The sequence below is a fragment of the Alexandromys fortis genome, unplaced genomic scaffold, assembly GCF_014885135.2.
Source record: "Alexandromys fortis isolate MF-2015 unplaced genomic scaffold, M_Fortis_MF-2015_v1.1 scaffold_12, whole genome shotgun sequence".
Lineage (NCBI taxonomy): Eukaryota > Metazoa > Chordata > Mammalia > Rodentia > Cricetidae > Alexandromys > Alexandromys fortis.
Window position 1 is genome coordinate 4,006,996 of NW_026067937.1, and position 65,334 is coordinate 4,072,329.

General features: G+C 46.3%; 1 protein-coding gene and 1 long non-coding RNA gene across 3 annotated transcripts; both read left to right on the forward strand.

Annotated features, from left to right (window-relative positions):
- Positions 1-21,500: 21,500 nt before the first annotated feature.
- Rcn1 (reticulocalbin 1) lies at positions 21,501-33,269 on the forward strand. The gene is made up of 6 exons (XM_050147155.1): positions 21,501-21,962; positions 26,200-26,393; positions 27,280-27,458; positions 29,141-29,201; positions 30,978-31,177; positions 32,089-33,269. Exons 1-6 carry the CDS (start codon positions 21,727-21,729, stop codon positions 32,194-32,196), a joined length of 978 nt encoding a protein of 325 aa, XP_050003112.1. The 5' UTR covers positions 21,501-21,726; the 3' UTR covers positions 32,197-33,269.
- A 1,497-nt stretch (positions 33,270-34,766) lies between these two features.
- Positions 34,767-41,854, forward strand: LOC126504697 (uncharacterized). 2 transcript variants are annotated; one of them, XR_007592683.1, is made up of 3 exons: positions 34,767-34,955; positions 36,338-40,305; positions 41,331-41,854. It is a non-coding gene; the product is annotated as an uncharacterized lncRNA (long non-coding RNA). The 2 variants fall into 2 exon arrangements; XR_007592682.1 differs by lacking the exon at positions 41,331-41,854 and having other exon boundaries at positions 34,770-34,955; positions 36,338-36,777; positions 40,074-41,317.
- Positions 41,855-65,334: the final 23,480 nt, after the last annotated feature.

Here is a 65,334-nt window from a genome sequence, read left to right on the forward strand (position 1 = left end):
GGACGAGGTGCATAGGTGTACACGTATTTTGAGGCCAGAGGTCAGCAATAGGCGTCATCCCTCAGGAGCCGTCTACCTAAATACAGGGTCTTTCACTAGCTGGAGCTTACTGATTAGGTTTAATTGGCTGGACAGCAAGGCCAGGGTATCTGCCTGTCTTCACCTCCGCTAGCTGGGATCACAATTCCACAGCACATACCCAGGGTTTTATATGGGTTCTGAGGATCAGACTCAGATCTTCCTGCTTGCAAGGCAAACACATTAAGGACAGAGCCCTGTCTCTACCCCCACCGCCAGCACCCATCTATCTATCTGTAAAATGAGGCATGTAATTCATTTGTGAGAACTAAGGGAAATTATACATGTAAAGAGTTTGGTGCATTTGATTTGACCTCAGTATGAGATTTTAAAAAGAGATTTATTTTATTTTCAATTATGTATATGCGGAAAGATGAACATGAGTGCAGGTGCCTGTGGAAACCAGGAAAGGAAGTCAGAGCCACTGGAATTGGAGTTAAATTGGTCTTAGGTCTCCTAAGACAGGTTTGGGGGATTAAGTCTAGGCTCTCTGCAAAAGCAGCAAGTACTCGGAACCCCTAACCTCCTTTCCAGTTCATCATGGAATTTCAAAAGAACAAAACAGGATTCACAACGGTAACTACAGTTGGTTCTTTGGTTCCCCTGCCTCTGGAGGGCTCTCACAGGCTCACACTGATCTGCTCTCTGGAATCCTCAGACACCCACAGCATCTGCGCAGGTGTGTTCTGTCTGCAAAGACAACGTTGGTGAGAAGCCTGATGCCTCCAGCAGGGTGCGCTGTGCTGATCCCAGGGGATTCCAGAACTGAGTTCTGAGCAAGCTAGAGGGGAAATCCCTCCTTGAAAACCGTTCCCTTCTCTTCTTCAGAGGTTTTTCTCCAAGGGTCATTTACTGGTCGGCAAACATTTATTGAACACCTGTTACGTGACAATGCTGCCTGTGTTCGAGAGGGCCACACAGCACTGCTTCAGGAGGTAGTGGAAGACTGGGAATTGGCATCGCATTCTCTGTCTTCCCCAGATCCATGATGCCAAGAGGTCATAGCACTGGCACCCCTTGAAGGCCTGCCAGGTTTGGGGATGAGAATGAGAGAGGCATAGAGATTTTCTAGATTTGACCCTGCAGTGTGAGTACCTGGTCTCTGCATTTCATTTTCTGGGCTGGCCGGTGGCCAGTGTGCTGTTTTAGGACAAAGATGGACAAAAACAAAGAGGTCATCTTTCCTTTATCTTCTCTCTTCTGGGATACCCTGTGCTTCTATGTGTGTGCGTGTTTTTCTATGTGTGTGTGTGTGTGTCTGTCTGTCCTACCTGTCTGTCCCTCTCTTGTGTGTGTGTATGTGTGTGTGTGGTGTACATGTGGTATATGTGTGTGCAGGTTTGTGTGCCTGTGTGCACATGCAGAGGCCAGAGGATGCTGGGTGTCCTGCTGTATCACTTCCTGTCTTATTCCTTTGAGTCTGCATCTTTCATTGGGTCTAGAGCTCAACAGGCAGCCAGCAAGCCCCAGTTCAATGCTCTCAGCCCTGGAGTTACAGGTGCATATACAGCTACGTGCAACTTTTTACGCAGGGGCTGGGATTTGAACTTAGATCCTTGTATTTGTGAAGTGAGCATTTTACACACTGATCCATCTTCCAGTCCGTTCTCCCAGGACCTCTCTGCCCAGGTATTGGGACGAGAACATGAGAAGGAGCTCAGAGTGTTTTCTTCCCTTCTTTCCCCAATGAGTGTGTATTTTGAAGAGACTGCAGTGCCAGCCACCATGGCCACGTTGTCTCACACAGCGTCTGTGTCGGGAAATCAGCCGCAGTTAGCATCATGAGGCCAGTCCCACATACAGCACCCCTGAGAAGTCAGAATTCCAGAACTGCAGCCTGGGGACCCTATGCCATGGTTTATATGCTCAGCACAGCAGCGTTTCTTCACCATGGTAACAGGCTGGTGGTGGTGCTATAAGAGTCCCTGATGAGGAACCCCGCTCGTGTTCAGAGATCTCAATGGATGAAAATGGTCCCAGCTGTTTCGTGGTATCATGAGTCAGTGTGGGATGGCTTGTGAACACTTACGGGGTCTTTGCTGATAAGTACCATGTTATCCACTTCCAGTAAACAGAACTTAAACATTAAATCGTTTTAGTACTTTTACAATTTTTTCTTTTGAAAACTTCAAGCCTAATGAAGAGTTAAAAGACTAATATGAGTGATGAATATCTGTGTACACACCACCCACTTTCTCCAGTCACCAGCCCTGTGCTGGAGTAGCTTTCCCTTCTTAACACATACATGTACACACACTTACACACATACACACACTATATAAAAATTCACAAGCCATCTTGTAAATGACTCTCAAGTCAGTCAAAAGCTACACACAATCAACAGCCCAAATGATCTCTCTTAAGTTTCTTCTCTGTCAACACCCCCAGGGTAGCCATTATTTTTTACTTCTAAAATTGAAATGGGGCTTGTGTGGTTTTTTAACGCAACCTAAACAAAACTAAATGCAGTATGTCCTTTGTTCAGAGATCTCAATGGATGGAAATGGTCCAAGTTGTTTCCTGGTATCACGTGTCAGTGTAGATGTGTGTACATGTTTGGTGGGGGGATGTAAGCTTAAGTATGCATATGCATTTGTGCCCAGAGGTCAAGGGGACCCAATGCAGGGTTCCAGGTCCCACAGGACAGTACAGGCCAGATAAGGCAGAAAGTGGAGCTCAGTATACAAAGAAAGAGTGCTCTGGACAACAACCCCCCACCCAGAACTTCCCAGAAACCCACCACCACCACCACACCAATTCTTAGCTGAGGCCACATGTTGGGACGACATCACTTTACAAGAGGAAATTTTAAGATTCAACTTGTTAAGCCAGTGAGATATTGGCTTAACAAGGATTATTCAGAAATGCTAAGATCCAGGAATGCAACATCAGATGGCCATCAGGATGTCTTCATGATATCTAAGTATCCATCCTCCCTGATGAAGTCACCAGCCTAATTCAGTGTAGCATCCCCAACAACCAGGCACTGGTTAAAGCCTAGCCCTAGTGACATTTTTAAAGCAGAATAATATAGTGAAGGATTATTACCAGCTTAAAATAATTTTGTGCAGAAATAGAAAGGTGGTGTCTTCTAGGCAGACATGACCCTAAGGCTGCATGGTCAGCAGGAAATCCCTTTGTGTAAAGACGGACCCAGTTCCTGCCTGTAGAGCGCTTGGCTTGACACTGTGAGGGCTGTATTTAGGTCCTGTATGTCCTCAGGTGGAGGTTCCGGCTCTGCCCCGATGCCCAGCCAGTCCCTAAAGTCGTGTATTTATTGCAGTGATGGAATCTTATTAATAATCGGTTGGTTGTTTTACCTTCTGTGAAATGCTTTCACTTAGCAAAATTAAAACAGAGCAAAACAAAAGACCAAAGCTGACAGCTGTGTAGCTAGTGCCTCTGTTTGGACATTTTATTGTACACAACATTATAAATTGGGCAATCTCTAACTAGCAGGGGATGTTGTCTAAAAAGAGCAGTGGAAGCAAAGGAAAGTCACCAGGACCTAGGCAGAGACTATATTAACATCAATGTCTCTTCAGTCAGGGCGACCTGCATGACATCATGCCTCAGAGCTTGCCAGGTTGCTATGGTTATCTTCACAGACCTATGTAATTACCTAGGAAGTTGCTGTCTTTGTGACAAGTGAGGTCTGTGCTATGCAGGTATTTGAGAAAGAAAGATTTTTTTTCTACATCTAAGAAAAGTGAGTACCAGCATTAAAACAATGCAGGAATGAAGCCACATGCACACGTGAAAATAGCCGTGCACACAGGAGAAGCTGGGGCGTCTTGTATGATTTGGTAACGGGAAGAACACCATCCAATGCCCACGGGCCTGAGGAGTAGGCAGATCTGGGTTCGGGAAGCAGATCTAGACTTTGTCTCTTTGCCAGGAGTCTTTCAGTTGCTAGCAGCAGACAAAGAACCTTGGTGGGGAAAGAGAGAGCTCAAACAGACTTACATAACAGGGAGGGGGAGGTGCTATTCCAGGTGCAGCCAGATCCGAGGCTTGATGGCAGCACACACCCTGGCTCTTCTGCCCCTGTGCCACCTGCTCTCCCTCGTGCTAACTGAACACGCAGGTCAGCCTCTGGGAGGGCTCCTGCATTCCAGGTGACGGCCAGCTCCTGACTTTGGCTCTGCCAGCACAAGAATTTGTCTTTTTCCTAATCATACAAACCAAAGCACTGAGCCTGCATCTCCCTGACCTGAAATAGGTCACAGATCTGTTGAGGGGGTAGGTGCTTCAGAAAAAAGTCGTAGTGCAGGAGGAGAGCCCAGGAGTGTGGTCCTTCGGGATGCTGCCTCTCCAGAAAGGGGAGTTTTAGGAAGTTTGCCCTCAGGCATTTTCTGTTCTTGTTCTCGTTGTCCCCACCCAGCTCTTCCCGTGCCATTCTTTCCCCCAGTGCCACTTCTCTGTGCTCGGAGATGCCAGCGTCAATCCCAGGACCTTGCTGGTGGCCCAGATTGGGTCAGACAGTGAGAGTGGAGAAAGGTGGAGACGACCATTGTCTCTCTAAACCCACAGTGCTCAGAGACCCTGTAACCATCCTGGCAGGAGCGAACACATGCTAAACTAAGGAGAGCTGTTTGTGCCTCTCCCCTGGCTTTGTTAAAACCACTGACCCCTAGGGATTGGAGTTCCCTTAGGGAACCTCAGGGAGGAAGAGGAGGAGGATAAGTCCCTGGCTCCCTGAAGTCCTGAGGCAGACTGTAGGGGAAGCAAATATGGATGACCAGGATTGCCTGTCTATTCACACTTCTAGCCCTCTATTTAAAAATAGACCCCACAACAGTGCCTGGGAAATGGAGTTAGGGATCATTGGACCCCTTTATTTGTCCTCTTCCTAATATGGCCGCATCAAAGAAATCTCCTTCCCCCGCTTTTCACTATTACCTGTCTCTTCACTTGGTATATTGAGGACAGATGGTCAAGCTTGATTATTAGAGAATCCAGGACCTCAGTGCTGACCCCCGTTACTCAGAACAGCAACTGCTCCTTACAACACACACACACACACACACACACACACACACGCCGCCTCACACGCTGCCTCTAGGGGAATAACGGCTTCCTTCTGCTGCTTGTCTCTGGGAAGACTTACCTTCCATATCTGTTCCCTCAATGCTCATACTAAACGTGTGTCTGCCCCTCATCTTTCAGTTTAAACCAGGACAGCAAATATATCCCGTACACCATTATCCAAAGAGAACTGTTTTTAAGAGTCCCCTCAAATACCAATATCCTTACACGTTCAATTCCCAGACATAAAATGGGACCATATTCACATTGTTCACCCTCCTATATACTTTAAGTTCATTGTTTAAATCAACCTGTGGTGCCTAATAAGATAATGTTATCCCAAATGTCGCTGTGTTGTTAAATTGCATAGGGAACAGGGACAAGAAAAACAGCCCTAAGCATGTTCAGTACAGGCTCACTCCCCCTACCCACTCTCAGTTGCCTGAATATGTGGATGTGGAACCCACAAATAGGGAGTCCCAGCTGTATCTTTCTATTTCGGGAAAGATAGCTTTACTGCAACTTGATACATATACCTATAACCGTGAATTTTGATGGAGACAGTATGTGACTAGACAAACAATTGACTTGCAAAATTGTTTATGGATATTATATGGTCCTTCATAGAAAAATAATTATTGGATCCCTGGGCAACTATCTGATGGTTTTGGGTTCTGCTGGAGCCTTCTTTGTCTATTGTATTACCTGCAGCATTTAAAGAGGAAATGCTTCCTTGTGTGTCAGTGTGGAGAGTCTCCTATTGCAAAAGGCTGGGCCTGCTGGCTCAAGGGAAAACCCACGCAGGGGAAAGACTGGTGTAGGAATGTTTTGTTTCTGTACAGTGAGTCTTGCTCTCTCTCTCTCCCACTGAGTGGAAGAATCTGCGGCTGAGAAGATACAGCAATTGCCCTGCTCCTGTACTTCCCCCATCCCCTAGGCAGAATGTTCCAGCTTCATCAGGGCACACCACTGAACGGGAAAATCAATATGTAAAGAGCCAAACGAAAATGCCGCATGAAAAAGATGAGCATTGCTGGGTTTAGAAAATAAAAATGCTCTAAACAGATAAACAGTAAGCAAAGCGCTTTGATTTGTACTGGTTTCCAGTCCATAAAATCCTAATATCTGCTGCTGTTTCATTAAGAACTTCCATGCCACTCGGCATGGCTGCTGCGGCTTGAACGGATTGCTGCAAAAACGCACTCTGAGCCACAGATCCAATCTTTCGCAATGTTTTACATGGGTGCTAAATGGGGGAGAAGTCTGATCAATCATCAGCATGGCTCTCGTTTAGGGGAAAGCAAATGCTAGAGTTAAATGAACAATATCTATCATTCCGAAATGCGGCCCTTCCAGTCAATCAAAGGGGAAAAGGTAAGGAAGGCAGAAACTACCGACTGTAGCGAAAACCCAGCAGTGAGCACAGGTCCCCAGGTCCCTGGCGTCCAGAGCACCGAGAGTCGTGTTTGAGTAATAAATTCAGTGGAATTAATGTCCAAATTCTTACTGAGGATGTCTCCTTTGGACTCACTAAGCTAGGTAATACTTTGGTATATGCTGACACCTCTGAGCTGTTTCATGGAGCATCATGCTCATTCTTATGGTGGCCCTTCGGAGAACTCTCTGAGTGACCAGCAGAATTGAAGACACGGAGCAGTGCCTTTTCCCTTGATGGCCTCTGTAGCTACAAGGAAGATGAGAAAGACTCTCAGGAGATCAACAACCCTGAAGTGGATTCTGGGCTGTGGGCTGTGACAATGAGAGGTCCTGGACTGATTATGAAATCACACTCTGAGCCTCAGTTTACCTGTAGAGTGGGATCAGTATTTCTTCTACCGCCACCCACCGTCAACATTTGCGGATGATTTGCGGCATGACTCAGATGTTCTGGGATGACCCTGGATGCGGAGGAAGATACAACCAGGAGAGTATTTTCACACGCGCCCAGTGTGTGTGTGTGTGTGTGTGTATAAGGGATAAGACCGTTTTAGAGGCATGGAAAGACTTCACATGGCCACGGCCAGAGATGGCAAGTGTGGAAGAGAGAGCCCTAAGAAGAACTAGAAGTAACGGAGCCCCAGGCTTCCTGAGAAACCTCTTTTCAAATGGTTAATCAGAGTAGCCAAGTGACTCCCTAAACAATGAGGACTGTCAGTGTGGCCCTTGGATGGCTCTGAGAGGTTGAAAATGAGACGTTATTGCTGAAGAGCTGCACTCTTAGGACACAGGACCCGGATTATTTGAGCCAAATCTAACCTGAAAACCCCTGTCCTGCAGTCTAGCGTCCATGGTGCCAGAACAAGGGAGGGAAGCAGTGCACAGTCCTGCCCAGCTTCAGCGAACCTGGGAACACACAGCCATGACAAGCTATCAGCAAAGGTGCCGCAAGTGCACCCACACGGCGGTGCTAAGCAACAACCGTCTAGCTAGACTTAGGCCCAGTCACTGGGAGGGAAACCATGCCTGGTACTGGAAACCCAGCCAACTTCCTGACATTAGTGAGGTCATGGGCCTTAGAAAGGGATCTAGTACAGCCCCTTGGCTAGGCCCATGCCAGTCCTTACTGCATTCTGAATCTTACCCTTATACCCACAGGGAAGCTGAGTTTCCACCCTTCCTCAAAGAAACCTCTCTTTGCATCAGACGGAGACTGTCCCAGAGAACCACAACTAGACAGAATGCTGACGTCAACAGAACATAGGGAGCCCAGCCCCAGTGGATCTAAGGCTCAGGGAACATCACAGAAAAGGAGGCAGAAAGATTCTAAGAGTCAGAGCACCAAGAAGCCCGACGGGAAAGAGTCTCTCCTAGAAAGGGCTACATAAACGTGACCAGAACAATGGCAATATCAGCGGGCATGTCAGTGTGGAAGGAGGGAGAAAAAACCCACAACATTCCACCCTATGCAAAGAACCATGGGTAACTAATGCCCACTGAGAAAGGGAAAATAATCTCTTTCAAGAATGAGCCTCCTAGTTGGTTATTCTGTGCAAAGTGATAAGCACTGAGACACACACACACACACACACACACACATACATACACACACACACATATATATATATATATGGGTATGGCCATAAAAACGGATTCAACGCATCACATTTATATACTTTTTCATACTTATGCATGCATATATGTAGCAGTAACAATAAAGACAAAGAAGATAGCCATTGGAGAGTAGGGAGCATGGAAGGAGCTGGAGTAAAGAGACATGGAAGGGGCTACAGGAATGACGGGAAGGAGGGAAGTGATATGGTAAGAGTTTAATTAGAGAAATATATAAGAGAATCCACATTTGTCCTGGAGACAACCAGAAGCCATTGAAAGGTTTCTGCTGAGGCTGGAGTGGAGTGGCCTGATTCTGTGTGTTCTAGGAAGTCCTCTCTACCTTTTACCTCAACCCTTCCTGTTAGTGGAGTTAGGGAAGGCTGGAGGCTGGAGATGGGAGCAGCTGGGCAGGGAAGAGGCCTCACACTGTCAGGAAGACCCAATAGACCCTCCTTCTCTGCCTCCCACAAACAAAGGCAGTTGTGATACTACTGACTGAGAAAGCAGATGCTTGAAGACCCATCTCAGGGCACAAGGCAAGATACAGGAAGGTACTTAGTCCAAACGTCTTCCTCCCCTTGTTCCATGTTCCTCTCTCCACACCTGTGCACTTGTTGGTCAGACTTCAATGGCTCACTCAGACGCCCCTTTCCTCAGGCACCACTCAAAGCCCTTCCTATGTGTGCACCCACTCCCTCCCAATTGAACCCATCCCTTTGGCTCTGTTTCTTTACAGTTCCTTGAGGATAACAAGTTAGTTTAGGAATCCCATCCCAAAGTCCCAGGAGAAGAATCATTACATCAGTGAGGACACAATCTATAGCTGGTTACCACTATGCGATGCTAAAGCAATTTTGTGAATAAGCCCTTGATAATATTAAAATAAATTCTTTCAAAATAGAAGAGTTCAAATGTATCAGAAGATGAAGTAAAAAGACCTCACATACACACACACTGCATGGCAAAGCTTTTCTTAGGGAGATGTTCACCCTAGACAGGCAGTCAACAACCAACCAAGAATGGGTACCATTGACATCCAGCTTGGAAGACCAATGGGTTCATCATGGCATTTGTCTGGTGGGACAGAGGCATTGGATTAACCCTGGAACTGGACTTCTAGGTAGTTGTAAATCACCTGGCAGGGATGCCGAAGGCATCCAAACTTGGGTCCTCTGCAAGAGCAGTATGGCTTTTAACTGCTGGGCTATCTCTCCAGCCCCTGCTACCACAAGTTACCCTGTTTTTCCTATTCATATCTGTGAAGCTTTGGTGCACACCCTCCAACTTAAGTGCAAATCCAAGTCCATAAATATAGAGAAAATGGCTTTTCCACTTAAATTAGAATGTTCATTGTTTTATCTTTTTACACAGCAATTTGACACTTTATCCTTAGAGTCCTCAAAAAATGATATTCGTTTGACCTAGCAATTTTGTGTTTAGGAATTTGTATCACGGAATAATCAGATAAGAACTGAGAGTGTTTGTGTGGGAGTTTACTGGGGGAGAATAAGTTCCTAGCTCTCAGCTTTTCTCTGTACCAAGTCTACACTTCACTTGGCACACAGTGAATGCTGGGAAATGTGCTTGTACATTTCTGGTAGCCCTTGCTCCTCTGAACAGTCCTAGCATGGGCCCCAGCCAGGCCCCGGGACAGTTCACCCGAACAGTCATCTTATCCCAGTTGTCTCAGCTGTAACCTTTTCCCTGGAGTCAGCAGGCAGCCAGCCCAGGGCCTGTGAGTAAGCACAGTCAAAAGGAGGAGGATTGCTCAGCCAGCTGGCAGCTGACTGCCAAGCATGAGACAGCCCAGCTCAGAACAACAGAAAGCCTACAAACACGAGCGTTCGCTAAGTCCTTGCTCACCTACTCTTGTTTGCTCATTTACGATATTAGTACACCAGTGAGTAACAATCATTGTTTAAATTCCTGACAGGTAAAGGATGCTACAATGTTAGAAGCCTCAGAACACTGCTGTTGCTGTATAATGAATGCCTGGAATCCTTCCCAGCAGACTGGCAGAGAGCAGAGGTGATGGGGAGCAGGCTCAGCAAGATGTATATAGTATAGTCCTGTGTTCATAGTATGTATATGTATATATTTGCCTAAAATGCATCAGGTCTGATAGAGAAGATGCCGACAGTGATTATGTTCAGGTGATACAGATTGGGGTGCTTTCCATGTTTACTTGCATTTGTGATGTAGGTGGGTCTTCTTTCTATGCGTTGCCTTCACTGGTTAATTAATAAAAAAAACTGCTTGGCCTGATAGGTCAGAACATAGGTGGGTGGAATAGACAGAACAGAATTTTGGGAAGAAGGGAAGTGAGGCAGACGCCATGCCTCTCCTCTCCAGGACAGATGCATGAAGCTCCGGCCCAAGATGGACATAGGTTAGAATCTTCCCAGTAAGCCACCTCTTTGTGGTGCTACTCAGATTATTAGAAATGGGTTAATCAAGATGTGAGAGTTAGCCAATAAGAAGCTGGAACTAATGGGCCAGGCAGTGTTTTTTTTTTTTTTTTGGTTTTTTGAGACTGGGTTTCTCTGTGGTTTTGAAGCCTGTCCTGGAACTAGCTCTTGTAGACTAGGCTTGTCTCGAACTCACAGAGATCCGCCTGCCTCTGCCTCCCGAGTGCTGGGATTAAAGGCGTTCATCACCACCACCCGGCCTAGTGTTTAAATAAATATAGTTTCCATGTAATTATTCCCAGGGCTAAGCTAGCCAGGCGGCCAGGAGCTGGGGGTCAGGAACGCAGCCTGTTGCTCCTTCTACAAATGGTGAATGAATACAATTTGTGTGTTGTTATTTAGGGTGTAAAGCTAGCCGTTTGGGAGCTGGGTGGGATGAAAAGCAGGCCTGCTCGCCTCAACACTACATGTTTGCCTTTAATCTATATGAATATGTGCCAAATGTATAATTCTTCAAAGAAGAGGAAAGCCTTCCAGAGGAGCAAACCTTGTCTGATGACTCCTTTGTTAATCACGATCAGTTCCAGGGACTGGAGAGGTGGCTCAGTGGTTAGGAGCAATTACTGTTCCAAGAGAGGACCCATCTTTAGCATCTCACAACTGCCTGTAACTCTAGCTCCAGGATATTCAATGCCCCCTTCTTGTCCTTGGGTACTCTTGCATGAACTTACACGTATGAAGACATACACATAAATAAAAATACCCCCCCCTTTTTGTAACAGTCCTGAATGAATTTCTAGTGCTTCTTGCTGACAGTGCGATCATCAGTTGTTTTTGGAACATCCTGTAGAGGATGCAGAAGCATCATCCCTTCCACGCTTCGCTAAGGACTGTAGGTACCACACCATACCGGTCACCCCATAACGAGAAGCCCTGAAAGTGGCGGTGGCTTTGCATCATCCTTAGAGGTTAGGGGAGTCCTATCTCCCCAGCCCCATTCACAGGGATTCAAGGGTTGAGGAAACTGACTTCTGTTCTGTGGGGCAAAGCTAAGTACAACAGTCTTTGTCTTGCTACCAACAGGGTTTAGCGAGGACCTTTGGGCAAACAAAGGAACTTTTCTAATAGTGTACTAACAGGTTCTAAATTTCATATGTCTAGAATAAGTAAGGTCAAGGGCATGTAACTCCTTAATCCTTCGAAGTCTTAAGATTTCCTTCCTTCGTTCTTTCCCTCCTTCCTCCCTCCCTTCTTTCTTCATTCCTTTGTTCATTCATTCGTTCCTTTCTTCCTTCATTCTCCCCCCGCCCCTTTTTTAAATCTCTCTGTCTTCTTAGGCAACACACACCTTCACTATAATAAACCCTAGCTAAAAGCAAGCAGATCTCTCTCCTGTGTGCTACTTGCTTGAACCTCAGCTTGTAGTGCATCCCACATTCAGGTTTTTTAAATTTAAGATTCGTCTTTATTATTTTTAATTAAGTGTGGGTGCTTGTGTCTTCATGTGGGTAAGTCCACGTGAGTGCTGGTACACACAGAGGTCAGAGACATTGAACTCCCTGGAGATGGAGTTATAGACAGATGTGAGCCCCCTGAAGTAGGTGCTGGGAATTGAACCTGGGTCCTCTGGAAGAACAACAAGGACTCTTAACTGCTGAGCCATCGCTCCAGCCCACATTTAGATTTTATTATCCTACTACTTCAGCTGCCCACATATGGTTACTTTCAGATCTTTCCTTTCATATATATATACATATATATGTATATATATATATAAAGATGTATATTATGTTTTATGCTTTAACAAAGTTTTCTTCAAGTATTTTATGCTAGGGAGGTGTAGGGGACCAGCCTCAACAAAAATACCACTAGATAGGGTAGGAGCATGGGAATCAGAAAAATAAGTAAGAAGTACGAAGACGCGAATAAAATAATAAAACAGAACCGTAGGATAGTACCATGAAGGAGTTCCAGTGAATTTTCAATTTCTTAAAATACCCCTGACCCCAAAAGGTAGGAGTAAGAATTTTTTTTTTAAAAAAAAGTGCATTAACATGATACAAGAAAATGAACATACCAATTGAAGGTTGTGGGCTACTTACTTAGGCAAACATTTTGTAGCTAGAACAAGGCAAGTAATGCTCACACCCTAGACCAAAATATTCTGTAGGCAAACCACTCCTTGGGTAGAATCCACTGTTATCTCCTTGAGGAAGCGGGAACTTAGTTAGATCCTTAGACTTTTGTTTGAGGTAGAAACAGATCTATTTCTCTATTCCTGAAATACAAGGTTTGGATATGAGCCACACCTGTTAACAATAATCTTTAGAGAGCAGAATTCTCTGATTTAAATCTAGGTTGACCCTTTGTTTGAGGTAGAAGCAGACAATAACCTTGAAGAAATAGAGGTAAGTTTCAACTCTCTGACTTTTGGTCAAGGTGGAAATAGGCTCACATTTTTGGGTCTCCACAGGGAGGTGTTAAACTTCTGTCTGTAGCACATATATTTCTAATCCAGTTTGGAAAAGTTTGGGCCCTTCTTTCCTTAGTAATTTTTCCTATCCCTCATCCTCATGGGCTCAAATAACAATGCATACTTGGAGGTTATCTTGGAGATCGTTCATCATCTATGTTCACTGTTGTTCATGGGTTTCATTTGGAATCATTTCTTTCTGTTTATGTTTGAATTTTGCCTTTACTAGTCTTTTTGATTAGCACACAAAATGGGCTTCAGTACAACATTTTCATAGATATATTTTATTATAGTCTGTTCTTATTCAACCCTTCCTTCATGTTCCCTATTTCCCCTCTTGCTGGACCCCTTCCTCCCCAAACATTTCCTCCTTCTGATAGATACAAGTGTGTGTGTGTGTGTGTGTGTGTGTATGTGTGTAAACCATTGCCCTTCTTTGTTCTGTCTTTAGAACCCTTCATGCCCCCCCATTCATGCACACCAATATTTAAATATAGATTCTATGTAGGAGAGAAAAATGTGACCTTTTTCCTTCTATATCTGATTTAACTCTTGTAATATGATAATACTCCTTTTCATTTTTATACATCTCAAAATTTTTATTTTGTATTATATATTAAAATACATTGTTTATTGTTTGCACTGAAGTTTATCTGTTCATCTGTTGACAGATATCTAGGCAGGTTGTATATCCTGCATTATTGTAAGCAGCATTGGAATCTGTTGTAAAATCCCTCTTTTGGTCCATACTGTTACTATCCTGGGTCTTCTTTCAATTTCTTTTAGCTACATTGGCTACACATTTGTCAACATTATTTACATTTTCGAAGAACCAGCCCTTCATTTGATTTTTCCTGCTGTCTTTTAGTCTCCATTTCATTGACTTCTGTCCCAATCTTTATTAGCTCATTGCCATCTACAGCTTTTGAGATTAGTTTATTATTCTTCTGATATTTGGAGTATACCATTAGGTTATTTATTTATTTGAGTTCTCCTTGATTTCTTAACACAGCTATCACAGCTACAAACGTTACTCTTAGAACTATCGTAGCTTTATTTCAAATGTTCTGATGAGTTGTGATTTCATTTTCATCTAATTCCAGAGCTTTTAAATTTTCTTCTCTGGTTTATTCCACAACTTGATAGTCATTCAACAGTATTTGTGTAGTCTCTCTTGCTACTGATCTCCAATTCTATTTCACTATTGTCTGAAAAGATGCAAGAAAGTTCTTCAATTCTTTTGGTTTTTTTTTTTTTTAAGACTTCTTAGACGACCTTGGATGTGATCTGTTTTAAAGACGGTCCCATAGGCTGTTCAGAAGAATGTGTATTCTGTATCTGTTAAATAGGATATGCTGTATGTATCTGTTAAGTGTATTTGATCTGTGGTGCAGTTTAATCCCACAGTTTGAGTAATATATCTACAAATGGGAGAAGAATACCAATGTCACTTACTATTATTGTAGCAGGACCTAACTCACTTTTTATGTCCATTTTTGGGTTGTGTGTGTGTGTGTGTGTGTGTGTGTGTGTGTGTGAGAGAGAGAGAGAGAGAGAGAGAGAGAGAGAGAGAGAGAGAGAGAGAGGTTTAATATTTGGAACATATGGTAATAATTACCTTATCATCTTGATAAATTATTCCCTTCATTAGTATGTAATCATTTTCTTTGCCTCTTCTGACTAACTTTGCCTTGAAATCTACTTGGGCAAATATTAAAATAGCTATACCAGCTATTTTTAGCTTTAATTTGCTTATAAATACTGATTTCTGCCCTTTGACTATCATTCCATAGGTGTCCTTGACAGTGAGAGAGTGAGTCATGTTTCTAGAAGACAGCCGACATTTAGATCTTCTTGGATTTTTTTTCCCAATCGTCTAGGCTGTGTCTTCTTATCAGAGGATTGAAGCCATCTGTATTTAAGGTTATTACTGAGTGAGATCTGCTAATTCCTGTAACATTGCTTCCTCTGCCCCCAACCCCACCATATCTGCTTGACCCTCCCACTCTCCACGACTTTTTCCCAAGGCTGTCTCTTATCAGGTGGATAGAGCAGATTAAATTCAGTCTCTCCGGCACTGTTACTGTTGTCTTCTGGGGGGGGGGGTATACAGTTCAACTGAACAGATTCCCTCTCAAGAAGGTGCCCTGCCACAGTCTTCAGAGCCAGGAGATTCTTCTCCATTGGTGACCCACCCTAGTGGAAACCCTATCTGATCAAGACCTGTTGACTATGTTGACAATGATGTAGAGAGCTGTGACTTATCCTGTGGGTGGGCCGCCCTCTGTTCACTGGGCTGCCTGGCTTACCCTTTGGATCAGGCTTGTTTTCCTCCTGATTCCTGGAACCCAGGTTGGAACTGTGTTCATCTTAGTATTCCTCTTTCCAGTACCTCACACTTCCGCTTTTCTGAACTTTCTAGTTGTCCTATACTTTTGTGCATTTCCAAAGTTCTTCATTTCTTTGAAATAAAGCCTCTCCTTCCTTCCTTCCTCCCTCCCTCCCTCCCTTCCTTCCTTCCTTTCTTTCTTCCTTTCTTCTTTCCTTCTTCCCTCCCTCCCTCCGTCCCTCTGTCCCTCCCTCCCTTCTTCCCAACCTTCCTTCCTTTCTTTTTTCTTTTGTTCTTTGTTCATTTGAGACAGGGTGTCTCTATATAGCTCTGATTGTCTTGGAACTTGCTATGTAGACCATGTCTTCTGAATATTTAAAATCCATTGAGTACAATAATAATAACTATGTAAATGCTTTCTCTGCCCATCCTAACATCTGGGTCAGTTTTTATTGATAGGTTCTCATTATTATAATGTAATGCATTGTTTCATCTTTTTAAGAACTTATTATTAATTTTTTATTCATGTTTAGTCTTGTTTTCTGAGCCAGGGTCTCACCATATAGCCCAGACTGGCCTTTTTCTTGAGGTCCTATTGCCTCCACCTTCCAAGTGCTGGCCTTACAAGCATGCACCACCACACCTGGCTCTCTTCCATTCTTCGACTCAATGTTAACTGTGAATTTTGCAGTGATTCTCAAACTGTGGGTTGCGGTCCCTTTAGGGAACAAATGACCCTTTCGCAGGGATCCCCCAAGACCACTGGAAAACACAGATATTGACATTGTAATTCATAACAGTAGCAACATTACAGTTATGAAGTAGCAACGAAGATAATTTTGTGGCATGGGGTCACCACAGCATGAAAAACTATATTAAAGGGCTGCAACATTAGGAAAGTTGAGAACCATTGGGGTCCCCCCAACACACACACACATCTTGTGTCTTCCAGATTCTAGGCCTGTAAGTTTTCTTGAACATTTTCTCTTGGAGGAAGTCAAGTTCCTTGGAACAGTTGTATCTTTCATGTTTTGCTTTATATTTTGTTAGTCATTTGGGCGAGCAATGGTGAAACTAGGGCTGATTATTGTTCACCTCTGAGGCAAGACCTTATTGAACTCTCCGCCCAGTGGCCGATTTATTCTGTGTTTTTCCAGTCTGACTAGTGAGAACGGGTTCTAGGTCCCTGTTTCTCCTAATCTTGCAGATGGTTAACCCTTAAGCCTTGAGGACAGGTGTTGATCAGTGCTTTCAATGACCAGTGGAGACTCTCAACGGAGACTAGCTGTAGCTCTCTCCTTGCTAGTACGCTTGCCTTAGCAATGTAGCTGACTTAGGTTCAATGGATATTCACCTCTGTTCTCACTCCTTGTACCACATCTGGAAACTCTGCTCAGACAGTAAGCTGAGATAATAATGGGACTCACCTTGATTACCCCCAGGTCCTTCATTCCCTGACGTCCATCATGCTGCATGTATGTGTGTGTTTCGAAAAGGAGAGTGAAGGTGAATATAGTCTCTACCTGACTCTGGCTTAACCAGGAACAAAGTTGGTAGGCAGTAGTTTCTTATTATATATTCGGACGTAACTGGGCACCTAGTATGGGCCAGGGGTATTGTGCTAGATTGTGCTGTAGTGAACCAAAAGAATATGGTCCCCAGGCTCAGCCTAATGCAAGCTTTCATACTGTGAATAACTTCAGTGAGAAGGCAGGAAAAGACAAAATCCCTGGATTTATTCATATGGGCAGGGATCACATAGGCTCATTTCTCTTAGGGAATATGACTTAGGAGAAACCGAAACAAATGCATTAGTACAAATCAGACTGTGAAAAGGTTGTGTGTGAAATGCAGAGGCTCTGGGCATTTTGTGTTAGACGTTATTGATTTTGATCTGAGCTCTAAGGGAAAACATCATGGAATAAATGACATCTGAATTGAGCCTTGATAGGCATCCTGCAGAAAGCCAAGGAGGTCTCTCCCCCTCCCTCTCCATCGCATGCAACTTTCTCTGACTCTGAATGGTGGAGAGGCAGGAGGTAGAGATGAGGAAAAATAACTTCTAAACACCGCAGCTAACTACAAACCCTTGTGGTGTCTCTAACCATCTGGCCTGTTCTTTCCTGAAAGAACCCTCAGGATGAGCTTCTGAGGAGTCTGTATTTTTCCAGCTCCGTGGAGTTGACTCCATTGATTTTGATTGCTTTAATAACCCAGAATTCCATACCATTCTGCCCAATGGTTGTGCAAGGGGATCTGGTGGGGAAGTTAGGAAGAAAACTGTTTCTTTACTACTGGACCAAAAACAAGAAACTTGAAAACCTGGTTCCTTGATGCTGCCCCTGATTCATTTGCATGAGTCAGTCTGCAGTTGATTTAAGTCAGTATTTTTGATTTCGGAGGATGTGCCTCAGTGGCTAAAGTTCTTTCCCAACAAGTATGAAGACCCGAATGTGGAACCCATGTAAAGCTGGGTGCTACTGAGACAGGAGAATTCCTGCAAGTGTATGGGCCAGACTATGCTGACATAATCGCAGACAGGATGCGGAACAAAGGCGCCCACACAAACCCACACAAAGTTTTTTTTAAAGCTTTTTGATATGTGAGATAATAATTTTCTCTTAGTTTTATTAACTTTTAGTCTGAGTTTGAATGGTGTAACTTGCAGCAAATCAGTATACCCTAACCTATCACTTTACCCATTTGATGTCTTTCCTTCACATTGGTCCAGCCTCAGCTACGTGCCTCCTCCTGCTTGGGGATCTTTTGCCTCATTAAGTGGGGAGACTCACTGAGGAGGTGAAAATGTGTGTCAGTCTCCCCATATAAGCTCAGGGGAGATATAAAAAAAAACGAGCTTTAAAAATGAAAGAAAACAATCACTTAGTGAGAGCCTCGCTTAGCTAGAGGCATCACTTTTCCTGACCGTTTGGTTGAGGGGACTTGTTAATTCTCCAGGGAAGATTGAAAAGTATGCAGGAAGAGAATGTAGGCAAGCTCCAGGGGAAATTACACAAATGCTTCCGGATTCACGGGAGAGCGGGTAATTCCCACAGGGAACAAGCCTACCCCTGAAACAATCCGTGGGAAGGGCCAACTGCGTGGCAGGAAGCCTAACTGCAGCTTGAAGATACGCCACCTTCATTCCTGACATTCCGGTTCAATCCCAGTGAGTCCAGCCAGGCCACAGCGAAAGTCATGAAGTCATAGCCTGTCACCGGTCTCCGCTCACTCTCCCATCCCCTGTCCACGCTCTTCTTCCCTCCTGCCCCACTAATTCATATCTTGTTTGCCTTGTGAACACAGAGGGCTCTAAGCCACTTACCTGGAGACGATTGTGCCGTGTGATAACCCTTCTGTATCCTGGGAATATGTTTTATTCCCACTGGTTAATAAAGAAGCTGCTTTGGCCTATAGCAAGGCAGAATAATGCTAGATGGGAAAGTCAAACTGAAAATACAGGGAAGGATAGGAAGGGTGGAATCAGAGAGACATGAGCCAGCCTCCCAAGAGGCAAGATGCCAGCAGACCAGTAATGCCACAGTCATGTGGCAATACATAGATTAATAGAAATGAGCTAATTTAAATGTAAGAGCTAGTTAATAATAAGCCTAAACTATAGGCCGAACATTTTATAATTAATATTAAGCCTCTGAGTGATTATTTAGAAATGGCTGCAGGCCAGGGCAGGCCAGAGAAACCTCCATTTACAATTTGTGTTTGAAAAGTTCATTAGTCAGGATTCTGGGGGTGGGGGGAGGAAGAAACAGCAGAATAAATAAGTGTAATGAGGCTTCTTCTGTCCCACCAGCCAACTCCCAAATAATGACACAGAGACTTCTTATTAATTACAAAAGCTCGCTCTATAGCTTAAGCTTGTTCCTCACTAGTTCTTTATCTTAAATAATTTCTTTTATATTACTTGATGTTTTATCACATGGCACTATCTCTCTTCCATCTTGTACTTCCGGTTTTCTCTCTGTATCTCCTGGCTTCTCTGCCTTTCTCCTCTCAGAGTCCTCTCTGTCTCCAGAAGTCCTGCCTACCCTCTTCCTACCCAGTTACTGGCCATTCACCTCTTTATTAAACCAATCAGAAGGTGCCTTGGCAAAGACACATCTTCAGTGTAAACAAATATTCCGCAAGAAATAAATATTGTAAAAGACAATTTATGAGATTGGCTTACAGGATAGGAGCCGCTAGTGTGTGTGCTGGAGAGGCTGAGGATCTGATTGCTGCCCAGCCCTAATCTAGTGCCGAGGGTCAGAAGATGCCGGGAGAGTCATGGGTCTTCTGTCCACTTTGGAAATAGAAAGAAGCTGGAGTCTGATTGCGGTGGCATCATTCAGCAGTCTGAAGTGAAGTGGCAACCAGCGCTGCTTTTCCCTTGGCTCTGCATCTGGGAGCTGCCTACTCGAAGGGAATCTCTCCTGTTAATTCTTCTTGGAACCGCTCCTCAGACACGCCCAGAGGTATGTCTCTTGTTTGACTCCAGCCATGTTAACAATCAAGGGAGCACTTCTTACCCAAAGTAACGCGTTGCCTTTGCTGAACATTCACACCTCTATACGGACAGTTGAGACATTTCTAGTCTCAAATACAACACCTCTTATCCCAGTGGAAAATCAACAGAGGAACACTGGATCCATCAAATTCTGGACACCGCCCCCTCCATGCGTGTGCCTGGTCTCAGTGACAAATGGAGGGGGTTGCACAAGGTCACATAGCATGACTTCCAACTCTACTGGCCTCTGCCAGCTAGCATAGGACCTCTCACACAGCCACATCCCCCTGCCTGGCTTACCCTGTCTCCCTTTCTATAAGTCGCTCACTCCAGGAAGCCTTCAGTGCTTGATCCACCGTGTTGCACACACTCTCTCTCTCTGTAGAACCACGGCTGTCTTGTTCTTCATTATACCCTCAATGCTTAGGTGTATCAGGCCCATTATCTTAGTTTGTTAACTGAAAATGGTCCTTATAGAAGGTTCTCGCATCTACGCGATGACATCCTGACTTCCTTATTGCAAGGGCAAGACGCACTGGCCAATGATCTTTTCTGGTAAAGTGAGGGAGGTGAACGGAAAATGGACGGCAGTACAGCTTCATAGAGCAGGAGGTGGGGGAGACTGCTCCAACCACAGTTTCCTGCAACTCCTGGGAGCGGCAGGTCTCAGACTTTCTAAAGCTGCGACCCTTTAATACAGTTCCTCACGTTGTGGTGACCCGCAACCATAAAAGTATTTCGTTGCTACTTTATAACTCTAATTTTGCTACGTCTATGAATCATAATACCCATATGTGACGTGTGACCCCAAAGGGGTTGCGATCCACAGGTTGAGAACCTCTGCTTTAGAGGATCCAGCGACCCTCTGACACTTGAATGGAATTCAAACGCCAACATGCGTATTTGCGAAAAGAATGATAAGTTCAGACCAGCACCATCAGTATGACAGCCACTAGCCACGCGTGGCTTTTCACATTTAAACTCAATTATTGAGCTGGGACCGGATCTATGTTAAGTATTTAATGGCCACTACATATAGGACAGCCCATGTAGAGAACATTTCTGTCATTCAGAAACTTATTTAATACAGACCATTTCTGGTTGGTATCATTATTTCAGATTTCATATACTGATAGGATTTAACTCATGTAGTGGGTTTGTAAAATGACTTGGCAACATTCAGAAACGAAAAGTCTTACACTCTGATATCTCTGTTTCTTTTGGGAAGCCTTTCTTCCTCTCTCCCCCTACTACAGGAGCTAGAAAAGGAGCTCCTTTCTCACGGGTCCCCTACCACGATCCAGCCTTATCTCCTGGCCTCCTCCCTAACCCAGGCAACCACGCCCATTCTGACCTCCTTCCAGACTCTTGTGTAAGTAACCACACTGCAAACTATGTTAACTGGAGTTGAATTGGACTTAAGTGCCCATCTCTGGGCAAGCCTGGGGTTGAGGTTAGGGCTCTCAGCTGGAAGCTGACAGGGAGCACAGCTTCTCAAAGCCGGAGATAGAGCTACCACACCGAACATCTGTTGCTTTTTTTTTTTTAAACAAAGAACTTCTTTCCGGTCTTGCAGAGAGCCCTCCAGTCCGCAGCCCCCTTCGTCTGGGCCCGCCTCTCGCAACGAAATCGCGGGGAGGGGCCGAGGCGAAACCCGAGCCCGACGCCCACCACCCGGCCTGGCGACGTGGCTCGGCGGCCCCGGCCTCCCCCGCCAGCGCCGCGGCCAATGGGCGCGTGAGTGGGGCGGCCCGAGCCTCTCCGCGCCAGCCGGGCGCGCCCCTTGCTGGGGAGGGGACAGCAGCGGCGGTGCTGCGAACCCCTACTGCCCCGCCACCTTCCTCTGCTCGCGACCATGGCGCGCGGTGGCCGCCTGGGACTCGCCCTGGGGCTGCTGCTGGCGCTGGTTCTGACGCTGCGGGCCAAGCCCACGGTGCGCAAGGAGCGCGTGGTGCGGCCCGACTCGGAGCTGGGCGAGCGGCCGGCCGAGGACAACCAGAGCTTCCAGTACGATCACGAGGCCTTCCTGGGCAAAGAGGACTCCAAGACCTTCGATCAGCTCAGCCCGGAGGAGAGCAAGGAGAGGCTGGGGTGAGACCGCGGCCCGGGCCACACAGGGGACCACGGAGGGGCCCACGGCAACCCCAGGGGGAGCCACGCGGGACCTCCGGAGCAAAGCGAAAGCGAAATCGTGGCAATTGGTCACACCGCCGGAGCCGGAGGCATGCTCGGCGGCACAAAGTTGCCAGTGGGAGCCCAGACCTCGGGTGGAGGTCGCCGCCACGCCCCGGCCGGGATAGCTTCCCACGGGGAGGCGAGAACGTGGCAGCGGCCGCGGGAGCCTGGAGCATGAGGGCCCGCCCCCTCCTCTAGGTTGCATCAGAAGAGAAGGGCGTGAGTGAACCAGAGTTTGTTGGCTGTGGCCTTTTAGTACCCGAGTTCTTTCCCACAGTCTTAGCCCCAGAGGCGCTTGAGACTTGCTAAAAGTGTCTCATGATCTAACAGAAATGGGTAAGAGATGAATGAGGTGGGCAGTCGATGGAGACGCTTATTCCTTGGCCTGTCTGGGTCGTGGGGATGTTCTTGTCGTCTGACCAGTTATTCCAGAAATCTCATGTAGAGACTTAGAAATCATATTTCTAAAGGGTTAATAGGAGCTAGTACATGGGAAGTAGGCACAGAGATGGAAACTGATTTCTTGGGCTCTGCTTCCAGCATTATGGGTGAGGCGTTCAGTTTTTTTTTGTTTTGTTTTTTTTTTTTTGTTTTGTTTTTTTTTTTTTGGCAACTGGTTGTCAGGGGCTAAAGAAACTACCAGTGGCATTGTGAGCTTAGCTTGGAATCTAGAAATAAACCTGGACAACATCTCAGTACTCCCTCCCCTGGCCCCCAGGAGACACTTGGACATTGTGCATTTATCTGAAAGCCTTTCAGAGGGACGAGTAGTGAAGACCTGGTGAATTCAGGTGGGGAGGGATACAGCAATCCTGCCTGTGGGCCCCTACAGCTTCCAGAACCTGGCTCCTGGGGGTGGAGGATCAGGGTGTTCTGTTACCATTGAAAAGAACACAGCCAGCTCTGTACTGGCTAGGGTGCTCAGTGGAACAGGAGAAAGGAAGCCTATTATGTAGGTGCAACATCAGCCTGTTGTAATAAAAAAGACCTTTGAACTTCAAAGTCACCTCCAAACATTATCTTTATTTGACTTCTCTTCTTACTTGGGAGGTAACAATAGAGGCTATTGATAAGTCCCTCTGTTGCCTGCTTGGAGGTCCTGGAGACTGATTTATTCTAGGGCCCTGATTGCAGCCATTCTGCATTCTCTTGGAAAGGAGGGGAGTCAGGAACTGGAAACCCTAAGCACAGGTCCTCTGCACCATTTAGTTTCTTCATCAGGGTGGTAGTTTAAGTGCCAGATGGAAGTGTTAATGGAGTTCCTCTGGGCTTGATCCTTGGGTGGAGACCTCGATTTTGCTCTTTTATTCGTGTGGCAGGCATTGCAGTGGCTACTTTGGTTGACATCCGGCAGGTACAATGATGAGTCCTCGTGTTCTAGGTCTCAGGGTGCTGGCCATCCCATGTGAGGACAGACCAGTCTTTCGAGGATTGCTGTGTGGGTGACAAAGTAAAACCTGCATCACCGTGGGTTTATCCCGGGCTCCTGGGTCTTCAGGTTGGAGGGAGGTGCTTGGGTCTTGCCGGTGGCTTGACTGGTCAAAGGAAGACTGGTTTATCGTAACAGAAAGGTGTTCCTGAAGCGAGAGCCAACTTGTTTATCAGGGGTTGGAACTCTTTTGTGAGGCAGGGGGAGTGCTGGACCTGGCAAAGGCAGAGAAAGGAAATGGGAGGTAGAAGAGGAGGGGAAATTAAGAGCAGAGGAGAGGACCACGAGGAGGTAGAGATGTTATTTGTGTGTTAGACAGGATGTCCTAATTCCCAAACATTGTTGGAAAAGCCAGGCTGGCAGTAGAGTGGAGAGTGTAACCAACCATGGCAGACAGGGAGCCCTAGGCAGAGGCTCGGTCTGGGTGTTAGGGCAGGAAAGATGCAGACACCTGTGGCACACTTGCTGTGACCCAGCGTTGAGGAAGGAGCCAAGAAAATAATAGCTGGGTCCCTGACCTGAGCCCCTTCCAGTCTAAGGTGGTATGGGCCAGAATTGGGCTAGCTCTTTTAGAAATGACAGGTGTAGCCTGGGGCTAAGTGATGAATTGCCTCTCTAACTTCTGCCTCAACAGCCCCCTCCAGGTCTAGGCTGCTGAGGGAGGAGCGTGGCTAGATCCAGGCAACTTAGTGTCTATCCCTTGACCGTCTGTTGGAGACACGTCATCATTAAGATCTCTGGAGGGTTGCGAAGTGAAGCCACAGGCAGCATACAGTCTCAACAGTTTCCTACAGTCTTAGAAAACCGTGAATTACTTTCCAAAGTGGGGAGTGATTCCACCTGTCCACCAGTCTCTGGTTTCTCTGGGCTCCTGGACAGCAGCAGGCCGGGGAACTCCGTTGGCCCTAAGCCCTTCCGGGAGGCTTGACTCACTCCACTTTTTTGCTGAGAGTTGGAATATTCCTTCCATGCATGACCTACATTGTTGACCTGCCGCTCCTTCTCTTTGTTCCTCAGGCTTTTCTTGTCGCTTGGGTGTTCCCGCTTACCCTAGGGAAAGTGAGGCCCGGAGACTCGCTGGCTTGAAAGGCAGGATGTAGATCTCAGTGTTCTGACCTAAGCATTTAGAGTCTATCTACATTCTATTTCCTTCCTCGGGATCTTCCTCTTGAGACCTTTCTCAAGGGAGGTCAAGATGACTCCTATAACTCCAGGCAACAGTTTTAGAGTCCTTGCTGGGCATTGGGCTGGGTATATTGCCTGGATGATAATTGATGGAAACTAAATGCTATTCTTTCCTCAAAGGGGGGTTCCCTGGGTTTCATGACACTGAGCCTTTGCTGGCCTAGGGTTCTGCTTCTCAGTGGTGTTGGGTAACCAATGGGCAGTGTTTTCGGTGTGGCCTCAGGATTGGAGCAGCACTTGCCTGTGTAGCATTGAAGGAATTCTGCTGTGTCTGGCTGAGTCTTCCCCAGGGAAGCCTGAATATGCATGGGATTTGTGCTTGAAGGGACACTTAAGTTGTTAATAATGTCCACAAGTTCCAGAGAAGGGAGCTGGGCTCCTTGTGTTTGGGTAGGAGATGTTGAATTTGTGTATGCATGCCACTCACCACCCTTCCCTTCCCTTTCCCACTAAAAGCTATGAGTTACAGACAGAACTATATTTATAAAGAACTAAGGAATTCAGTTCCCGTTTTAATCAGTCAGTATTAATTTTTAATCAGAACTGCTATTGACGAGAAAATTTATCGCTGGAGTTGATAGAGTTCTAGCCCCAAAGAAAGAAACTGAGTCATTGCTGGCTTGCATGACCTCATCGCAGGTGTGTGAAACCCCTGTTAAACATCGGCCTGTGGGTGTTCAGTTTCCCCATAGATGTCTCTCCTAGCTAGGGACTGAAACTCAGCTATGGACCGATGGGGAGTTTCCAGCCTGCCTTTTGCCCTGAACTAGTGTTTAGGATACCCCAGTAGAGTCTAGTTGGAAAACCCTGGGAGCCAGGTCATGATAGAGCTGGAAACCCAAGAGGGCACAGTGGTCTGTCTCCTCTGTGCTGAGTTCCTTTGGCTGCCAGAGGGCCAGGTTTCTGCAAGAGGTCGCTTTATCCGACAAGACTGGTCATCTTGGGCTTCTTATGTTTCAAATCCTTGAGTCCGAGCTGGTAGGATTCAAAACACAGCTCCCTTATCCTTTGATTAACATAGAATTTCCTGTTGTTGCGTTGCACCCCAAGCTGTAAAGATTACGTGATCACCCAGTTATACTAGCTGTGTGCTCTTGGAAACATCATCCCACTTCCCTGGGCCTTGGCTTCCATTAAAGTAAGGGAACTGGACTGCATTGGGGAACACAGTACGTTCCATCTTCCAGGTCATTCTCGATCAGTTGGTAGTGGAAGTAAGTCTCCAAAGTCCTGAGCTGAGAATTCTGAGTCATATCTGGGTTTCAGGATGTTGAGGCACGATCCATGAGTGGAATCTGCCCCTGGCCCTGGTTCTGGGGAGGAGAAGGCATATCATCCTTGGTAAGGATGAACTATAAGACCCTTCGATCGTAGGACCATCGGATTACTGATGGGCTGAATCTATATGAGTTTATAACATTTAAGACTGGAAATTGCTTATTTTGCTGGACCAAGACCATACAAGCCTTGAGTATGGTCTCGAGGGATGTTTTTGTTTGATGTTATCATCATTGTTACTGTTATTATTTTGAACTACAGGAAAATTGTTGATCGAATTGACAGTGATGGAGATGGCTTAGTCACCACTGAGGAGCTGAAAGTTTGGATCAAACGGGTACAGAAAAGATACATCTATGATAATGTCGCTAAAGTCTGGAAGGATTATGATAGGGACAAAGACGAAAAGATCTCCTGGGAAGAGTACAAGCAGGCTACCTACGGCTACTACCTAGGTAAGGCATGCCACCGTGGAGATTGCACAGTAGGGGACAAGCTCACAGGAGACTCTGTCATCATGGCTACCCCCTTTCAGCCAGATGTCACAACCTTCAAAGTAAAACCTGTTGTGTAACATCCTCCTCTGCCTACTAAGAACGTACCAAATTGCTTCCTTAGACTGACATAGGGGAAGGTGTGTTGGGTCATGGCCCTACTTGAACTGAGCTCTCGAGATAAAGAGAAAAAAAGGAGAAGGAAAACCTGTTCGCTTTTGGCAGTTTCAAATTGCTGACGAAGTTGGGCAGTAAGGATAAAGCATGCCTGAACCATCATTGGAAGGGGGCTTTGGGAACCTGGGCTTTGAAGAATGGATTTCAAGTTGGAGAGATGGACAGGCTGTGGGAGTGGTGGCAGAGTTGGAGGGGCGGAGGCACAGAAATGCATGCATGGGGGCAGGGCTTGGGTTAGTAGCGTAGAGGAGGGGTATGGTGTGGAATCTCCCGGTGCCTGGGAGAAAGGAAGACAATCAGAGCCAGATTCAGAGAGCTTGGAAGGCGGCAGAGGCACTTAAATGAGATATTCTAGAACACACAGGGGGTCCTCGTATGTTCTGGATCAGAAAGTGATATGGCGAATGCAGAAATCTGTAAATAGAGGTCTGAAATTGTGTGGTCTAAAGCGCGTGCTCTTCAGCGTTTGCTGGGAAGCCCCTCATGGGCAGTAAGGCTGTGGTTATGGGATGACTTGGAGGGAAGAGGAGGTGCAAAGGGCGTTTTGAATAGAGATATTTTAAAGAAGCCTGTGTGGGTGGGTCAGGATCTTTTGTGTGTGATGAATGAGTGATCTGGAGCAAAAGGTCTTTCCTAACAAAGGTTGACCAATGCCGTGTACACCCTGCAGGAAACCCCGCTGAGTTCCAGGACAGCTCTGACCATCACACCTTCAAAAAGATGCTGCCCCGGGACGAGAGAAGGTTTAAGGCCTCAGACCTCGATGGCGACCTGACAGCCACGCGGGAGGAGTTCACTGCCTTTCTGCACCCAGAGGAGTTTGAACACATGAAGGAAATTGTAGTTTTGGTGAGAACAGTGAAAATGCAGACTGGGCAAGGACCAGGGAGAAAACTGTCCCCTCATCTTGTCCCCTTTTCCCAAAGGGAGACTCGGGGGTTCAGCCTGTTGGGAATTGGGGAAGGACCGAAGCTGAGTATGTCAAGTATTTGCCCAGGGAGTAGTCAGGACAAGCTAGCTGTTGTAGCAAATACCCCAGCTGAAACCATTAACACAACGCAAGCGTGTTTGTGTTAGCACAGTGTCCAGTAAGTGCATTAAGGCTAGTCCCAGGCAGATTCCCCTCTCGACACTGGAAGGCACCCAGGCTGCCTCTGTCTTCATTCTGCCATCTTACAGCTTCAGGGTCATCCGGGGAACAGCCAAGGGGCAGACGCTGGACAGAGACAGACTGTAGCCCCACTTAGATATGCAGAGAATGGGAGACTCTATTTAGACACAGACTCAGAAAGGGCCAATGGGCTAGTGAGCAGCTAGCTGGACTCTGCTCGTGTATTTGTTGCTGGATTTTCTTTTTCTTTAAGAAAGGATCCTTTCTTATTTATTTATTTATTTATTTATTTATTTATTTATTTATTTTCGTGGGTTGGTTGGTTTTTCAGCTTGACAGGAATAGAAACCTTCTGGAACCTAAGGTGAACTTGTGGCTGGAAAAGCTTCTACTTCCAGCAGGGGCCTCTAGAGGAGACGGCTCAGATGCCAGGCTTAAAACAGGGTTGGTGCTTGTCAGGCCTCTGAGTGCCATTGCTTTCCATAGTATCCCATTGGGTCCCATGTGTCTTCATTTTTCCTGACATTTAAATAAATGCCACCACCTATTCCCTGGACAGGGTCGGTTCCAACTGCTGGGAAGCCATTGGTGAATGTAAATGACTTTGTTTATCAACAGCTCTGAGTATCTGAGATATCCAACCCATGTCAGTGTCTACTCTTGCCTCATGACTACCCTGACCCCAAGGGCTGGGCAGTGAGTGGTCCAAGGATCATTTTTCTTTGTTACCCAACATCCATTTAGTGATAACTAATGTTCCAGGCAAATTCCAGTGGAGATGGAATTTGCCACAGGGGAATTGTTTACCTTCTAGGAAGATGGTGCTCTGGACTCAAGCAGTGTTCTTTGACTAGGATGTCCTCGAGTTACTCTACCCAATGGACTATAAATTCATTTAGTTACTGATGCTGGGATGGGCAGGAACAACTAAAAGTCAAGTGTAACTAATTAGAGTAGAATACTTTCATAAATCAATTATACCTCTTATGTTTAATTTTCTATAGTCTATGTCTCTGACACCAGCGGAGTGTTCTTAGATCTTAGCTATGGTATCTGTTTTTTATGGTTCCTCTAATAGGTGTGTCTTCTGCTGGACTCTCACACACTCCTAGGGGCAATGTCTGGTGATAGATATTGGTTGGTCTGGCAGGGCTTCTTGAGAGCATCAGAGCTCAGTTGGGTTTATAGATACCTTCTCCTTTGAAGAAAGGGTTCTGCTCTTGAAACTGTGGAGAGACACATGGGGATGGATATCAGCCATCACCTGTTTTATAATGTAATGGGCTTCCCTGGGAGCTAAGAGAACGAGTCATGAGTCACCAAGTGTTCAGCCATAAAAGCCAGGCAAAGAGGGCATTGGGAGTCTCCGACTTGCTTAAAACACGTGGCCATCTTGTGTTGTTTGCCCATTGCTTCTTAGGAAACGCTGGAGGACATTGACAAGAACGGGGATGGTTTTGTGGACCAGGACGAGTACATTGGTGAGTGTGTAGGCTGCAGTGGCTCAGCTGTCCACACCGGGCACACGCTTCCCCACCCACTCCCACTAGAGACGGCCCTTCAGCCTTGTTTGTTGGCTTAGCCCAGTTGGTGCTAATTTTCCCCTAGGAGAGAAGAACCAAGAGGACAGCCAGCAGCCAGTACCACAGGGCTCAGGGGTGTTCTTTGTCACACTGCCTTGGAAGTGGGACGGGAGAGCCGCAGATGTACAGAGAGACTAAAGTCGATGGGAGGAGAAGACTAAAATTAGACATAGGTCAGCCAGCTTAGGAGCTCGGGCGGGGCGAGCCTGCGCCAGAGCCACAGACAGGCCCTTGTCAGGGAGGCAGACCTTTCTGTGGTGTGCACAGTTGTCTCTTGTTAGGCCCACTTATCCTCTGGTGTTCCGTCGTTTGGCTGGGAGTCTATAGTTGACATTTTCTTATAGAGAAACATTAGGGAGAATTGCCTGGCTGAAAAACTCAGATCCCAGGAGCCAGTAGTCGACGAACACAAAAATCTACAGCCAACATGGAAATTTCCATATGATTCCACACCACCCTCAGGCTGCCATCTTGTAAGAGCCCTTCTTTTCCTGTCTGCAGTGAAGGCTGGGGGGAAATCACTTGACTTCTGGGAAGAGATGGGAAACTTTGTGTGAATGTATTTTAACCGTTGTCTTTAAATTATACTGAGCCCAAGTTGCCTCGTTGTATGGTTTGTGGTTGTATGATTTTGTCCCCACACATAAGGACAGGCATCTTTGGTGATGCTCGCTGGGAAAAGTCATACATGGCCCTAGAACCAAACACTTCCCGTCTGTCGTGGGGAATGGCCAGGTAACCCTCTGCCTCTGTAATTAAAGGCTTTGCATAGTAATAATGCTATTGGTGGCCTCATCAGTGCAAGCGCCGGAGTGGAGCCTTCCTTTTAAGAGACCCATAAGGGAGGGGAGATTCAGAGCCTCTCACCTGTCACCATGACAGCAGTGAGTGAGTTAGACAGAGGGAAAGGCTCCCTGATAAAAACAATCAATGTGGTGCTTTTGACTCACAGTGTACTCTCTTTTATGGTCTTCCTGAACTCTGCATTGAATTGGTGCCTGACAGGGACAGAATTCTGAGTGGCTTTGACCAAAAGAAACATTTCATTGTGTACCATGTGTAGAGAGGAGAGGAAGGTATTATTCATGAGAATCAAATTTCAGCAGCCAATAGTGAGAAAGACTTCATGTACGAACTTGTCAGGTTAGGGACCTGATTTCTAGGGTGTTCTAGCTTTAGACAAGCCAAGGATTTCCTAGGATGGCGTACTAAAAAGGGCTCTGGGGTTAGGAGTCCTGGCTTTCCCACCCACTGACTGTGTGACTTGAGAGTTCCAGAATTCCTGTCTGCCTCAGCCTTCTCATCTGTTACCCGAGGACAAACAGCACCCATTCCTGCAGGATAGAGTGAAGCTCAGAGCAGCTAATATATTATGGTGCCAGTTGGAATAGAGGTTCTCCCAGAAGTAGGCCTCTGATCTGCATAAACATGATTTAGGGATTATCATCTTCATTTTACAAGCTTTGGGCTCAGACACTGAACTAAGAGACCCCGAGGCTCATTTCTGGCTTCTAACCAAGTCTTCCTGTGGCACCTTGTGGTGTCTGTAGTATGTAGATCAGCGGCCCCTCCCCAGCTCTGCACTGTGATCTATCTCCGTGGATGGTCACCTTTCCAAAAACTCAGGGGTCAAGTTTTTTGTCTTCTGTAACTGCGAACAACTTTGCCTTCTAGCGGACATGTTTTCCCACGAGGACAACGGCCCTGAGCCGGACTGGGTTTTGTCGGAACGGGAGCAGTTCAATGACTTCCGAGACCTGAACAAGGATGGGAAGCTGGACAAGGACGAGATTCGCCACTGGATCCTCCCACAGGACTACGACCACGCACAAGCCGAGGCCCGGCACCTGGTTTACGAGTCGGACAAAAACAAGGTAGCTTCCATGTTCAGAGCCATTGATTGGCAGGAAGCAGTTTGTTCAAGATTGGGGTTGTTTGCCTTGTTAGTGATAGCGTTGGTTCCATTTGGCCATGTGCCTGTACACGCCTGTTCATTACGCCTGTACCGTGATGGCTACTGTAGGCATTATTATTGCTGGGCCATTGACTAAATTACTAAGTCACGGCCTCTAGGGTGTGATGGTAAAGCATGAACATCTTTGATGTAGTCGGCATGGATTTAAGAAATGAACCCAGTATGACCTGAGACAGGCTTACTCCTTCCTTCATCTAAGTTCAGATATTTATCAAACTTCCATGATATGCCTGGCATAGGGAGTCCATCCCATTGGAAGTCAGATGACTGTTTGCTTGCTCGCCGGCAGGAGCTCTAAGGATTATCAGTATTTCCATATCCACTAATAGGTATCTAAGTCATTAGGGGCTGGGAATGTCCTGAGTCAGGCTCTGGGTTCCCTCCCGAGTACTGTAGTACTAATAATGTGTTAGAGTCCAAGCAAGGAGATAAGATTAAGACAAAACTCTTGCCTCATCTGACCCTGATGCTTGTCCCAAACACTGAGCTTTGCAGCCCTACGTGTTACACAGTGGGGCCGTGAAGGAGAAGTAGATCCCTCTGGCCTGTTCAGGAATGCCTGCATTGCGTGTAGAGTCTGTCTTCTTAATTCTTAGACACCCACATGAGGCACTGTAGCACGGCCTTTGGAGACAGCGAGAGTTCCTTCCAGCTTGGAGTTGTGTGGCAGTCGCGGGAGATACACCCACACGCTGGCTGCTGGCTATTAGATGTGCTGTTTGTAACACTGCAGATCCGTGAGGCAGAGTGGGCGGGATGCTAAGCGGTAGAGCTCCCAGCACCCCCTGACAGCTCTCTGTCTTCGAGCAGGATGAGAAGCTAACCAAGGAGGAGATTCTAGACAACTGGAACATGTTTGTGGGAAGCCAAGCGACCAATTACGGGGAAGACCTCACAAAAAATCACGATGAACTTTGAAAGGCGCTCATCCTGACGTGGCCGACCGTCAGGGGCATTCTTCAGGTGTTCGGGGTGGTGGCTGCAGTTGTCCGGTGTACAGCAGTTGTGTCCCTAAACAATGAGATTACACCTCAGATTGGGGTAAACATTAGTTTTCATTCCATATTTACTGGAAAATAGCCATCGCTGTTTATTCCAGTAGGCTCTTCCCTGAAGCAACTGCAGTTCTCTGAGGGGATACATTGCTACGACATGACTTTCAAGTCTGACCTCCCCCCACCTAAGTTTAAAGGAACGGGGACGGGAATGTGAAAGGGTGCTGTTACTGGTGTGGGGGGGGCACACTGTACAGACTGTGTACTGACTGCTGTGTATTCGGATGATTAGTTTTGGGGCCTTTTAGCTGCCGCTGTTAAACAGTGGCGAAGGAAAATGCTGAAGGAGTACACGTTGTGTTGCCCTGGGTCGGCTAACCTTGGAGCAAGCATGGTATTTCAAAGCCTTTCTATCTTGAGCTGTTACTGTAAATGGCATATAAACTTTTGTGTGTTTTCTGTATGGGCCTGCTAGTGTGTACAGTGGCCCCACATCTTTGGTGTGTTTGTTTTTATACTAAGAAGCAATCAAAAAAAAGATAATGTGAACAAGACAGGAATTGAGAGACGGGGAAAAGATGAATGCCAGGAGTTTGAAAACTGTATGACCGTAGTCAACACTTTAAATATACTTGAGAAATTGTTTTCCATGTTAACGAGTGGGTCTGGTTTTTGAAGTGGGGAATAGACATACCTTTCTCTCCTGGGTGTGAGGCTGTGGAGTCTAAGGGAATCCAGATGCAGTAATGTGCCTTGTTTGTTCCCGCACAGCTTATGCCAAGGAAACAGGACGAGGCAATAATCTAAGCCAATGGCCAAACCATCTGGAGTAACCATTTTACAGATGAAATTCCACCTCATAACCTGGGTGGACAGAGTAAAAGCTACCCTTGAGGATTTCCCCATGTGTCTCATGCTGTTTGACTTCACAGAAAGTGTGGTTTCATTGTCCCTCTCAAATTAAACAATAAAAGGAGTACATGAATCAGACTGAAATTGATGAAGCCATCGATTCAAAATATATCTGCAGTTGCTGGTTTCATCACTGTATTTCTTGTTCTTCCCTACAGTTAGGCACTCAATGTCATTTTCACAGTAGGATCTTTCTGAGACAGGTTTTAACTGGAAAATCCGGACCTCTCACTATTGCCTGTGAGGCCTGCCTGACAGGATCCAGCCCTGCCTCCCTCTGAGAACTGTCCCTTCTCTCCCCTCCCCTCCCCCATCTTTCCCCACCCTCCGCTCCATCCTCCAGCTCCACTGCCTTGGTTGTCCTCAGACACAATTCCTTGTTGCTAAGATTCCCTCCCCGGGTGTGGTATGAACAATGTCCTAATGAGGAACCAAAGTGCAGTTCCACCGGAGTTCACCTGGGGAAGCAAAAAGCCTGCTGAACTTGCATACAGAGTCTGGATGAAAGGGTGCTGACAGGAACGTGGATGATCCTAAAGCAGCCATGCTGCGAAACCTTTACCCAGCAGGGTCTACAGAGCTTCCTCACAGCCACAGAGACCTAAACCCCATAGCCACGTTGCAGTTAGGACAGAATTGCTTACACGTGACCGGGAAGAGCAGCCGGATGGATACTCAGGTCAGAGCCCTCTGACCCTCTTTGCCCCCTCCTTCCTGGAATCATCACGGACTCTCCCAAGTAGGCACGGCTCATCTTATGAAGATGGAGACTCTGAGAATAACATGTCACAGCTCCAAGGTCCTTCCTAGACCAGGCTCTTTGTACCTGCTACCCCTCAGATTCAAGACGTGCCCCCCGCCACACCCCCATCTCCCACATCCCCGGGCAACGAGCATGGTCCCCCTCAGTGAGGCTTCTCAGACTCCACATTTAAAGCCCCAACTGGGTCTCTACCATGTCCTATTATGATTCATGTCTTGGCGTGCATTATAATCTTTCATGGGTTTCCTGTAGTCCAGATTACCGCGACAGAGGTTGCTAGCTGGGCTGGAAACTCAACCCTCATGGTGCTGGAGGCCAGAGTCAGAGTTGAAAGAGTCAGCAGGCAAGTAGGGAGTTGACTCGGTTGATAGAGCTTGAGCCTGAGTTCGCCCTAGAACCCATGTTTGCCGTTTCAGGCTGGCATGCTCTTCATGTGAGGAAGCAGACTCCAGGCTTGCCAGCAGCCAGCAGAGCCTACTCGGTGGGTCCCAAATGAGAGAATCTCTCACATGGTGCCCAAGGAACAGCCGTGGAGGCTGTCCTCTCACCGCCACACTCATGTGTGCATGAACATGTGCGCACACAGTGCCTTCCAAAGGCCCAGGACAGACTCTTCCATTCCTTCCAGCTTCAGTGACTCGGGGTTCTGTAGCTTGTGACTCAGTCGTGTCTCTGTGTCTGCAAACAGACTTCCTCTCTTCTCTGGCCATCTTCCTTGGTGATATGTCCATTACAAGGATATTTCTCTTTGGATCATCTTGAGATTCTTCCATATAAGGTCACATACACAGGCTCTAGGGTTTGGGGGGTGGGGATACCCTACTTACTGTGCCATTAGATATTATTTTGCTCGCACAGTCCCACCCAAGCTCAAACATGAAGCCCGTCGAGACAGACAGTGGGTCTGTCTCATCTGCTTCCGAGGACCTGAAATAGTGGAGTCTGCATGCCAGACATTGTCGGGACCAAACTAAAATCCAAGCGCCAGAAATCTCAGCGAGTTAGCAGTAAGTCGCACTGTGCTGGCTCTGGCTCTCATGTATTTTCTTTGTCTTTGCTCCCCACTGGTATGGGATTGTGTGGCTAGAATCTTCTAATTCCTCCGAGCTAGAAATAGGCTGTTTCTCCCGCTGACTTTCTCTCCCCTCCCTTCTCTCTCTTGTTCCCTCCCTCTTCTTTCTTCCTTTCCCTTCTGTCTTAGGGCTTCTATTGCTGTGGCAAAACACAGTCACCAAAAAGCTATTTGGGGAGGAAAGGGTGTGCTTCATTTTATACTTCCAGATCACAGTCTGTCCCTGAGGGAAGTCAGGACAGGAACTCAAGCAGAGCAGGACCCTGGAGGCAGGAGCTGATGCACAGGCCATGGAGGGGAGCTGCTTACAGACTTGCTCTCCTTTGGCTCGCTCAGCCTGCTTTCTTATAGCACCGAGGACCACAGCTCAGAGATGGTATTGTCCACTGTGAGCTAGGCCCTCCACACCAACCACCAGCCAAAACGATGCAGCCCAGGCCTGTCTGTTGGGGCATTTTCTCAGCTGAGATTCCCTCTTTCTTCCCAGATGACTAGCTTGTTGGCAAGTTGACATAAAACTATTCAACACACTTACCTTCCTTCCCCCTTCTCTCTCTCTCCCTCCCTTCCTCTCTTCCTCCCTCCCTTCCTCCCACCTTCCCTCCCTCTCTCCCACTTTTTTTCTCTTTCTCCTTCCCTCCCTTTCTTCCTGGTATTTCTTTAAAGCCATGCCTCTCTGTGCTGCCCAGGCTGACCCTGAGTTCAGTCTGTGACCTGCCTGTCCCACTCTCCTACAGTGCTGTGTATCAGCATGCCCTATAGTTGGTGCCTGTTTTCTTTTAAAGGGTTAGAGACCCCAACTTTAGCAAAATGATAAAGTAACATTGTGCAGCCTAAATACAGTCATAACAGTTTTGCAAAGCCCTCATTATTTTCCCCCTGCAAATGGAATCCGGCTTGACTTATTAGGTTGTGCATAGTAGGGCACTAGGTGCATCTGGAGCGTTAAGTTTTTCCTTTCAAGCCAGTGCACACCAGAAGACTAATACTCAGAGACTTGAGCATCTGAGGCTGAATTTAACACTATTTAAAGAAAGAAAACCTTAGCCAGGGGACATAACTGTTAACATGGTGATTTGTAAAACCCCGGATTTCTAATAAGGTCTGACTGTTTCAAGGAAAACATATTTTGTTTCTAGGTAACATTTCAAGTCTTATTATGAACAAACACTACAAAATTGACTTGTAATGGGCAATACTGTAATGTCACAAGGCATTATTTAATGCCTAATGTGACTGAAAGCATTAATTGCTAGGAGCCATATCCTGTCCAAGCAGAACATGAACACACATTCTGTACCTCGTCTCTTACTGTAGGTTTCCGGATGAACTCGAGTGTAACGAAAGGCACTTGGAGAAGCTGCGCTGTCTGTGGCTTTTCTTCACCTGCTGGGATTATGCGCTTGGTCTCTTGTTAGCAAGCACAGGAGTCGCACCTGCTCAGAAGTGCACGGTAACAAGAGCCGCATGGGGCTCAGCTACCCTGTCTTGTGAAGCAGCGAACGGCCAGCGATTTCTTTGGAAGACTCTGGGTTTTTCTAGTCACCTTTATAATAACAGCCTAGCTACTTCCACGAACATGCAATTGAGAGTTGGCTCTGTCTGCAGCCTTGAAATGAGTTTGGAGTGCTAGGATTGCCCACTGAAAGCCAGTGAGTGGCCTTGGCTCATGCTGGAAAGCGTGTGTCAGCACGCTTCCTGGAATTTACCCAATCTTGGGGCTATTTCCGAAGAAACTATCTGGGCTCTCAATTTTGGTGAGTTCCAGGGGATTCGCTAGGTCAAATGCGTCTCATCATCCCTTATTTCTTATTCATCATTGTAATTTTCCTCACATAAAGTAGAAAATGATGTCTGGTTCACTACAGAAATATGGAAGAGAAATATAACCGTCGTATATTTTTCTGCCTTGAAGGAGTGTAATGGACACATACAGCATTTTAGTTCCCCTGAAGAAAATGCTGCTTGTTGTCTACCAGGTACCAGGGAAAGGAAATCCTGCTGCCAAACCATGGTGAGCAGGGACTGTGATCACCGTGTAACTGTTGTCCCCATTTCGCAAATTAGGGAATCACAAAGGGGAGTGGTGCCTCGAGTCTCACAGCTCATTAAAGAGGTGACTGCTAAGTGCCCATGTTGGGACACTTTTTCCAACAGCTCTCCAAATCCTGAGCCACTTTTTCTGCTCGCTCTGGGTTGAGACAGGTCCACTCCATTTTTGCTCTGGTCTGGAGAAGCCCAGGGGCCAAAGGGATTTTGTTAACTCGGGGTCAATACTGCTCTTTGAGGCCCCATTCCAAGTCTCCACAGGACTCAGAATTCATGCCCGGATGACCTCAGAGCACTTCCCAAGTAGAGCTTCCAAACAATGGGCAGAATTAGCCAGCAGGGTCTCCTCCCAGGCTGCTGTGGTTCTCTTGTGCCCTCCTAAAATTCATACATCGAAACTGAAGACCTAATATGATGTTATTAAATGCTCTGTAGAGGATGGTTAAGTCAAAGGATCGATGCCTGTAGAGACAAGGTAAAAGGGAACCAGCCAGTCACCTTTGACCACCAACTCTTATGATGTGAGGACACTTGATACCGCTGTGGAAGCAGAAGACCCATCGATAGCATAGCAGCCAGTGCCTTGGTCCTGGGTTTCTCAGCCTCCAGAACACTGAGAATTCTTTATAAATGATCCAGATTATGTATCTTGTGATAAAAGAACAAGCAAGCACAGCCTACACGATGCTGTTGATAGGAAGAGTCATGGTGGAGCTACTGATAGCCTGCTTCTTCATTTTTGTTCCCATCCTGTTGATCGTACGTGTTGAGAGGGGGGGGGTGTCTGTCACGACACTAGGACAGTCAGGACTGTTACTTAGAACATGCTGTTTTCCTGCATAAGAGGCAGATTCAGGATATAAGTCCAGGTCTTGCTAAGGGTTCCCTTAGCCATTGTACCGCATCAACTCTGACCTAAGACCCTCTCAATGAAAGACACTACAGTCACTGTTTACAAACTGGTGGCAGAGCATGGTGCGGTGTAGAAACTCAGGACCACTGTGATGAGCTGAAGAGTCGGTGTGACAGAAAGATGGGTGCAGGGCTAGGGAGACGGCTCAATCATTAAAGGGTTTGCCTCAGGAACACAAGAACCTGAATCCAAACCTTTCAAAACTGCCTGGTGATGGATATGGGCATGTGTCTTCGTTACTGTTCTATTGCTGTGAAGAGACACCATGACTAAGGCAACGTATAGAAGAGAACCTTTAATTGGGGGCTTGCTTAGGAGGATTAGTCCATGATCATCATAATGGGGAACATGGCAGCAGGCAGGCAAGCGTGGTGGAGAAGTAGCAAGAGCTTTACATCATGATCCGCAGGCAGCAGGCAGAAGGAGAAACAGTGTGCCTGGTGTGGGTATTTTAACCTTCAATGACCACTCCGAGTGATATATCTCTTAAGTTGCCACAAATAGTTCCCCTTCCTGGTGACTAAGTATTCAAATATGTAAGCCAATAGGAGCCATTCTCATTCAGAGCACCACACTTAGTAACCCCAGCCCAGAGAGGCAGACACAGGTGGATCCCTGAGACTCACTAGCCAGGCACACAATGAGTGAGCCCCAGGCTAATGAGAGACTGCCCCAAAGGAGTTAGATGACATTCCCGCAATGATGATCAGGGTTGTCTTTGGGCCTCCACATGATCACTCACATACTCAAGTGCAAACCCACACATGAACATAGATACGTCTCCCATGCAAACGTATATACACATAGATTTAAAGAGAAAGAAGAGTCCAAAGTCCTAAATGGACTCAAGTTTCAGCTCTGCCAGCCAAAAGATCTATGGTCTCTACAGGTGGTCACCTTTCTTTTTAGTCTATCCTGGCTGTACAGTGGAGTAAGAATACCCACCCCTGGGAGTGGTTGTGTAGCGTGAGGAGACAACGTGAGAGGGAGACCGTCCAGGAATGAAGCGATGCACCGATACCAGAGTTTCCTCCAAGGGGCCGCGTGAGTAGGTCCAGAGCCAGAAGTCAGGGAGATCAATGCCTGGACACTCCAGTTTGCTGGGAAATAGTTCTCCGTGTTTTAGAATTATTATATGAAGTATTTTTTAAAACCTTAACATTGAGCTAGGCAAAACAAAGTAGCCTTAACGACAAAGGACTAGCATGTGGTCTTGTGTATATCATGCATGGCAAGGGCATTCCAGAACTAGTCTAGGTAGCAGGGCTTTGGCACTCAATTCCACAGCCAACTAAGAGTCTTTATTTGCTTCAAAAGCATTCAGGAATCCAACTGTGACAGTGTTGACGGGTTTCTGCCCTACCTGGTCCCACAGCCGTTCAGTCCCAAAGAAATCATTAGAGACCTTCTTTTCCAGCTATATGAAAAAGAAAGGTGATTTTTTTCCCCCAGTATTATAGTTCACATTGACAAAAACAAAAATAAGTGAATGAAAACATCAGGTGTTTGTTTACTGGAAAAAGCCAAGGACATATGAGTCAAATTAGATTAATGAAGCCAAACCATGGGGAAATAGGTAACCTAGCTGGTAAGATACTGGCAAAGAAGTAAGCAATTTCATTGGCTATAGAGAAGCTAACAGAGCAGCTGGCCTGCAGGCAGCGCATGCCATTATGTGGAAATGGCCCCCTTCATGGCCCTGGGTTTGCTCAAGGTTGAGGGCTGTGTGGATAGAGCGAATATCAGTGGCTAGGTTGAGAGAGGGAGTTTTGAGTGTGGTGGTTTCACAGAGGCAAATGGCTTCTGTCTGCAGACTTCACTATCCACGTCTCATAAAAGGGTTAGAATGGTGCTTCCCTCGCTGCATAGCTGTCAGCTGTTCTCTACGATAAAGCGTGTAAAATACTTGGCTACAGGACTGACCCTTGGAGGTATTCCACTATGACTTTAGATGACTCTGCTATAAAACCATTTAAGGAATTGACAGCCATTTTAAGGGCAGAAATATATGCTAAGAAATTAAAAAGAAAAAAATGCACAGGGAACAACTTAAACTTTATTTTATGACATAAATTCCATGTATGCTGTTAGGCAATCCACACTATGCTGAACACATCAGTTTCTGGAGATTGTTCCTGAAGTCTTCTGGAAGGTTCCCTGGCTTTGCTGGATTCATGAAGACATGGACTGCAGAACCCGTGGCGCATGCCAGAGGGTCAAACTGTGCTAATTTAGGGTGGCCTAAGAAGAAACCATCAGTGAGGTCATGGTGATCTACTGAAGGCATCTCCTCGGTGGATTTAGGAGGAAACACAGCCAGTCGGTAATACACACTGGAGCGACCCACTTTCTCTGCAAAGTAGGAATAATTGATCGCTGATATGGAAGGGCCCAGCACAGTAGGGTGGTGATATCCTTAAACAGATGATACTGGGCTATGTAAAAAGCAAGCTGAGAACAAGGGCTGCATCTCACTCGGTTATTTTGCTTGTTAACAAGAAATGAAATGACACTTGACACAGTGCTTGGAGGACCGAATCCCAAATAGAGAAGGGATTTAGCATAAAGTTCCACCTCTCACAGAGGACCTTCCGGCAACCCTCAGCTGCTAAGAAAGGGAGAGTCAGTTTTCTCTAAGGATGTGGCCCTTGATAAGCTGACCACGTTCCAGTGCAAGGCCACACATCCAGGATATTTGGCAGCACAAATTGGCCCATCTAGAGGGGAAGAAAGACACAAGGTTGGTTGGGAAGGGAAGGGGAGATGAAGTTGGCAAGAAGAGGAAGAAGAGGGAACATTATAATTGAGCAAAATTCTCGAAGAACTAAAAACAAACCAACAGACAAGGTCAAACAGAGTGGGAAGGGAAAGGTCAAGGTCAAACAGAATAGGCAGGAGAAGCACCCTGCTAAGTTACAGCCCCTCCCCACGTCTGCTGAAGACCCATTGCTATTGGGATTTAAATATTTTCTTACTGCCCTTTCTTGCAGAGAACGAATGTGGAGCTCTCTGCAAGGAATAGTGATGGCTTGTAGACAGGTTTCACCCTAAAATTGTTCACTAGAAGTCGAGGAACAAAAAACAACTTAATTTCAGAATGGGCCCTATGAGGGGCTTGTCACCGTTGTTACCCGCCAGAGAAACACTGGGTACCTTTTACTTTCCCTCATGGAAAGCTGTCCAATGATAAAGACCCTTACAGAATGGTTGTTCTGTACCATCCTGGGTGACCTCATTTGTTGCATAAGAGAATAGAGTATGTCCAGATAGAAAGAAACTTTGAAAGGATGAACAGCAAACTGTTTTCAGTGACATCTAAGATTCACAAATACTTTCTTTTTCTTTCAGCTTGTATGAATGTCTCCAACTGAACACAATTTGCTTTTGAAAGAAGAAAATGTTTTAAAATGACTGAATGTAAAAAAAAAAGAATAAAAGAAGATTCAAAGATCTAAATGAGGCTCTTTGGTCTTGTCCCTGGCTGTCCTCCTCTGTGTTCCTTCCTCAGGAACACCATGTCATGGTCTGTTCAAGTGCTCTAAAAAAGCATCATAGCCTGGATGGATTATAAACACAGAAGTTCATTTCATACAGTCCTGACATCCAGGGCATCTAAGATCAAGATGCTAACTGACTGGGGTCTGGCGACAGTCCACTTACTGCTTCACAGACAGCTTTAAAGTGTGCGCAGGGCAAAAGCAAAGGCATTCTCCAGGGTCTAGGTCATAAGAGCATTAATTCAATCCATGTAACTCTGCCCTTGTCACCTAATCGGCTCCATGGGCCCCATCTAGAGTCCCTCATCCTGAAGATGAAGTTTCAATGCAGGCATCCAAGATGACACAAACATCCATGGCATTGCACAGGGAAAAGCTAACTGGGAACCTTTCCTTGTGCTCAGTCTCCAAGGTCCACTGAGAATCAGATCCCCTCTTCGCTTCCAGAGCCCTCCGTGGCTTGTGTGTGTGTGTGTGTGTGTGTGTGTGTGTGTGTGTGTGTGCGTGCTGAGCCACATTTCTCTCTCTTTTAGAGAGCGGAGAGCAGAGAAACAGTAGCTCTTCCCTCCAGGACAGAAATATTTCATGAGCTCCTTGTTTGCGTGTGAGCGCAGCTGGGATGCTCTTAAATAATTGAGACATGCCAGATTTCAACACAGCAACTACTGAGTACCGGGGTAGGGCAAGCCTGTGTTCCCTGCCTTCTTGTCTCTTTGGTTTTCCAAAGAACCCTGCAAGGCAGCATTTGCTCCCCTCTCCCCTACACACACACACACACACACACACACACACACTTTACAGGGAAGGAAAAAAAGCAGAAGGATTTGCATTCAGTAGTGCTGGACTTGGCCCCAAACTCTGGGCTCTCTCGATGCAAATTCACAGTCCCTCCTGCCATCTTAGATAGTTAAACAACAACAACAAAATTCTGCATCTAAGGTCAGTGAATGGACTACATTAAAAAAATGTTTTTTAATTATTTGAGAAGTTCGTTCAATATATTCTGATAATCGCTCAACTAATCTACCCGACTCCTCTCATATCCACCCATCTCCCTAGCTCCACTGTGTGTGTGTTAGTGTGTGTGCACGCGTTCGCATGCACGTGTGAGTGTTCAGTGTGGTCAACCTACCAGGAGCCATAAACCATACATCTCAGTCACTTCTGTGACTTGAGAGCGGTGTCATCACCTTAAACCACATACAGCATGTTCAAAACATCACACCCAGGCTGACTGGATTGGTGGTCACGGCAGTCTTCCAGGGAGAGCTGCTTTTCTTTTTGTTAAAGTTTCTATAGGTAAGGGTACTTTTCAAAGTCAAGTAGTTGTTAACGCCTCACGGATAAAGCCTTTCTATAGGCTACTACCTTTCCCTTGGCCCAATGTTAGCGCAGTCCCTTTGGTTGCAGAAGAAAGCCATGCTTTTCCCTCCTATTCTTACCTCCTTCTTTCCCATGCATTTTCTCTCCATCTTCCACATCCCCAGCACGTCCTTGATGAGGAAGAGGAAAAGGCAAACGAGCTGGAAAGTGAAGGCCCTTCTACATACACTGTCGATCTCAAGCAAAAAATCACTGATTCAATCCCAGTGTGGATGTGATAAACTCAATTGTATCAAATGTGATAAAGTCAGGCTAAGTCCAGGGGTTCTGCCAGGTCAAAACAAGGCAGCCTACTTAATCTTGGGAAACAGGGATAGTTTTCAGAGATGTGATGGCTTAAAATGAGATGTTAAAAAGATACAGGAGTCACCCAAGTGACCAACAGAAAGAAAAGCCCTCTGAGGGAACCAGCTCACACCAGAGGCCAGAGAGAGAAAAGCTCTTGGTGGAGACAGGAGAAGCTCCCATCATCTGGAACACAGGCTCCAAAGGAGACTGGGAAGGGTTTTGTAAATGAGCTTGGCCTTTATCCCAGGCAATGAGAAGGAAGTGCGTGTATGCAAGGGAGAGGCAAGATGGGGATTGTTTAGTGAAATGGTCAATCGTTTCGAATGGAACAGTGGGTTCCAGGGGAGACAATAGTGCCTGGAGAGAAAGCAGCAAGGCAACTCTTCCCTCCTGGCAAAGATGCTGGTGGCTTGAACCAGTGACCACAGATAAGATGGGAAATGGTCTGATGAACTTTTTTTTTTTTTCAGAACTTCTAGTCGCAGAATGAGGGAGAAGGCTCCTGAAACAGTAGTCTCCAGGCTTCGGCAAGGGACTGATGGCTCCATTTGTGGCAGGAGGGAATGGTGGCGATGCTTGGTGCTGGCAAGGAAGAAAAGTGAGTCGGGTGCTGAAAAGGCTGAGTTGAGGGACTGGAAGGGTCTAAGAGGTGATCTGAGTCACTGCCTCTCTCAGTTCCCATCTGTAGCCAAACCTGTCTTCTGAGCTCCAGACCTGCGCATTCGAGTGCTTCCTGGGAGAAGCTCCGGGCTGTGTGAGAAGCTCCGGGCTGTGTGAGAAGCTCTGGGCTGTGTGCTTAGTGAAATCCAGTTCAGGCAAGCCACACAGAGGTCGGGGTGGGCTGTGAGACAGACAGTGTGGTAAGTCCGCAGGGAACTGGAAGGCAAGTGCCTGTCTGGCTCCGGGAGACTCCGAGACTCGTGTGACCTGCCTGGTTTGTCCTTCAAGCCCCTAGTCTGTAACCATTGGGTGACGTGAACAGCAAACGTGGGAGGAGACACTCACTGTCTTGGTGACCCAGAGACCCAGTCTTACATAAGCTCATCCTCAGCTGGTGACTCCCTGGAATGGAACAAGCAAACGCAACCGGAAGTGCGTGACTCACTCACCGGAAGTGCGTGACTCACCCGCGCGAAGGCTAATCTTCCATGTATTCTCAAGCCTATCTCAGTACACTGTAGACAGAGGAATGCTTGAGTTGGAAGCGCCTTTGGAGTTGGGTCACCTAGGCTTTCAATCCTGATGCAATTCAGAATCTGCTGCAGAGCCTGTGAAAGGCTCAGATCCCCCACATAACTGCCAGACCTCCTGAGTAGTTTGCAAGGGGGTCCAGAAAGCCTAGCAGGCTGCAGGAGGCGATGAGAATCAGCTTCCCCTGCAGAGCAGCACACTCAGATAAGGAAACAACCCAGATGAGGAGGCAAACGGCTCAGACACTCAGATAGAAAGGTCTAGTACCTTTACCTCACACTTCTCAGTGGGACTGCTCATCACCTCACCCCATGACTCAGCCCTGCTCTGGCTTGAGGACCAAGGCGTCTCGGAGGCATTCACCGCCCAGAGTCAGATGAGAACTGCCCGCCATCCTGCTCAGACTTGTACCTGGCCCAGCAACTGTGTTCATTCTCTCCTCCAAGTTCCTATCTCCTTCAGTGAACCCATAACTCCGTTCTGCCTGAGCCTCTCAGAGGAAGCCTGCCTACATGGCATCTGGTTTGTCCCGGAGAGCATGTGCCTGTCAGGTAGTGGGAGGCCCTTGGGGAGATGGTTCCGCTACACCTTTGGGAGGAGGGCAACTATTCATGTCACTTGCTGTGACTCACAGAGAACTGGCAGTAGCCCATGGTCAGTCACCTTGTGAGCCAGGGCAGGAAGATGACAGGAAGCCCATCCATCCCCACCTCTCTCAACTAAAGACAGGTTTGGCAGTGGGAGCCCATGCAGAGCTGAGTTCTCAGGAAGCATCCCACAGGATCTGCAGAACTGTCAGCCTCCGAAGACCAAGCTGGCATTTAAGAATGAACTACTTATGGCTCTGCCCAAGTCATTAGTTTTCAATCAAGCGTGCATGGATCTTGTCATCACAGAACGATTGGAGTCCACAACGTCCAGGCAGACTAATAGTTGCTAAGTCAGCCATGTCCGGTAATTTGTCACAGTGTGCCTTGGATGGTGGGGATTTCTCCATGTGTACCTTGAACTCACAGAGATCCTCCTGCCTCTTCCCCACAAGGGCTGGAACTAGAGTTACAGACCACCACACCAGTTTAAAGTCCTCTCCTTTTGGTTTATTGTTTGCTGTTGCTGTTGTTTGTTGTGGTACTGGGAACTCTGACTCAAAGACAAAAGACAACAGGACCAGCTACTGAGACAGACTTTAGGCCAAGGCAATTTGCAGAGTTAATAGAATTTAATGGCCATTGACTGCACTGCTCTAACAGGCATTTCCTCAGGAGGTTCAGTGTGGGTCCTTGGTGGCAAAGACTCAAGCATAACCAGTTTGTGATGTGACGATATTAATAGTTGATAACCTAAGCGTGACTGCTCAACTGTACCAATTTCACCATACCCTGGTGTTTGGTGCTGGTAGAAGACAGGTTTTCTTCTCTGCTGGGTCCTACAATAATCACAGAGATGGAGAACACTTCATTACAAACAAAGAGGACTTTGTAAGAAAGCAATATGTACAGTTGTATGAGATGCTGCAATAAAGGAACCCAGCTGGGAGCGAGGCAAGTGGAGCATAGAGCTTTTGAGGTTTCAGGAAGAGGTAAGTGAAGCTGGACCACGAGATGGGATGGGAGAACGGTGATGGGTGAGCTGGGGGAGGGAGGCTGGCCCTACCCTGTGCAAACTGCACTTTCTCCTAACAGAGTGGGACTGTTCTGTGGGAGGAAGATAATGGCACAATCATGTTTGCACCTCAAGACCAGCACGCTAGGAATGGACTGGCGCAGGCAGGGTGGATGCAGAGGCAGGTCAGGAAACCACAGACTCGATGGACGGGAACAGCGGAGACTCAGTGTGGCTTCCAGGGAGATTCAAGGAGAGATGAGAAGAAAGAAATCTGGGTTTTTCTTGGCTAGCCGCCTTCCTCTGATGAAAGCCGTAGCTGACAGCAGTTATGTCACAGGAAGAGCGCATGTCCCCACAGGCTCTTTACCAGGAAGGAGCTGTGACTTAGTGGACCTGCTTCAGTCACCTGTCATTCTGCCTGGCTTTGCCTAGGTTCCGATCCCATTGTCTAGTGTAGTCAAGTTCTTCCAGAACATTATTACACAGCTAAGGGAAATGACCAAACAGATAAATAAACTTATTTGAAATGTATGGGAGCTGCTTTGCTCCCAAAAGGGATGGGAGGCAGTGAAGATGAAAACGGAACAGAATGCTTTCTGGCAATCTCATATTTAAAGCAAGCACGACCTCAAGTGCACTGTTTTTTTTTTCTTCTTCTTTGATTAGTTTCGTGTTGCTCTTGAGCATATTTTGGCTCTATTTACAGGACAAATGATCTCAGAGGTAACAAGAAAAATTTCTCAAAACTAAAGTCTAGCAAGATGCGAGATTGAGCAAACATCTAAATAAGCCTTTAGTCCGAGCTATGTTTATCTTGGTACTCGGCAATATACCAATATAAAAAATAAAAATGATATTTCTAAACCGAGTTGCCTAGCTCCAAAGAAGTGAGCAATCGTTTAGATTAGGAATATTGTGCAGACCCAGTGGGCTGCAGACTGTAGTTAGTGCAGTTTTAGTGTGCATCCAGTAAGGTCCCAGACTGGGGGAAATCAAAATAATGGAAATTATCTGCTCTGAGAGCAGAACCATTTCTCTGCAACCACATTCTCACAGGAAGTTCATTCTGGTAAATCAGTGTCAAAATGACAAGACAATCCAACATGTCTCTAGAGGCATAATATATAACAAGCAAAAAAAAATTCAAATCTGTGTTCAGAAGATTAAGGAATGGAATCTTTATTTTTACTTGAAAATTGAAAGAGTGAAAAAAATTCATTAAAACATTTTGAATGAAAACAGAAAGACCACAACATGATGCTCAATTAATAGAAAACACTATCAGCTCGAATAAATGTAGGAGACAGCCATCTGATTTTTTCCGACGCTGAGAAGCAGAATCTGTCGATAAATACAGATCCAGAGGAGAAAGCTGTGGTAGGAGGGAGAAGCGTGTACAGGAAGTACAGATGGCATTGTAACTTTCTGCTCTGTGCTCTCTGTCTTTGCTGGAGGTGTTCCCTAAGAGATGCTTCAAGGACCACACTCTGAGCTATGATTAGGAAGTGACTGGAGTCCTTAAAACGAAGCAAGCCAGGGACCTGGTCATTGTCTGGGCCCACTGAGAAGGACGAGCCTCCCCTGCCACAGCATTCAGGCTGGCCATTAAGAGGCTGCCTGACAAGCAGGTACAGACCAGGGCAGAAGGAGCAGCGGTTTAGAATCCACTGCATGCCGGGGAATTCTTATCTAGAAAGGGCAGAACTGGAGGAGGCAGAGGATTGATGGAGACTTTAGGAAGATGTTTTGGAGGGGCTGGGGAGACGGCACAGTCAATCAAGTGCTTGCTGGACAAGCCTGAGAACCCGACTTCAGATTCTCAGCACCCACATAAAAAGACAGGGTACCGTGATGTCCATCTGTAATCCCAGCACTGGGGACTTGAGGACAGGAGGAGCCCTGGCGTTTGCTGACCATTCAGTGTAGCCAGATCTGTGAGCTCTAGGTCCTTGTCTCAGAAAAAACAGTGGAAAGTGATTGTAGAAAGATACCTGATGTTGACTGCTGGCTTCTTTCTGCACATGCACACATGGATGTGCACACCTGTGAACACAGGCTGGCTTCCGCCTGCACATGCACACGCGGATGTGCACACCTGTGAACACAGGCTGGCTTCCGCCTGCACATGCACACGCGGATGTGCACACCTGTGAACACAGGCTGGCTTCCGCCTGCACATGCACACGCGGATGTGCACACCTGTGAACACAGGCTGGCTTCCGCCTGCACATGCTCACACGGATGTGCACACCTGTGAACACAGGCTGGTTTCCTCCTACACATACACACACGGATGTGCACACCTGTGAACACAAGCTGGCTTCTTCCTGCACATGCACACATGGATGTGCACACCTGTGAATACAGTCTGGCTTCCTCCTGCACATGCACACACAGATGTGTACACCTGTGAATGCAGGGACACACATCCTTCAGAAATGCTTTTGGTTTTTAAAATTCCCACAGTGTGTCTTTCTTTAAGTAAGGTACACATCCATGGACATGTTTTAAAGAAGAAACATTTTGGAGAGAAATGGGCTAAGGTGTGAACATCAGATATATGGATCTCTTAATTAACGTAGTCTCTTTGGTGTTAGTAACAATGTTCTAGTCTGTTTGTTATTGCTGTAATAATCACATAGCTGGTAGCTACCTGAGAAGGTGTTTATTTCTCCTCTCAGTTGATAGTCTGGCATGAAAGGAAGGCAGGGCAGAGACTCAAGGAAGGAATTGGAGGCAGAAATTGAAGCAAAGGCCATGGAAGAACATCGCTAACCAGCTTGTTCCTCGTGGCTTGCTCAACGTGCTTTTTAACAACACAACTCAGGACCAGTTTCCTAGACACGGCACTGCCCACAGTGGGCTGAGCCCCCTCAAATCAATCATTAATTTAAAAAAATGCCCTAAAGACTTCCCTATAGGCTAATTTAATATGAACATCTTCTCAGTTGAGGTTCTGTCTTCCCAAATGACTCCAGCTTATGTCAAGCTGACAAGAAGCAAACAAACAAAAAAAAAGCCCTAACCAGCACACACAATGCAAACACATCTTCTCATTATTCTTTCCTAACTTTTATTGCATTTTTGAAAATGAACATGTCATGCTAACAAAATTAAAAACTACTTTTGTGGGGAAAAAAAGAATTGAGAGAAGAGAGATTTGAAAAAACTCATTTACGTACATGAGCTTGAGTGGATGAAAAAAAAATCAAAGACACAATGTCTTTCGAATGACTTCATTCTTTTAAAGGCCAAAAGGCAATGGGCACTATGAAAGGGTTTAACAAGGTCCACAGGGCAGGGGTAAGGGTGGGGGTGGAGTGGAGGGGTGGGAGGTGCAGGAGTATATATATATATATAAAGCTAAGGCAGTCTGAGGTCATTTGAGCAGAGCGAATTGTTTAGCTGGGTAGTCAGGCTCGAATGCCTTTCAAATCCACCTAAGAGAGACTGTGATGTGGGATTCCCCTCTGTATGCTGTGAATAACATTCATTTTTTAATAAAGAAACTATCTTAGGCCTGTGCAGAACAGAATAGAGGTAGGTGGGAGAAACTAAACTGAATGCTGGGAGAAAGGAGGCAGAGTGAGAGAGAAGCCATGGAGCCACAACCAGAGATAGACACGTTGAAACCGTGCTGGTAGGTCACAAGCCTCATGGTAAAATATAAAATAATGGATATGGGTTAATTCTAGATGTAAGAGCTAGCTAGCAATATGCTTAAGTAATTGGCCAAGCAGTGATTTATTAATACAGCTTCTGTGTGGTTATTTCGGGAGTCTGGGCAGCTGGGAAACGAACAAGTGGCCTCCTTACAACAGAGAGGCAAGCAAGGCACAGCACAGGCACCATGACAGGTGCCAACTTCCCATGACATCAAGCCCATTACTTCTGGAATCCACTCAAAACCAGAGGACTAGGGAATAATTTAATGTAATTAGCAAATGCCTTTTGCTGGATTTCCTAAAAAAAGACACACGGCAATGGCAAGATAGATCACGGAGTCTCTTCTACATCCATCCAAATAAGGTTAAGTCTCACGAGCCTGGGAGTCCACTCTTAGATTTGACTACTGAATCTTTCTATGCAGGGCTCTGAAAATCTTGTTAATGGTGAAAGTATTCAGACCTGTCAAGTAGTAGTTTATGTTCATTTATTCAACAGAAAGTCACATAAGTATCTGTTAATGGTGAAAGTATTCAGACCTGTCAAGTAGTAGTTTATGTTCATTTATTCAACAGAAAGTCACATAAGTATCTGGAGCTAGGCTAGGTCCTAAACACAAGAAACCATAGAGCCCCATGCCCTCCTGGAGCCAGCTTGCTTAATATCAGGGAACCCTGTAACCAGACAGTGAGGTACTTTGATTGCCCAGGCCTGGGTCATGTGTCCAACCCCGAGCCAATTGCCACAGCTAAGAGCCCAGAGCTCTTTGATCACGCCTACCTGGAGCCAAGCTGATGGAGGCCTACCTGAATCAAGGCCTGGGAATAAGAGAGGTTGAATTTTTTACAGAGAGCCTGTGGTGGGAAAGAAAGGGCGATCTGCTGGCTTCAGAGGTGATACCCAGGAAGAGAAGCACCACCAGAGGGCACTGTAGAGAGCAAGTCTGGCCCTGCCATCTCTGGTTTCCTGGCTCATGGAGTAGTCTCTTCTGCTTGTGCTTAGCAACATTGTGATGCAGCCAAGGTGGAGGAAGATGCTCACCAGATGCCAACACCGTTTGGTTCAGACTGCCCAGCTACCAGAATCTTGAGTAAAAATGAGCCTCTTTTCCTTCAAATTATGAGCTTCAGTCATTTTGTTACAGCAGCCCACGTGGCCTAAACACCATCAGAGGGGTTTCCCACAAACTGAGGCTTGAGTAAGCCGGAAGTGGCAGGCTAGCTTTCCTCAGCCATGATGGATGAAGTGATTGAATAACTATCACGGCTTCCTTGGCCTCTCATGGGACAACTGACGTGTGTTACACACCAGCACATGGAGACCCAGTTAGGGCTGACCCCCAGGTGCTCTCAGCAGTGACTCTCTCACTAACTGAATCTATGCTGACTTCACTCCCTTCCCCTCCTTACCTGTCTACTCTTCTCCAGGCGTGTCCAAAGTCACCTCCCAAACGATGACTTGTCTTAAAGCCCTGCATCAAGCCTGCTTCTGGGCGGCCCTCTTGTGGACCCCTCACTTTCTACTTCTCTATAAAATTTTGCCTTTTGAGGGTGGCGCTAGACTCTGCTTCTGGGAAGAGCCAACCTAAAGCAGGTGCACCAAGACTACACGGACCAGGAGGTGGGAGGAAAACCAGAAGACTGTGGTTTCCGAGGAGCAAAGCAGAAAATCGGAGAGGAGGAGGGATGTTCCTGGAAATGCTAACACAGTGAGTCACACACCCTTGAAATAATAAGATTCCAAATGCATACTCCTCCAGAGTCTGCTTTATTCTAATAGGGCCCTTCCTGGGACAGTTCATCCTCAGCCAGACGTGGTAAGGAAAGAATTCAAATTTAAAACCTCAAAGCAAAAAGACATCAAAGACCCAAATGATTTGTGAGGCTTGAAGAAATGAGGGGTGGGGTCATAGAGAAACCAGGGCCATAGGCAGGATTGTCCAGAGTTATGTGTACTCAAAACAGGTGGCTTCGTAGAGAACGCTTCATCAACAACTATTATTAACGGCCTCTTACATTCAAGCCCCTTGCGCCATAATTCCCTAATTTCCATCTTCTGTCGCTCTGAGCAGGCCTCGTATTAGTCAGGGTTTCCTAGGGGACTGGAACTGATAGAATAAAAATGTGTGCATGTGTGTGTGTGTGTACATGCATGTGTGCATGTGTGTGCATGTGAATGTGCGTGCCTGTATGTGTGTATGCATGCATGCTAGGGGAATGGAACTGATAGAATAAAAACGTGTGTGTGTGTGTGCGTGCGTGCATGCGTGTGTGTATACGTGCATGTGTGTGTGCATGTGTGTGTGTGCATGTATAATTTATTAGAATGGCTTACAGCTGTGATCCAGCTAGTTCAACAAAGGTCCAAGGAATCCAGTAGCTGTTAAATCCTCAAGGCTGGATGTCTCATCTGGTCTTCAGTAGATGCCAGATTTCTGAAGAAATAGGTACTAATGTCAGCGGAGGACTGGTGTTGCCAGCAAAAGGGAGAACAAGCAGACGAAGAGCAAGCTTCCTTCTTCCATGTTTTTTATAAGCTGGCAGAGGTGTGGGGGACAGTGAAAGGAACGCTGTAAAAATCCCAAGTCTCGGTCCTGAGAGCCCTGTGAACCTGCTTGCCTCATAGATCCTCCCTGTGCCATGAGAGCAAGTCCAGGATAACTCGCTGAAGAATAAGACCATGTACAACAGGGTCACATCACCCCAGTGTCCCAGCCAAGCCTACAAGTGAGTCCCCCAGGATCAACAAAGGCACAAACTGTTCACAGAGGCAGGGGGAGGCAAATGGGAGGAGAAGAAAAGTGAAAGGATCAGGTGTAAAAACAGCTAAAGTCAGGGGTGAACAGTTGTGTAAGAAAAGCGAAAGGAGATGCAGGCTTCATACTCCACCATTATCAGGGAGACTCACACTGGAAGCCAGTGTTCTCACACATCCACAAGGTAAGCAAGTGCACACAACTGAGATGATAAGGCCGGGACACTGCCTTGGCAGGGGAGAGAGAAGGGACGCCAGAAGCAGACAAGATGGGCTGCTGATCACCTGCTGCTGGGTGCCTAGCTCATTAGAATTGTACGACAGATTTCAAATTACCCCCATGCTGAAGCAGTGCTGATTTTACCTAGAATGGCTTTGCCAAGCATGCAATGATACACTGAGCCAATGGCTGAATGGCCAGCATCACCACCTCTGGCAACAGAGTCCCTTTCTTTGCTATCTACACTGTAGGGAGCAAGTGCTGGGATTAGACTGAGTCCAGTTTGCTTCAGAGGGACCTTTAGCAAAGTTGCATTTCAGCTCTATTAGATGTTGTTCTCCAGACAGGGTCTCACTACATCCTCAGGTTGGCCTGGAATTCTTCACATAGCTTAAGCTGGCCTTAAACACACAATCCTCCCACTTCTGTCTTCTAAGAGCTAGGAGGGCAAGTGTGTGCCCCCTGTAGCTGTGCCCAGCTTTTTGAGGCGTATTTACATAATGAGAGAGAACTGAAGTTGGTTCCATCGAAGCAACAGCAGCCCGAGTCTCTCTCCACTTTCTGCCCAGAGTCTGGGTGGAGTCTCCTCTAGTAATATTCTCTTTCAAGCCGTCTGTTCTGCCCTCTGGTTCTCTGTCTGCCTTTGGCCTCCCTCCCACACCCTGCTGCCATTCCATTGCCAACAGAAGCAACAACTATGCCTTTGTCTGTGGTGGAGAAATGGTTCTTATCTCCCCCAGGACAAAGGTCGGTACTCATAGGAACTAACTATTATATTTTCAAAGCTTTTACCAACTTGTTTTCAATATTACCACTACTAAAAATTAAATGCATACACATAAAATGAAATAAGTGACCGTCATAAACACTCAACACTTACTGTTCCTAATTGTTTTTCTACAACTTAAAGAAGATTTATTTCTTTATTTTATGTGTGTAAGTATTCTACCTGCACGTATGCTTGTACATCACATTCAGACGTGGTGCCCACCGAGTCCAATAGAAGGTGTTTAGTCCCTTAGAACCTGCCGTATGGGTACTGGGACTGGGACTTGAACCTGTGTCCTCTGCCTCTGAAAGAGTAGTCAGTGATCTTAACCACTGAGCCAGCTCTGCAGCCCTGTTTTACTATGTTTTTTAATCTGTATATGTTCTGCATTGATTTAGATCTGTTGTTCTTGCACAGTGAGACTCTTACAAGCTGCAAAGCTCTTTCCAGCCCTTTATTGCACAAGTCAGTACTTGAACTTGGCCATGGTGGTGATAATTGACAAAAGCGTGGAAATCAGTGCTTTTGACTAACCAGTTAACTTTGCTTTACTGATTACAGCGAAACAGAAGGAAGCAGCAGGAATCTCCTATAGATCTCGGTGGCTCATACAGTCTCTGCTACAACTGCTCACCCAGGCCTATGTGAGCAGGCACGCAGAGGTCCAGTGAACGTCACCTACCAAAACAGGCACAGGCCAGAGCTGACTAGATTCATGATTTGTTGATCCCTCAGCTGAAGATACAAGAACATGCTTAAAATACAGATCAGAACGCACATCTAGTCTTTAGCATGGATGGTGTAATGTAGAAGATACTCTCCCCAGCAGTCCCATTATGTTTGTGTGGGGTGTATTTATTCATATTTGTTGAGCTCTACAATTTTCTCTGCTTCCCCCCCACCCCGTCTCTCCCCTCCCTTTCAACCCTTTCCCAAGGTCCCCATGCTCCCAATTTACTCAGGAGATCCTGTCTTTGTCTACTTCCCATGTAGATTAGATCTATTTATGTTTCTTTTAGGGGCCTCATTGCTGTCTAGGTTCTCTGAGATTGTGATTGTAGGCTGGTTTTCTTTGCTTTATGTTTAAAAAAACACTTATGAGTGAGTACATGTGATAACTGTCTTTCTGGGCCTGGGTTACCTCACTCAAATTATGTCTTCTAGCTCCATCCATTTGCCTGCAAAATTCAAGATGTTGTTATTTTTTCTGTTGTGTAGTACTCCATTGTGTAAATGTACCACATTTTCCTTATACATTCTTTGATTGAGGGGCATTTATGTTGTTTCCAGGTTCTGGCTATGACAAACAATGCTGCTATGAACTTATCTGAGCACATGTCCTGTGGCATCCATTGGATATATGCCCAAAAGTGGTATTACTAGGTCTTAAGGAAGGTTGTTTGCTAATTTTCTGAGAAATGGCCACACTGACATTGGAAGGGGGCTGTACCAGCTTGCACTCCCACCAGCAATACAGAAGTGTTCCCTTTTCCCCACAACCTCTCCAGCATAACTTTTCATCAGTGTTTTTTATCTTGGCCATTCTTACAGGTGTAAGATGGAATCTCAGAGTTGTTTTGACTTGCATTTCTTTGATGCCTAAGGATGTTGAACATTTCCATAAGTGTCTTTCAGCCATTTTAGATTCCTCTGTTGAGAGTTCTCTGTTTAGGTCTGTACTCCATTCTTTTTTATTGGATTATTTGTTCTTTTGATGTCCAATTTCTTGAGGTTTTTGTATATTTTGGAGATCAGACCTCTGTCTGATGTGGGGTTGATGAAGATCTTTTCCCATTCTGTAGGCTGTCGTTTTGTCTTGTTGACCATGTCCTTTGCTTTACAGAAGCTTTTCAGTTTTAGGAGGTCCCATTTTTTTAATTGTTTCTCTCAGTATCTGTGCTACTGGGCTTATATTTAGAAAGTGGTCTCTTGTTCCAATGTGTTCAAGTGTACTTCCCACTTTCTTTTCTATGAGGTTCAGTGTGATTGGCTTTATGTTGAGGTCTTTGATTCCTTGGACTTGAGTTTTATACATGGAGATAGATATGGGTCTATTTTCATTCTTCTACATGTTGATATCTAGTTATTCCAGCACCATTTGTTAAATATGTTTTTTTCATTTGATATATTTTTGCTTCTTTGTCAAAAATCAGATGTTCGAAGGTGTGTGGATTAATATTCGGATCTTTGATTTGGTTCCATTGGTCCTCCTGTCTTTTCTTATGCCAATACCAGGCTGTTTTCAGTACTGTAGCTCTGTAGTAGAGTTTGAAGTCAGGGATTGGGATGCCTCCAGAAGTTCTTTTATTGTACAGGATTGTTTTGGCTATCCTGGGTTTTTTGCTTTTCCATATGAAGTTGAGTACCGTTCTTTCAAGGTCTCTGAAAAATTTTGCTGGGATTTTGATGGACATTGCATTGAATCTGTATATTGCTTTGGTAAGATTGCCATTTTTACTATGTTAATTCTACCTACACAAGAGCATGGATGATCTTTCCAGTTTCTGGTATCTTCTTCAATTTCTTTTTTCAAAGATTTAAAGCTCTTGTCATATAAGTTTTCCACTTGTTTGGTTAGAGTTACTCTGAGATATTTCATGCTATTTGTGGCTATTGTGAAGGGAGAGTGATGTTTCTCTGATTTCTTTCTCAGTCCATTTATCATCTGTGTACAGGAGGGCTACTGATTTTTTTTTTTTTAGTTAATCTTGTATCCTGCTACATTACTGAAAGTGTTTATGAGTTGTAGAAGTTCCTTGGTAGAATTGTTGGGGTCACTTATGTAAACTATCATATCCTCAGCAAATAGTGAGAGTTTGACTTCTTCTTTTCTGACTTGTATCCCCCTTGATCTCCTTTTGTTGTCTTACTGCTCCAGCTAGGACCTCACAAACTATATTGAATAGATATGGCAAGAGCGGACAACCTTGTCTTGTTCCTGATTTCAGTGGAATCGAAGGGAGTTTCTCTCCATTTAGTTTGATGTTGGTTGTTGGCTTGCTGTATATAGCCTTAATTATGTTTAGGTATGTTCCTTTTATCCCTGCTCTCTCCAAGACCTTTATCATGAAGGGATGTTGTATTTTGTCGAAAGTGTTTTTGGCATCTAATGAGATGATCATGTGGTTTTTATTTTTCAGTTTGTTTATATGGTGGATTATGTTGACAGATTTTCATATGTTGAATCATTCCTGCATCTCTGGGATGAAGCCGACTTGATCATTGTGGATGATGGTTCTGATGTGTTCTTGCGAGTTTTTAGCATCAATGTTCATGAGTGAGATTGGTCTGTAATTCTATTTCTTAGCAATATCTTTATTTGGTTTGGCTATCAGGGTAATTGTAGCCTCATAAAAAATTGTTCCTTGTGTTTCTATTGTGTAGAACAATTTGAGGAGTGATGTGGGAGTGTCATATTAATCTGTTGATTTCATTGGCTGAGCAATAAAGAAACTGCTGGCTCTGATAGGTTAAAAGATAGATGGGAGGAGGAAACAGAATAGAATGCTGGGCGGAAGAGGAAGTGAGGTCAGACTCTGCACTGCTTCCAGAGGGACCGGACAGACCCGACAGCTCTGCTGGAGCAGAGACGCCATGCTCAGCTCTCCCAGGCAACTCCAACCCACGATGGACTTAGGCTAGAATCTTCCCGGTAAGCGCACCTTGGGGTGCTTACACACATCATTAGAAATGGGCTAGTCCAGGTGCGAGAATTAGCCTGTAAGGGCTAGAGTTCATGGGCCAAGCAGTTAAATGAATACAGTTTGTGTGTTGTTATTTTGGGCATGAGCTAGCCAAGTGGCCGGGGTGTTGGGGACGCAGCCCCGCCGCCGCTCTTATTTCAACAGAGGAGTATTGGTATTAGTTCTTCTTTGAAAATCTTGTAGAATTCTGAGCTGAAACCATCTGGTCCTAGGCTTTTTTTTTTTGGGGGGGGGAGACTTTTGATGACTGTTTCTATTTTTTCAGCAGTTATAGATCTGTTTAATTTGCTTATATGGTCTTGATTTAATTTTAGTAAGTGATATTTATCTAGAAAGTTGTCCATTTCCTTTAAGTTTTTCAATTTTGTGGAGTACAGGTTTTCAAAAGATGACCTGATGATTCTCTGGATTTCGACCATGTTTGTTGTTTTGTCCCCCTTTTCATTTCTGAGTTTGGTAATTTGGGTATTCTCTCTCAGCTTTTTGGTTAGTTTGGATAAAGGTTTGTCTATTTTGTTGATTTTTCTAGAAAAACAAACTTTTTGTCTCATGGATTCTTTGTATTGTTTTCTTTGTTTCTATTTGGTTGATTTCAGCTCTCAATTTGATTATTTCCTTCTGTCTAGTTCTTTTGGGTAAGAACTTTATGTTCTAAAGTTTTCAAATTTTCTGTTAATTCACTAGTGTGGGATTTTCCCAGCTTCTTTATGTAGGCATGTGTGTGTGTGTGTGTGTGTGTGTGTGTTTTGTGTTTATGTACAGGTGACCTTATGAAGGCCAGAAGGCAACCTGATAGCATTGGCGGTCCCTCCTCAGATGCTTTTCACCTTTTGTGTTGTTTAGCAAATCTCTCAGTGGCCTGGAATCTGACAGTTAAGATGGGCCAACTGCTGGGCTGGAGAGAGAAAGCTCAGCTGTTAAGAGCCATAGCTGCCCTTGCAGAGCAGCCAGGTCTAATTCCCTGCACCCTTGTAGCAATTCATAATCTTCTGCAACTCCAGTCCCAGGGAATCCAATGCCCTCTTCTGCCTTCTGCAGGCACCAGGAATGTACGTGGTGCACATGCATGCAGGTAAAACACTCATACACACAAAAATAAAATACATTTAAAAATTGTTTTGAAGAGGGGCTGGCTGGCCAGCGAACCTCATAGACCCACCTGTCTGCTTCCCCAGCATGTACCACACACTTGGCTCTTTCTACACCGGTTCTGAGGAGAGAGCTCAGGTCTTCATGTTTTCAAAGCAAGCACTTTACCAATGGGGCTGTCTCCCTGGCTCTTAAAAACTTAGGTTTTAAAGCCCACCACACAGTTTTCATTCATCAACACAAAGAAAAATCCCAACCAACATTCCATTCCAGAAGTGCGTCGTGTGTCAACGGCAGCATACGGTTGGCTAAAGGTAGAAGAATTCAGCCCAAATTCCTAACAGTGTTCTCTGCAAACCAATTAGCTGTATGGAATTTACAATACACAGGATTGTAGGTTTCATTACCATTTGCGAACCGTGTGCCAAGCGCCTTTTGTTATTAGTGAAATCCATATTGACTGCATGCATGTACATGGATGCTGGCTGTTCAAAATATTTCCCCGAGCACCACTCCTCGGGAGGCACCTGCGCTTGGTGCAGAATAGTAGATGCAAATGGATTTGGGAAAAGGGCATTGTTGCCAAATTCCCAAGCCAAGTGTATCTAAATCTCCTGCTAGGCCGGCTGGGGGTTGGTGCAGGGAAAGGGGGGGAGGGAGGAGGAAAGCTCAAGACATCTCCATTGCCTAGATGAGAAAATCGAGGCTGCGCTTGAATCGTATCACTAGTTATTGATGGCAAGAAATTCCAGGCCAGTTTGTTCAGCTGAAGAGGTGGGTCATCCTCTGGGCTGCCTCATCCAAAACAGCACATTTGGTGCAGAAAAACATCTGTAACCAGTACGTGTGTGTGTGTGTGGGGGGGGGGGTGATCATGAAACATCATTTGAAAGTGGGAGAAACTGCAGAGTTGATGACTAGGGTAAGGCCAGGCAGGCCTGAGAGAATGGGAAGCTGGAAGGGGGTGCGCGTGCACACACACACACACACACACACCACACACATATTGGTTACAGATGTCACTGAGAAGACACCTGGACAATGCGGGGGGGGGGGCTTTCCGAGTCAGAGCTGTGACAGCAAGCACACCAAGGGCTGTTTGTCTTGAATTGTGAGTATGAGCCTGTAGAGAAGTCAGCTAGGTGGTTTGGGATGGAGATGAGGAGCGCATCCCAGAGGGGTGCAGCGCCCCAGCTGAGAGTGGTGCCAGGCGGCTGTGAGGCACACCGTCTGTATGCACACTGTAATCACAGGGCTGGAGAAACGCCTCTGGGTAAGAGCCTCTGCTGTCTACGCTGGAGGTCCTGAGTTCAGATCCCAGCACCCACCTAAAGAGCCAGGCATGGCCATGAGAATGCTGTGTGAGGTGGAGACAGAAGGATTACTGAAGCTTGCTGGCCACCAAGGGAGCCCCAGATTTAGTGAGAGATACTGTCTCAAAGGAATAAGGCGGGGGGATGAGAGACCAAGACATTGCTGTGTCTGTCTTGGTCTCTACAGGCTCGCAGGCCTGTGCATATGCATATAACCACACATAAGGAAGAAGGGATGGGAGAGAGGGAGCGGGGTAAGGAGAGAAGGAGGGAGGGAAAAAGGAAGGGACGGGGGGGGGAGAGGAAAGCAAGGAAGGAAGGAATGGGGAGGGAGAAGGAAGGGAAGGAAAGAAGGGAGGAGGAAGATGGAGAAAGGCAAGGTGGGAGGGAGAGAGGGAGGGAAAGAAGGAGGAAGAGAGGGAGGAGGTGAAAATGTGGTGGCTTAGTTTCTAGAAGGCATTAACAAGCAGAACTAGAGAACAGGGCAGCCAGCCTTTGATGGTCAAATGGCTTTGACTGAGGAATAGGCATCCCTGGAACCTGGATTGTTCCTTATCATTCATGCATCTGAATAGGAGAAACTGAGTCTCTGTCTCCCCTAAGACTTTCCCGGTGTCAAGTGATAGAAAGTTGGCTTTAAAAGCTTAAGGAGGAAGGGGAGGCCCCTGACTTTAGAACATGCTCAAGCGCAGTGCCAAGGTCACTAAGGATTGAAGTCCTGATTCCTCTCTAGTTCTCCATTCCATTGCCCCCAGTGGCTTCCAGTTGAAGTAGCCAGGAGTCTCAATAGAAGTCAGTGAGGTCTTTGTAGCTCCACACTCCTGCAGGAGAGCAGAGCTCTGGGATGCCCTCTTCTGAATGAAGTTCTCATTTTGCTCACCTCTCATCACGTGTCCAGCTTTGGTCCAATCAGAGAGGTCAAGTAGATGGGTCTAGCACTGTGTAGGCCTGGGAGACACTGAATTAGCAGCCTTGTCCGGCTCACGTGAGGAGAAGAGGCACTGACCACCCAATATGAGGGTGTGATTTTTACCAAATGGTTGCTGGAAAACAAAACCAAAACCAAAACCAAAAAAGCTATAGTGCCTTAATTACTAGGATTTTCCAGAGAGTTCTTAGCTCTAGAACAACTGCTGGCACTTGCCTGGACAAAGTCCTTGTCATCTGCCCCGAAGGACAGGAACGATGGAGAAGGAACAGTCATGGGGGGAACACTTGTGTATGAAGCTGTACTTAGTAACCACGTTTGAAGCTGTACTTAGTAACCACGTTGCTGCTCCAGTTCTGGCAACTCTTTCACCCTCATCTCCCAGAGGAAGGAACAACGATCAGGACAGTCAAGCAGTTTTCTCAAACACACAGCTGACACCTGCTAGAGGTGGCAGAGGCCCGGGTCTCCATCCTTCGGCAATAAGGAAAAGGCTTGCTTCTGTTCCCTTCTCTTCATGGGCTGTAGTATTAAAACCTTACTCAAATACTTAGTTTGTCTTTCAATCCTATATCCTTCAGGCTCTTTCCAACGCTCAAAATGGAGCAAGATGTCTTCTCTTTCATCACTGATATTTGCTGTGAGATATACTATTTAGATGCCACCAAACACAGAAAAAGCACCAGACTTAGATAGAAGACGGTATTGTTTATAGTGCCCCAACTGTCATGGGCTCTCCAATCAGATTCACCAGCAGTCAGCGTGAGTGTTGAGGGTCCTCTGCTCACACATCTGTGCAGCAAATGGCAAAGACATTACAGAATCAGCACATCAGGCAGAAGGCAAGAGAACGGAGTTAGGTGCACCTGTCTCTCGCTCCTGTCTCCTTCACCTGGCAGCTGATCGCTAACAAACAACTTGACCTCCATCAGCTTCTGCGCTGTATCCAATCACACTTGCCTTAAAATGTACCAGAGAGATAATCATTTCCCTGACACTATTTGTTCTGCCCATGACCCGTGTCCTTCCTGGCCACAAGGGACATATTCCTGACTCAAAGCCCACTAACTGATAAGGAACAATGCTGTCCTGGAGGGAAAGCCAACAGAGAAGAGTAAAGACGGTTGCCAGGCTGTGGTGGTGACTTAAACCGGAAGGTGATGGGCAGACGGGGCTGGAGTGGCTACCCAGCTCCAACTGAAAAGCAAAGGAGCAGAGGAAGCCAGCGAGACAAAAAGAGGCACAATAAACAGACAAGAAGCGGAGTGAGAACAGCAGCCAACCTCCTCAGTGACAGAGGAAGACAGGAACCTTCATCCTTAGAAGAAGAGAGCACTTAGTCTCTGCATCATCAAGGCTAGCCTGAGGAATTCCCCGTTCTTAGCATCAGAGCACCATAACACAGACCACAGAGAGGACAAGGAACACCGTTAGGAGAACTTTTCTTTCTGGCACATAGTAGGTGCTCAATAAACACAGGCGTCTTTCTAGAGCTTGATTGCAAGAGGCGAAACACAAGCGAACTATCTCCACTTGGGTCTTCTCCCTTCCTCCCTCCAGTCCTCCAGACCAGGATCAAACTCACCCTACAAGATATACTGCACAATTAGTGTGCACCTCTTAGCCTTGGCTAATTAGCTCTTTTATCAATTAAAAATATTTTCCCCATTAAACCCAGGAGTTGAGAGGGAGAATGGAGCCCCCTCCTAGACTCCTAAAACCTCTGGAAAGCCCGGTAAGATAATGCCACTGATTTGCTTCATTTCAGGTGCACATCGGGCTACTCAACCTAGGTGAATTTAATGACTCAGGACAGGTCGGGCAATGAATGTCCCTGTAAATCATTCCTAATTGCCAGCAGAAAAATTAAGAATCAGTCTGAAGAGCTAGATAACACAATGCTAATGGCGGAGAGCAGGAGTCTGAAGATAGAGGCCCCTGCTGCAATCAGGCCCATTTGGATGACAGAGCACTAACCCTCTGGGGGGCTGTGCCTGGAACAAAAGCCCGGGGGCCTCCTTCCATCTTTAATGACTGGCTGTGATAAAAGAAATTAACTGAATTTTCACATCGTAATTATAAAACTTGAAAAGGAATTCTCCCCCCTTCGTCCTCTTTATTTTTCTCCTCATCTAGATAAGCCAACGACCTGCCTATCCTTATAAGGGGGACTTTAAAGACCCATTGTGTTCAGCTGTGTCATATTCAAAGTCCAGTTCATAAATTATGTCCAGACAGAGGAATTGATATTTCTACAGTGGAGGCACGTACGGAGACTTGAAGAAATTAGAGAAAGCCGAGTCTTATTTCTAACGTTTATATGATACAGTGGTCCCTGATAGTAGTGAATGTCTACGTCCCTGCATACAGAGTACCGGACTGAAACAATTCACGGGTGGGAAGGTTGATTTGGGCTTGTGATTTTGGAGAGCTCTTCATCTAAAGGGAGACAGTTTGGTGCGGGAGCAGCTCTGTCCACGGGAGCTGAGGTACACCCCCACCACTTTCAGCCAAGGTTGGACTACAACCTTCAGCCATCTTCCCATCCAAGCCCCGCCTCCTAAAGGTCCCACAGCCTTCAAAAACAGTGCCACAAACTGGGGACAAAGTGCTGGGGACACAGGAGCCTGTGAGGGGCATTCCAGAGTTCCACGTCAGTCAGAATCAAGATGGTATTAAAATTCTTTCCCCACGATGACAGAAAACTACAAATTACACCCCTCTTTCCTGCCTCTTGGGCTGAGTGAACACAAAACCATCTTTGTGTCCTAAGAGGGCAAAGAGCACCATTAGGAGAACTTTCATTTCTGGCACATAGTAGGTCCTCAATAAACACAGACATCTTTCTAGAGCTTGAATGCAAGAGGTGAAAATCAAGCAAACGATCTCCACTTGGGTCCTCTCCCTTCCTCCCTCCAGTCCTCCAAACCATAATCAAACTCACCCTACAAGATATACTGCACAATTGGAACCCTTATCTGAGCGCTCAACACTTCCTCCTTTCCCAGAATATCCCCATCCGGATGGGACATCGCTCTCCTTCCTGTTTCCTCTGAACACTGTGCTGAATCTAATACAGGCTTTGCCACTCCAGGCTTCAACATAGGAGAATGGAGTTCTGTCTCACACACCATCACTCATTACACACTATACACTCTGACTCGACAGGGGCGCTCTGTGAGAACCGTAATAACCGACCCCGACCTTCTGATCTGTAGGATAATGGAAACCCATGTTATTGCCAGGATAACCTGGGAGAGAGCAGTGGGGGAGGAGTGGAGAAGACAGCCAAGCATTGACACTGTTGAGTACAGAGATTGGGCCAGGGTGTTTTCGTAGGCTGACAATCCTATTTAAATGCATATCCCTCAATGCCCACACAGTTCTTGCTCTCGGTACTAAGAGAACACCTTGCAATGGTTTCTATGGAACTTCTAAATATTTCTAAGAGCACTTGATAGGGCTGGCGGGATGACTTGTGGGTTAAGAGTGTAAAGCGCTCTTTCTTGCAGAGGACCTGAGTTAGGTCCCCGGCACCCATATCAGATGGCACACAGTCACTTATATCTCCAGCATGGGGGTGGGTGGAGGTGGGGTCTGACACCCTCTTCTGGCATCTGTGGGCACTGCACTCACGTGCACAAACCCAGGAATAAAAATGAAATCTTTAAACATTAAAAAGTTTCCCAGAGCATCTGGGGTGACATTGCCCCATGGGGTTCCCTCTCCACATGAGTTGGATATGGTCATGTTGTGAGGTGAAGGGGAAAAAGAGAAAACAGGAGGTGGGGTTGGTAAACACAGACGGAGCTGCCTAGTGCAAGGGCAGGGAGTTGGGGTCAGGAGCAGGGTGTCTCTTCCACTGGGGTTCTCGCCAGCCCAAGCAGAGCATGATTTCTGACGGGAGGCTTGGTCATATGCTCACTGCCCACTGGGCTCCTCCTCAAGCTTCAGTTTGTCAGGGGCGGGGCCTGGGTACATGCATTTCTAGCCAGTTTCCAGGAAATACTGCTGCTATGGACTTGGCCACCAACTCTATGATCCGCTGCTCTAGACCAGTGGGTACATAGACAGAATGCTGCCATGTTTTTAGGTCAGAACTCAGTCACCAGGAGAGGCTCTCTCTGCCCAACAACCGTATTCATGGGAGACAGAATTCACTAGGCCGAGTGGCGTAAGTCCCTGCAGGTCACTGTGGATGTGCAACCGTCCCAGGAGACAAGGACCTGGTACAGGAGCTAGAGATGGTTGCAAGCACCATGTGGGTGCTTGGATCTGAATCCTGGTCCTTTGCGAGAGCAACAAGTCTTCTTAAGCATGGAGCCATCTCCTCAGCCCTTGCTGGTTAGTTTTAAGGTAGGTTCTTACCATCAAGTTCAGGGTCGCCTCCAGGACACAATCCTCTTGCTGCATCTTCATGAGTGTGAGGATAACAGGCATGCACCGCTACACCTGCTTTCGGCATCATTCTCGTTATGATGGAGGTTATGTATTTGTGAACAGAATGGGGCTGGATGACTCAACAAATTCCCGAATTATCAGAGAGCTGGGAGGGTGGGAAGCCATGAGAACGTGCGTTTAGCACCATTCTGCCATCTTTCTCTATCTAATCACAACATGCTCTTACGTTGGCACTTTTCATACTGAATTACAGTAAGTGAATATTAATCCGAGCTGATACTAATCACCCATGACAGAAAATTCCCACTCTGATCAAACTTTCATAACATATTAAGAGTAAGAAGCCCTCTGCTGCCTCATACAGGCCAATCTCCATGTGGCCCGTCAGCGGATGGCAGGAACAGCATCTGCTCACCTGGAGAAGGCTCCTTAGCACAGCCCAGTGACAGCATGGGTGCTGGGACCGCACTGCAGATGTTAGCTGTCCAAACAGCAACCCTGTCCTCTATCTAACCAGCGTCCTGCATCCTTCGTGTACCCGAGA

Bases quoted from the DNA above. Each gene is read 5' to 3' on its own strand.
- Rcn1 (XM_050147155.1), top strand. From the start codon at position 21,727: ATGGCGCGCGGTGGCCGCCTGGGACTCGCCCTGGGGCTGCTGCTGGCG. The intron at 27,459-29,140 runs GTGAGAACAGTG...ATTGCTTCTTAG, and splicing joins TGAAGGAAATTGTAGTTTTG to GAAACGCTGGAGGACATTGA. The intron at 31,178-32,088 runs GTAGCTTCCATG...GTCTTCGAGCAG, and splicing joins ACGAGTCGGACAAAAACAAG to GATGAGAAGCTAACCAAGGA.